Here is a 72,089-nt window from a genome sequence, read left to right as displayed (position 1 = left end):
AAGAAATCATTCCCGTTTTAATATAGTTTGGTACTTGCCTGCAAAGTTTTAATATGTTACCATATTTTTATGATATAATAAATATTAAAAAGGTTAGGTTTTAACTTTTTAACCTTTACCTATATAATATTATTATTATATATAGTAAATATTACCATATTTTTACCACATTATTTTTTTGAATCTTCTCAACAATATTTAAATCTTATACATTTTATTTAAATGTTTATTATAAAACAATTTTTGATTACAATTTGTTGTTGATTATTATTGCTTTCGAAATGTTTTTTCAAATATTAATACTAAATGTTTTTACACCACAATTCTCATCTCTTTGGAAAAAATCCAAATAAGTAAGTAAGGAAATAAATCTGTGTTCTCATTAGTTTCAACACTTGGTGAAATTATAGCATCAAACATTATCAAAAAACTATAATTATGACAATCTATTTGTTTTGTTTTCATTTTTGTAAATTCAACTGTCCCTAAAACATTAATTTATGATTTTCAATCTAGTTTGTTAATTAAAAAAGGAACTTTCAAAATAATGAATTTAGTATATAAACGTATGTATAACTTATGTCTTCAATATGTTTTATTTTTATTTTGACCGCAATTGAAGTTTTTCTTATCCAATATAGTTATGTTTTTAATAATTCACTTTTAAAAGAAATTGTCTGTTTCCAAATTTTTTCAGCCTCATAATTGATAAAATAGATTGGGGACAATGCATTTTTATTTAAAAAATTTTCATACTCAGTACTTACTGTAGTAATCGATAAAAATAACCTTGAAAATAATACCCTGTAGAAAAAATATCCATGGAAACAATACGTCATGGTGGAAAAATACGGTAAATATATGTTGTATTAATATATCGTATTATAATCATAAAAAATTAAGTCAAGCAACAGTAAAATGTATAATAATGGATAAAAAAAATCAGAACTAGAGGTTTGATATATTAATTATTATGTTCGTTTAACCACTTTAAATGATAATGAAAGGACACAAACAATCAAACAGAAGGATGGACCCATCCCTTTTCTAAACTTGTCAATCAAACACATCTACCCAAATTGCAGTTAAATGCATCTAGAAGTCATGGTTAACAAAATATGTTTGTTACAAAAAGAGTTAGGACAACAACAAAAAATAAATCAAAAACTAATGAAAATATTCAAAATAAATTAAAAATATTAACTGCTGAATATGATGGTGATAAAACCATAAATAACATTTTACATCCAACAGGTAATGTGATAAGACATTTAAAATAGTCATAATATACCACTTTTTAAATTATTTTTTATATGTTGATCAATATTAGAACATTTTTAAAAATATATTATGATATTAATAATTATTAACAGACTATATTATTTTATAAAAGTTGCCAAATTATTATTATATTATTATATAATAATATTTTATATAACTGTATTCGATATTTTAAAATTTATTCAATGTACTATTAAACATAAATTTATACATTTATTTAAGGTTAAGACTATTGTACATATGTTTATCGTTTTGTTTTCAAGTGTTTATTTCTGATGGGTATTATTTCTACGAGAATTTATTTCGAGTATTTTTTCTTTCGGGAATTACATCCACGGGTATTTTCTCTTTTAAGTAATATGTTCTTGAGGATTTTTTACTGGGCATTTTTGTGATAGGTATTTATTTATCAACATCGATCTGCGCAATCGACACACAATAATGTATTACATTCAAATATTGATCAGCACAATTTAATTTATCTATACCCTTTCCCATCCCAAAAATATTTTTCTTTACCTTTGTTTTCTGCGCAATCGATAGGAGCCCGTAAGGGATAGTCTGGAATAGGTCTACTGGCTAAATTGAATACTAGTGGATTTGTGTGGTTGTTTCATCTTTATTTTATGTGGATTTTTTTTAAGTAGTTTTTAGCCGTAACCAAAATTTTTATGATTTTTAAGTCATTGGCAACGATAGATTTGAGACTTACCATGTTATAAATGTTATTTGGCGATGGGAGATTGATTCGAAGGCTTAGATGGTACATATATGGGAAGTCTTGGCGTGATTTAATACTTAAAAAATATTGTTTAAGCATCAGATATGAAGGAGTTAATATAAAGTCAGCAATCATACAAAATTTAAAAACAAATCCTGTATTGATAATATTATCAATAACTAGAGACCCGCCCCGGCTCCGCGTGGGTGCAATGCTGATACTTAAACACCTGCAGAATGTCTTTATATACATGTTATATTATACATATAAACCTTCTTCTTGAATCACTCTATGAATTGACAAATCCGCATCGAAATCCGTTGGGTAGTTTTAAAGATCTAAGCATACATATTGACAGATAGTCAGGAAGGGAAGAAACTTAGTTTTATACTATGTAGTGATAGTGATATACTATACTTGAGCTCAGAACCAAAATGTTTTACCTCAAATATCAAATTATTCAGGATAGAAATGTTGAACTATTTTAAACTTAATTATCTTTTTTTTATTATTATTGTATTGTTGATACAATATTGTACATGGAATAATACTTTTTGGTTGTCACACATTTTATCTTGTAGATAGAACTTTTGGTTTTGTATACAATTGTGCTGTATCCACGACTACACAATTTTAACTGCAGTTAACTTAGAAAACATAAAATAGCTTGAGTAAAACTTTATTCCTTCACGTCTTATGAGGCCGAGTGTGCTCCCATTTGTTCGCATATCACAAGTTATTAAAAATGATGTTCAAAACACAGCTTTGTACCTCACTATCATTGACAACATAATAATATATTATATATATAATATAATATATTTATCATTTGAGTATCACAATCATAGTATTATGTGATATTACCAATTTTAAAAGTGCCAATTATAATAATAATACAGTTGAAGTATCATTATAGTTTTAGACATCGTTATAATGTTTAGTGTGAAATGTCAAGTGAATAATCAACAGTATATAAAATAAATATGTTATAATCAGGGCTTGTAAGTTCATGCATCCGCATGTTTTTTCTGCTACACCGAAAAACATGCTAACTGAGATACAAATCCGTTTCATAACAGTAGTAATAATAATATAAAGTTTAATAGTGCATGTTTTTGCATGTTTTGAGTGTTAGGGCATATTTGGCATATAGTCGATTTTTTAGAGTTGATAGCGCATATTATTTCATAAAAAAATTTTTTAGACAAATATCTGAAAAGTTTCTTGTTTTTTATTTACTTTTCCGTTTACAAAATGAGAGTATTTTTAATTATTTTTATTATCCTGTGACTACCTATAGTATCCTAGCTATCCATGTTATGAACTTCACAAGTATTCATTTTTTTTTTATTTTACTAATTTTGGTTAATAAATGTATACAAATTAAAATTAATAAAACACTTTTGAATTAATGGATATATTCTTATTATTTTAAAATTTGCCCATGGTTGTTTTACATAATGCATATTTTTAGTGCATAATTTAAAAATGTTAGGGCTTATAAATGCAAATTTTCAAACTTTTTAGTGCATATTTTAATGCATATTTTGCTAATTTTGAGGGCATGAATGCATGCTTATTTATACATTTTTTAGTGCATGAACTTACGAGCCCTGGTTATAATACTAGTGTATCTACTTAAATTGAAGTACATACGACAATAACCAGAACATCACTCTTTGGTCTGATTCTTTGATTTGTTAATATAAATTAAACATAGAAACTCGTACAGTGTCAAACGTGTGGTGTGTATTTTTAAAGTCAATGATTAAAATTACAAGTCGATGGGTAGTTAAGTAATTGCTAGGCAAAATTGGTGCAGTGTTCATAGTGTGGCAGAGTGTTGGATGAGTTACACAACATCCAATTAAATAATAACAACTGGTGTTTTCTGGTATCACCGAATTGTGTCTGTTTATTCTGTAACAACGGGTAAAGTATCTGTATACTAGTTCTTAAATGGATTTACACGATAAATTACATCAATGCTAGATTATTGTACGACATGAATAATATATTTTAGCGATTACACGTCTTGAATTTAGTAACGACCTACTCATGTTATTATTATTATGTTAAGGTTAAAGAACATATATTGGCAAAAATTGGAATTAATCTGTTTAGCTCACATTTTACTGCAGACTGTCTAGTAGGTTTAAAAATCCAAATTTCATGCTTCTTCAGACTAAAATATTATACTGGTAAATCATAGGTAAGTTAAACAGTACAACTCAGAATAATTATTTTGGGATTTTGCAAACAAGATAAGGCTAATGTTTGGAGGGCACACTATCAGTATGAGCGATTATAGTTAATTTTGTAATTTTACAATTAAATAGTTAAAAATGCCTGAAATATTTCAATTTCAATTTTTGAAAGTTCGAAAATGTAATACAAGGTTATAAGTGATCCTTGTATAAACATACACAACTTTGTTTTCATGGATATTTCAAATCCAAATTTTTAACAAAATTGGATATTCAAACAAAAAATAACAATTTTATTAATGTTGTTGTGACTCAATATCGTTTTTTTTATTACTACATAATACATATGTTGTAAATAATTAGTATATAAATAATGATTAGGGGGGAGATGGTTAAATTTCAGGAAAACCAGTCAATCCAATATAATTTACTTGTACCCTTTTTACGAAATATACCATCTGACTGATGTCCATACGAAATTAACTTTTCAAAATATTTGAATTCATTTTTAATCAGAAACCACTCTCAAATTTGAATATTGAAGCTTTTCCTGTAAAAGGCGATGCCAGACACAAATACATATCACTGTTAAACCAATAAATTGGCGTAAAATAATACCATTTCCGATTTATTCATGATTTTATACTAGTGATGCGACGTGCTTGAAATGAAAATTGTAATTTTGACCTTTGGAAAATTATAAATTTAGAATTGTGATTCTTCAACTCATTGGGTATAAATCAAATATACGTTCATCATAATATTATGTAAATCATACGAAATAGGTTCTTCGTTCTATGTCGAGCTGACATTGAATCACTTGTACGGTTATGACATGTACAAATATATACTCATATATTTTAAGTGTGTTGGCGATGATATATATTATTGATTCTATGGACAGTAAATTACATTTAAACGCAATATTCACACATAATAACAAGACCTTAGGTAAATGATAATTTCAAGTGGAAAATAAATTGCGGACAGAAGATGTAGAAAAATTGTTTTCTGTAGTGTATAAATTTTCAATTTAACAGAATTTTAAATTGCTATAAAATAAGTACCAAAATATACAATTCAAATTAACTTAAAAGTGGTACGAGTATAAGTAATCGAAGATCATTAATTTGCATAGTTGATTAATAAATATCCCACTTATCATATAAAATAATGTTTAGTCTGTTTGAAAAAAACAAGTTGATTTTCAATAATTGGCGATTACCTAGAAAAATAATATGCTAGCGTCTCCAGTATTTATGTAGGTATTCTAAATTGTACATACAATTTATAATTTATATTGATTTAGTAACGTTATCACTGATGATTGTTATTTTGACTCTACATTTATTACATTATTCGTATTTAATGACAGTTATGTTTATTTTTTTAGAAATATAAGGCTGGTACACGATGGTTATAAATTCGACATTACTTATTATACAAAAAATCAAGGAATATTAACTCATAACTTTAATCATTCTTTTATTGCATTACAAAATATATTTTTATTTTCTGCTGAAGAATAAATTTGTTTAAACTTGGAATGATATTGGCCAACTGATCATTAAAAATGTATTATCAATCTTTTCTTTGAATTTCTAGTTGAGCTCTGAATGCATATGAAACACACAGAACATACTTATATATAGTTTTAGATGTTTAAGCATTTTCATTCATCAGTTTCAAAAAATTATTTTTCGATTTCTTTCCTTGCTAAGAATATAATATGATAACATAATGTATGAATATGAGTCAAACAATACGACGTACACTACTCCTAACAACAGTACCCACTAATTAAAATAATTTTAATATCCTAATAAAGTAAAATTTACCAATAATATTATATAAACCGTATTAAACTATCACAAACAAATTGTACACACATCCTACAAAATATTATCTCACAGTAGAAAATACAAATTTAAATATTAAAATATAGGTAGGTAGGTAGGTACCTATTGGTTTTAATAAATAGGATTCTTAGGTCTTGACAAAAACTTAAAACAAAATTTCAACATTATATTGGGGTGGTCTTATTATTGTGTATAATCATGGAACGCACTCGTATGTAAATCGTAAATGCATAATATATTTATTGGAATAATGTATTATTTTAAACTTGATAAAAATTAACACAGTTTAATTCAATAAATGTTGTGAATTTAAAACCATTCTCTAGTAATAACAACCCATTATTAGTCAAGGTCTGTAAATTTAATTTGATACTATTGGAAAACCATATTATATATTTATATAATACTTATACACTATTACAAGTTAATTAACCTTTTATTGTTTTTTTATACAGTTAAAATAGATTATTGGTTATCGTGGAAAAATACTTAGTAGGTTAAGAGTTAAGGTCCATTAAAACCAATTTTTTAAGTGTATAATATAAGAACAGATATCTGTTTTTTTTATATAAATTTAACTTATTTTCTAATTTAAATTGTTTTTCATTATGAATTTTATTATTAAACATGTGATTTCCTATTGTTAGTTATTGGAAACACGTCATCAAAGCTATAACTACATTCAACATTAGAAACCAAACGATTAGCTGTTTTTTGACCAGAGACATATAAAAATATATCCGATGATAGATATTTTGACTGTTGATGTATTGAAATTTGTGGCTAATTCATTTTTTTTTTTATCAATGAGCTATAAGCCAAATGTTTAAAGGCTGTAACAAATAAGAGGAAATAATTATTATAAATTTAATTTATTGTATACAAAGTAATTGGTAGTAATGTTTATAATATGTATAACCTAACTCAATTAAGTATGAAATTTATAATAATAAAATATTATAATATAGTAAAACCAATATACTCCTTAATCAATGAAACATAGGTACCTCAATGAGTTATCCAAAACTCATATTTTGTATTTGTAGTTAGTATCACTTCAATGATTATATAAATTGTTCAGTGTTTGGAAAGAACGTCGTTCATGAATATATTTACCATTTAATAAATATTTATTTAAAATTATTGGTTGGTTATATTATGTAATAATATTTTCTTATTATAATTCTCTATTTAATAAAATTAAAACAATTAAATGAACGACCTAGTGAGCGCATTCATTTTTTTCAATTAACGTTCCTAACACTGCAATTATTACATACATTTTATATAATAATTATGTCAATTAAGTTTAGTTGTATATTAGATTCATCAAAATCTTTGTGAGAGAAAAAAATTTTTTTTTACATTATTGGGTCTGGGTGTGATGATGTTCATGTTTAGATACTAGTCAAAGGCATCTGTTGTAGGCTACAGTGAATGTTGTAAAGAAGAACGAATTATTATTGTTTCGCCTAATTGAGGAGTACAAAATAATCTTTTGTTTTGGAGTAATCTGATATACTACTGGATATGAAAATTAAAGTTTTTCTTTAATTTAACTTATAAAGATCTTAATTATTAATATTCTTCGACGCGTTTATGATAAACCGAAAATCAATTTAAAAAACAAAGTTTACTTGGTTTTTAAACGAATTGATTTCTAATAGATTTGGATTTATTTTGCAAAATTCAATCTCCGTTGGTAGATAAATCATACTTATATTCGCCAATATTTGTCCTGCTTCGAGTGGGCATTCAAAGTATATGACATATTTTCTGGAAAAGATAATACAGATAATATGCTAAATTGATCAAATATGCAATTTTAATTCTACCAAAATGTACCAAGTTAATTAAAATAATGATTATTATTCTTAAATACACTTTGCCAATACAAATTGTATTATAAAGTGAATACATTTTGTATTTATAATACCAAGGTGCTATACAGTCAAATCTATACAGTCAAATCTATACAGTCAAATCTATACAGTCAAATCTATACAGTCAAATCTATACAAAATAGAAACAATTTTATAGATTGATAATCAGCCATACCAGCTTAATTCACGATAACCTAATCGTGGAACAAAGATCCGACAACCTGAGCTCCGTGTTATGGCAATAACATTTGGCGGTAAAATTTACAATTATATTTTCATTTAATTCGGACCAAATTTTAGTTGGTAACAACTTTACAAATATATTAAACTTAACTACAATACTATTGAAACTTGAAACTAAAATATATGAAAGCAACTGCATTACATTGCCAGTTTAATACATATTATATGTTTGATGAATGATTCTTAAAATAACTAGTTACAATTGTTAAGTTTATATAACACATGGACAGTCTAAATACTATTATATTCTTAAAACAACACAAATATTGGTATTATAAACAAACTTTACACAGTTTTAAAATTAACTATTTCGACAGTTTTGAAATAAGGCATATTTATTTTAAATGAAGCTTGAATAATTTACAATGTTAATAAAATATCTTAATTTTACTATTTAGGATTTGTTGCTTTAGATTTTTAATGCTTAACACTGGATACTTAAATCAACAATCCGTTAAGGATTCAATGAACAACAAAACACGAGTTTTTAGTACGTAACATTAGAATTAGGAGTTAATTTAACTACCTAATTTATATATTATGTGCACTGCGCACATTTTCACAATTTGTTGATCTTACGAAAAAGCAATACTAAAACACAACATAATTTATTGTATTTAGATATTTTAAAAAAATAAGTAAAAAGAATGATCTTAAATGAAGTTGAAGTTGTGTTTGATCAATAATAAAAAACAAAATTATTTATTTTAATTCAAATTGAGGAATACACCTTGTGAGTAGTAAGCATTCATTAATAACAGGACGGTTTTCGAAGTTTTCACATAGGTAAATGTAACAATATTTTTGGTATTTTTATATCTTTCTTTTTTTCGGTAGCCATCTTGTTAATATTTCCTTCTTTTTTCCAACAATCAATAAATGTCCATATTTTAGAATGTGAAGATGTGAAAAGTGTAAAAACCTATTGAGAAAACTTTCAAAATCGTCATTAGTTTTTAGGAGATCATCACTATCAAAACAATTCAAAATTACATTTTCAGTACTTAGAGTGCTTGAAGGAGAATGATTGGATGTAAAACTAAGTTTCCTGAAAGTTTCTGGTATTTAGTTCCACTATAACTATCCAGTTCAGTTGAAATTTTGTCAATATATTTAACAGAAATTTTGAGGCGAGGGTGTTTCAAACATACCTAATTACTCCTAGTTAACAATTATTTTTTGTACTCAATCTAGCTTTATTTTCTTTAATTGATAAATATAACATAATGCATTAGAAAAAATTCCTTGTATTATGACATGAAAATATTTATGAAAACAAACTGTTTCTATAATTTATTTTAATAGTATTTGTATTTATTTGAAGTCTATATTATTTTAACAACATTAACGATATAAATCATATGAAATAAATTCACAAATGTTAGTGTGAGAGGGGCACAACCAGTATACAACACGAGGAAAAATTGATTCTAAGTAAAATCTGATTAGAGATGGAAATAGACAGAATTGGGAATGACTCATAAATAGCTATGACGAATAAAAGAGAGGTGGGAGGGTCAGAGCTCTACTCTCTCTTAAAATGTATTATTTATAAATGTTTATTTTTCTGTACCATAAATTATAAGTATTCTGCTTTTATAACATTAAAATTAATGTTTCAGGCCAAAACAAGTGTAATAACCAATACGTCATTGCCTCCATCATTGAACATGATGTTCAGCATCGTTGATCCAGGTTAACATTAAATGATAATATTGTGTAATCTAAGATGACGTATTAAAATTTGTTATTGCTTTTTTTTACTTTGATGTCTATTTCAAGCAACAGTAAAGAATATACAAATGTGTTAGTTGGTATAATCAAATAATCATCTAAATCATTATTGTGTTTAATAAGAAAGAATAGTACTTAGTAGTTAGAAGGATACACATTTTTTAAAGAATGAGAAAACAATATTGATCTAGCACAGCGTTTCTTAAACTGTGTTCCGTGGAACCCCAGGGTTCCGCGGGGGTCACTTCAGGGTTCCCCGAAACTTGTGGTTTTTATTCAAAATTTTAAATTTTGGCACATAATTATAACTTTTATTGCAAACATTACTTACATAAAATGACGCATTGAAAGTATTGAAACAATGTAGTGGTTCTAATTGTCGAGCTGTAATAATTTATTGTTAAGAGCTCAATAAAAAACAGCTAAAAAAAGTTGGGGGTCCACGGTGAAAGTGCACATAAAAAAGGGTTCCACGGATAAAAAAGTTTAAGAAACGCTGATCTAGCACATAATTTCTCACACAGATGGGAAAAACAAATCAGCTTTTTCAACTGATTTTATATTACTTTAAAATTATAAAGCTATATAAATATAATATATTATTTTATAAATATTAACTTATAACTTAATACATTTGAGTTAATTTTTTTACATTAAATTGCTTGTCCCTTTCAATAAAAATGTGTTGATGTGTTAAGGTTCAAAATAAGGTTGCATGTTATTACAATGAATGATATTTTAAAAAGAAAAAAACTATTTATATTTAACTATGTACCTATTTACCTGCTTGAACATCCACGATTCACATTATACTTACCGATTAATAGTTCATAAATTTCAAATATCCAAACATATATTGTATAATTATCTGTTTACATGTATGACACTAAAGATTCAAAAAGAGCTCAAAAAATAAAAACAGCTGCACTAGAATTCTCGAGAATATTTATTGTTATATTCAACAACCCGCCAGAATGTGTATTGGTCGATGACTTCAATCATAAAGTAATAGTACTATTTTTTCCATACAAATTTCAATTTTTTTTAAAGTTCAATATTTTATTGTTTACAGGTTTTTTGGAGTGATAGTAATCGAGGCACAATCGAAGCATATGACACTAAAACCAATAAAATGATTATTTTGGCAAAATCATCGAACATGCCTGGATCAATGGCCATCGATTCCACTCTTAGCTTACTGTTTTGGTGTAACGTTAAGATCATAGGAAGTATCGAACGCATCAATTTGGATGGAGGCAATAGGTATGTAAAACATCAAGATTGTAATAAAATTGGTTATGGATGGGTTGAAAGTTCTCTCCGGGTACTGTTTACTTAAATACCTATACTGTGTGAAATCAAATTCTTAAGGTTTTGAATAACAATGTATTTTTAATTTTAATTTGTATAAGTACCTGTCTTCCTTTCCACATACACATCGATATATTTTTATATATTTCTTTTCATATGTATATTTTATACACCCAAATCCTTGCCTACTGTAAGATATGGTAACTTTGATATTTTTTTGAAGTGTGAACTAAATATAAAGACAACATAAACGTTTAGTAAACAACTCACATGGGTAATAATATGTGTCAGCATAATATTCTGAAACACGACCTTATTTTAAAGCTATAGTCGTTATCTCTTACTTAACGACTGGCTTGTATAACTTATGTCAGACAGTAATATTTTAAGGGATATAGATCTAACCATAAGTACTTTTATTTCTGAACACCTTCCTACATGGGCTGTTGGGCTATCAATACTACCACTGACTGGTGCGATATTAGGTACTTATTTTTTTTATACTATTAGTCTTACCTACAGAAATACTGTGATCTAAAAAATACCCATTATTCCCATAAGTCTTTACAGCCACGCCTTGATCCAAAGTATTTACTTTTTTTATATAAATTTTACACCTTGATATCAATAGCAATCATGACTGAAAGTAAATCGTTCCTCGCAGGGTGGACATTACTAAAGGAAAATATGTTTTGGTCTACCCGGAAACATTGGGAATAGACCTGATCCACCGGATGTTATACTGGACTGAGCACGGAGTCATTCACACATCGGACTACAATGGCGATTATCACAAAGTCGTGCAGAAAAGTGATTCTTATGATCCGAATTTTCCGGGTTGCTTCTCCTTTGCCGCCGATATCGTCGAACATAATTTTTTCTGGGAAAACCGCCAATTGCAACATTTCAATCGGTCTTTTGTGCCCAATCATTTAGTATCGATCTCGTACCGAAAAGATGGCGAAGTAAGTATAACGTCTTAAATGGGCAAAGTTTTCGTTTTGGTACTATGTTAGAATGTATTAGCCACTGATCACGTTGATATCTCTATTCCTCCAGCTAGAAATGTAAAAAGAAACTACTACCAAATTCTAATATTTTTAATAAGATATTGTTAAGCAGTTATTTTTTTTTTCTAGTACCTACTGAATTAGAAATAGTAGATAAAAAATTTGCTGAAAATCCAGCCTAATAATATAACATATCTGAAATTGTTTGTATGAGGTTCAAAAATGAAAAAAATGTCGTTTTATTTGCTTTTTTCCTTTAGGCTAAATTGAACACAATAAAGATTTGATAATATATAAAAGTATTAAAACTTGTGTTGTGCAGTTATAAATTATACTTATAATATTATCAAGAATCCTATAAGGTACCTGCAAAGGTTGTAGGTTACTAGTTGGATTGGGAAATTTGGATTTGAAATCAATAATCAATGAATACAACTTTTCAATTATATAACACTGTCTTTGGTGGATAACTTATTAAAAATGTATTCAAAATTACATATTGTTCTTATGAATCTTCATACTTAAAAATATCAACTTATTGCATTATTTTTTTAAACTGTATAGTGTATATATAAAACATGAAACTTACTCCAGAGATTCTCTGATTATACCGATTTCATATTTTATCAGCCCTGAGATGTCAGGTCACTTAAATTATTATTTTTTTAATTCTTTCGATTTGCACTCATAACAGTGATGCTACCTACTGGCTTCGAATTTTTTCAAGAAGCACAGGTACATTACTCTGCGTATCTACCTGTTAAGTCATACGACTGACTGAGCACATTTTTGTATCTTACATTTTAACCATACTGCAGTATTGTGACTTTTATGGCTTTGTTTTTGACACAGAAGGCGTTCAACAACATGAAACTCCCCTCAGTGTTTCATGAACAGCAAAATTTGGAACACATCAAATGGCGCACCTTGAACATGACATGTCCAAAACCGATCCCAAAAAGCCATCACTGCATCCTCCTTCCAGTACCGTTAAACACGTCTTACTCGTACATCTGGGATAATCACACGCTGAGCATGACCGGATACAAATTAGTGAAACTTCATAATATGAGCAAGTTTCTGGAACAGAAGGATCTAGGAATAAAATGGTACTATTTCAACTCGAAAACCCAAACCGTGTTATACTATGATCCAAAGACAAAACACATCCGGTATGTACCAAGGTATTATTACGCATTGCCGATATCACATCGAGATAAATCTCATTCATTTGATGCTGTTGATTGTATTATTTAGTTGTTTTTCGGTTGACAATTCGTTTAAAAAAAGGGGTGAAAACCATTGCTATCGATATTATAGCTACAGCTAGGTCAAAAATCTATTTTCTTTCCTCATTCATAGTATTAGATTATAATTATCTTATGATAAATATTAAAATGTATGTATATGTTTTCAAGAGTGTAAATTTAATAACATATGATGCAGTATCAGATCTTGAAATAAGCATAAAACTGTGTTGATCTTGCAATTAAAATCATAAAGGGCAATGGCCACCTTGATATTTTGAATTAATATGACATTTAGTAAAACAATTCAGCATTATTCACAAAAATCAACACTGTTAACTTGATATTATAAAAAAATTTATTAAGTTTGATTTATTTGTTTATGTATGTTGACTGGCCTATCATACAATATAAGATAATTGTTATTTAGCATTTTTATGTCTTTTTTCCTTCCTACTATGATATATGGTACAACAATTACATTTTTGTTGTTATTGGTATTAAACAATAATAATAATTAATTAAAAATATTATGCTTATATTTATTAGTTTATCATATAATGACTTTAATTAACATAAATATTCTGTTTCTATTTAAATATTTAAAATTAAAAGGTAAAATAAATTCATTCCATACCCATGTTTAAAGAATAATAGTATATTTATGTGTACTTATATACAGTTTGAAATGTATTTCTAAAGTCACCATTCATCGATAAAAATGTAATTACATTGAGAACATTGCAATCAGTTTAAAATAAGTATTTTAATCGTTATTACTAGGAATTGATTAAATCACGAATATGTATCACAAATCACGATGTAATTAATAAAATATTGGCTTTATATTTGTCATTTATGAAGTTACCTGATATTCCAATTTGGGTTTTGCAATTTATCATCAACAATTTCTAGAATCGGAAAATTACGTTATTCTTTTTTTTTAGTTTCATTTTTTATATCGATGAACACTCAACGGTGATATATATAAATATATATATATATATATATCAATGTACTAACCAATGGCTTAGCCATGATATGACGAAATAAATAACATCTTATTAACAGTGGTAAAAAATAATATTTTAACGACTGAATTAGATGATAGTGACTAACCTAACACAGTATAGGTAGGTAATGATTTCGGTACATAATATGAGTATGAATATAGTGGCATTGGCGATTTGAAATTTAAATACATATAGCGGGTGGTTCATTTAAATCGTTACATACCTAGTCTATGGATTTGTCTGAAGTATCATTTTATATAACGCATCGTTTTGATAAAACGTTGAAGCAATGAAAATATAACGGGATCATGAAGGAAATACAATAGTTTATCAAAAGAAGATAACTTTTAACCAACGAGAGATAACTTTTATGAATAAAATTTTAAAAAAATGTACAGATGGTGAATCATTAAATTTATTGTTGTATACCAAAAACTATACTAAACGGATCGAAGGCTTTTTTTCTAAATGAACGATGTGCATTGTTTCACCGTAGTCTTATTTATTTATTTGTATCACTGTTTTATCGAAAACCATCTATAAAATAACACACCGACCGACACTGTCTGTAATAAATTACAAAGCGTGTTAGATTCCAAACAGAAAGAATGTCGCTCTTGCTTTTTATCAGAAAAATGTCAACCGAAAGAAACCAATAATACCAATAATGTTCATAAAATGAATTGTATTTTTTACAAATTGGTCCATCGTTGAAAATCAAAAACAGTGACCTACTAATAAGTGTAATAACTTATCATAATGAAGTGACTCTTGTTATTTATTTTCAGGTTTCTCTTTTATGTTATCCGGGATATGAACTATACGGTTATGTATAAATATAAATCTAGTCACGTAATTTCTTACATCTTTGAAAATATAAATTTGTTTACATCGGATCTCATAATATTCGATCCAACCGAGAAATCATTTTATTTATTGAATACTACAAACAACTCGACCAAAAGATTTAACATCAATGGAGATAACAGTAGAACATCTTCACCTCCTTATATATTTTCATACGTAACACAAGTTATGGTAAGTTTATATCGCGTACAGCTATACATACAATTGGGTGTAATGTTTAATCACGTTTTCGGTAAATCGTATTTTGTTGGATAAAGTTAGTGGAAACTTTGAAAATGTCCACTAAAGTTTGGATTGATTACCGTGGTATAGTGTCCAAATGGAAATCGTTCTAAATTAATTCTAACTGTGACTAAAACCTTCTTTCATAATTTTATTCTTTTACAGGACTATAATAACAATGCTCAATCTCATACAATCGTAATCCAGAAATATGTGCTCACAACAGTATTCAAGCTTGTTCTCCAATCGTTAATGTAAGCCGTATAAAGCAGATAATATTAAAACTAATTTGTATTAATAAGTAATAACTATGACACCGTTAGGTAGTTTTAAAATCCACAGGTGACTGTTATTTTATTTAAATATTTAATTAGGTATAGTTTTTATTGTTCGTCAATACTTGAAATGTAAGTACATAATATGATTTTGTGTAATAGCTAATAATGAAATATTGACATTTTTATCCTATAATTAGTTGGTATTATTAATTTTACTATTTTCGTATAATTATAACGCTTTCATATCAATGGCATCACTCATCTTATTCTCAAATAAAAACAAATAACATAAAAGTCGACGGAGGTTATCACTACTGGAGAGGAGTGCAAAGCACTATGGGTATTTTGATTTTTAAATTACATTTTTATGATAATTTATTTTACAGAATAGTAAAAGAACATATCAAAAAGCTAGATGATGGGTAAACATGATCTGTTCAACAAAAACCTTAAAATATGCAAAATCCTATTTTGGATTTACCTTTATATTCCAAATGTAATTTGTATTTGTCCCTTCTATTTTATTGAACTCTTGAAAATAAATATTAGAATTGTAGAAGTCCCTAGGTCTAGAATTTTAATCATGTTATGACACCTCTATGTATCATACATTTTATGTTTGATGTACATTTATTGAGTTTTCTTCGAGTGATTTCATTGATAAGTACAATTATTAATTTACCTAGAATATAATAATTAACTATCACAATACAATTCAAACTTGGTATTTCTAACATATTTTTTTAACCAGTTTAATCTTGAAAATTTGTTTTCAGAGTACATTTTGTATGTATACCATTTATTTTTGAGAAGAATGCTTTTGTAATATTGCCTTCAAGTTTCATTCTTCATCATTTATAAACTGGTAACAATCACAATTATCCAACTACCTTAAGTAGGTACGTATTACTAATATGATATAATATTATTTGTCTTCATTTTCAGCTTTCAATTCTTAGGGAAAAAATTTATAAACGGTAAAAACGTTCAAGGTTAAAATATTTAAATTTAGAAATGAATTAATAAGGGGTTTTTTAATTAATCGATCAATACATATTACGTATCTAATGAAAATTAAAAAAAAAATTATTTTACATTACCAGTTTACCAGTTTTATGTAAAATACAAACAAACCAAAATTGCATCATATATTCTCCTTTAGCTCCTTTCTATTTTCATTGCCTTGCTATTTAATTTGCTACGCTATATGTATGTTATAACAATTTAAAATTAACATCGAATACAATCAGTTCATATTTAATATTTAAATAAATTCCAATAGTTAGGAATATGATTTGTTGATAAATACTTTTAACGATAGGTAAGAAAAAAATCCATGTATGTAATATTTTCTACAACAATAACAAAGTACATTTTTTATAGTTATACTGTCATAAAAAATTGAAAATTCCAATTTTCTGATTTGATCTTAAAACTTTTATAAATTTGAATACTAACCCAATGATTATCCAAGAATGATTAAATTTTTATAACCATTTAAGTCGTTATCAACTTTTTAAGGTGAAAAAACAACAATTCTAAACCTGGTCAAAATCTCAGATATTATGATGGCTACATTTTTTAATGGTTTATTTTAGTACAGTTGTATAATAATTATCATCTATCGAACGATGACGTTCTCCTCCATAACCACTTTAATATTATGATCAGTGGGACTTAGTTCGTTTGAGCATAAGCTTTTTACACCCAATTCTTCGATTCACGTGATCGTTCACGTGTTTCAGTACATAATTTATTATATTAATTATTAAGTTATGATACAGTAGATGTACAGATAAAAGATAAATATTATATTAAAATAAATGATTGTGTTTTTGTTTAATGTAGAAAAAGTATGCTTTTGAATCCGCTCAAATGATCCCCGCACGTCTTACTCAAACGCACAAACGCCATCCACAGCAAGACGTGAAAAAACCAATTTCTTTCTTCTAGCTTTCTGCAATATATAGAATCCGAATTCAAGACCTACTGCCACACTTCAACTTGCTCTCAATCACCTTCATACAACTGCACCGGGTGTCACAGACCAAACCCGATCTGCACCGATGGTTTCGTACTTACTACCTTTAATTCATTATATATTAACTCCCTACATACCAAAAGTCCCAAAATAAAATTACATTGGTACCAGCCGAGAGGGGGAGAATAGTACCGAATCTGTACCAGCTCCTTCTCTCGAGTTCTATTTAAATGGATATCCTTATAAAGTATCAATAAAATGTATTTGAAATGTATGAACATTTCAATAATGATAGTCAACATAAATATATCTTAGTCCAGTTAGACTACTAAAGCATTGTTTGCTTGCATTGCGTGTATAATAAGTTGCCTAATTTACATTTTTTAACGGAATCTTATACAATTTCAAAATCAAATATTAAACAATTGGAAAAATAATTAAAAATATTAAAGTGTTTTTGAATAGGTGTACCAACCACTTGCGACTACGTGTACACTTACCGTGAATATTCTTTGCACGGTTATAAAAATAAGAATATTTTTTTTCAAACAATTGTTGCTTTTTAAGTTGATTTTACGAAAATGTCTATATAGACTTACATAAAAAAACAATAACTATTCAGATACAAACTTAAATGTCTTATAAAATATATAGGTATATGCCTATTTATAAAGCAAGACAACTCAAAGTATATTCGTTGCATATCTACATCTTTAAATTAAAAACTTTTGCTTTCCCTTTTTTCTATACACCTTATAAGACAACGTGGTTAATCAAGAAAACTTTCACCCCCCCCCCCCCATTTTATCCTTTAACTATGCATTTATTCAAATTATGAATTTTCGAGTTTTTAAGTACCTACACTTTAAGATTACCTGTATTTTCAAATACTTGGATTTTTATACCATTTAAGGAATATTATATATGGTAATGTAAACTTAATTATTTTCAAAATGAGAATCACTTTTTTTATTTTAAACTGTTAATCAGATGAATATTATAATTTATAAGAAATTTGAAACGTCTAAATTGAAATTCAAATGAGTAATGTCTGAGTTATTAAACTAAGGATTAAAATAAAAATTTAGATGTTATATAATACATTACCTAAAGCTCAGTAATATTATTTAAATTAGAGAATTGTTAAATTAATTAATATAAACTATCATAAAAACAGTCCTTATGTATCTTCTAAGCCTATTACATGTATTATACATTAAGTAAAAAGTATTAAGTATACATTAAGTATATTAAATGATTAATACCTCAGAAACTACTCGTCTGAGATACATAAAGATTTTCAAAAACAAAATCATCTCATTAAAAATGTATAATAAAAAGGGTGGTTTTATTTGAAATCTATCGATTTAGTTTATCTTGTCCATCATCCGTCCATACTAACAAATAGTTCAATTAGAAATTGTAACATAACCTACTTAAAGCAGGGTTGACAATAAAACGGCTCACACCAAAAGGTTTTCATCAATTTTATTAAAACGATTAATAGGTACAACCTATATCATCAACATTAAATTCTTACAAATTATTAATAATTAAATAAAAACCTCAAATTTACAAATCAATATATGGTACAAATATTACTATGATATGTTAATAGATACTAATATAAAATGTACCTTTTTTGAGCTAGTTTTCATGTGCAAATGTAAAAACCTGCGGAAACTATAGCAATAATTTCTGAGGTATCAATACTATATATTACAATACTATCTCTAGCCAATTTAAATTTCATAATTTTTCCCTAACAATTTTTCAGTATCAAGTGCCTACGAGATTTACAACATCGACTAGTTTTCACTAAACCTTTAAGAGCTTTGATAAAATCACTAACGGATTATTTGGATATAAAAAACTTTGATTATTCGTATTACTATATAACAGTTACTTATTCAATTTAATTTAAATTGCAGTAACCAGTTTGCTTCAATACACTTGCATTTATTATACCAAAAACCTAATATTATGGTTATTGAGTTTGTAGAACCATTTTAGTATGCGAAAAACAGTGTCTTAATTCGGTACATTAATAACCAGATTTCCTACGCGTAAAATTAACAATTTTCTTCCAGCCACCTGTTGTGGTTTTTTGATTTTCAAACTTGCTTCATAGAACATTCGCACTATTATAGTTTGGCAAATGGATATCTACATGGCTACAATACACAAAATCGCTCAACACAATGGTCATAACATTATATTATTATGATCAATCGCTCACGAATCAATTATCGTTTTAAGTATAATAATAATGATAACAGGACGTATATTATAACAATTTATTATTATACATTTCATATTTTTCCTCACCACTGGGGAAAGTAATTACTCGAATCACGTTTGCGGTGACACGTGATTGAAAAAATATAAACATATTATTTCATATGTACTTCAAAACACTCGGATACAAATATACAATACATAATAAAGAATGACAGTTATAAATTCACGGCTATTAGAACTTAGCCACGTAAATGTATATTTGACCATAGGTGCAAAATGATCTGTCATTTGTTAGGTATTTCTTATATTATTGTGTTGTGAAAACGGAAATAATAATATTATTAAAAGAGTAATTTTAAGAGTTTTTGCTCTGTAGTGGATTAGAAAATTCCAATAAGGATATTATCTCATAACATTTTCCTAGTTCTAGAAACTCTACTTACTATAATTGTTTGTTTTCAGTAGATAACCTAGTATAAAATTGTAAAATATACCTAGGTAGGTACTACTTGTCTATAATTTATTTTAAAGGGTGTACGGTGATAGTCCAAATGAATGTTGAAAAGTGAGTCAAACATTGTAAACTTTCAAATTTTAGTAGAATAAGTAGTAGATATAGCATTATGTGAAATTATTATTTAAACGTTTTTGTTCAGTTCTGCGTTAATATTGGAAGTTGAATGATCTCAAGTAAGATAAGGAACACCACATATAGTTTGTAAGTAGATTCCCTATATTCACGTCGATCATTCGACTTATTCAGTAGTCGAAGCGGGTTGTAATCCATTCATTTTTAGTACCTAGTAATTTCCCAACCAGACATATTTTCTTGAATTTTCTTGAATTTTTATATAACCCTTAAATTTTTAAAAATATGTATGAAGTTTTAAAAATGTGTAGATATCATGAACGATGTATTTCATAATTTATTTTATAAAAATATTTTTATGGGTCGAACTCAAAAACATGGTTTCTATTTTAACTCGAACCAAAATTTTTGATCAAATGTCAAACCGAACACGAACACGAACCGAACAATTTAGAGTGATGTCAAACGTGAACCAAATATTTCCAAACAAAATCTTCAAAGTAAATTGTCAAGCCGAAACCATTGAAAAGATTTCGTTTCATTCATAGCATGATAATACGTTGATCTATAAAATATAGTTCAATAATACAGGAAATAATCACTGTCAGGACAATATTATAATTATAATTGTAATTTTAAATTTAAAAAAATGACAATGATGCAACTAGAATGAACAAATTATGCACAAATTCAATTATGCACTTTAAAAATAATAAGCAAGTATGAAATATGAATGTATTTTTTGTCGCCAAACAGAGGATTAGGGACAAAATACAAATATAAAAGTAAACACTAGAAACATTTTTTGTTCAAAATTTTTGGAGTGTGTGACAATTTTTTGTTTAAAGCTCCGATTATTTATACGATGTTGATTTTTTGTTATAGCTCGGTTTGGTTTGATTTCTTAAAACTATATACAACTCGACTTTCGAACATCAAACGGTTTCATTATTTTGTTTTTTCTAAGATTTTAATATTTGCCACCGAAAATAATGCAAAACGTCACTTAATCGATCAATTAATCATTTCACATATATACCTACAGGCTACAATAACATAATAGATTAAAGAAACAATGGTTTATGTATATACACTACTAGTTGATAACAATAACTGAGATAACATGAAACAAAGCAATAGAGATGACAGCTGTGCTGGACCTCATGAAAACACAAAATTGAATAATTATATGTATATACTTGTATGTACACCGACTATTTTGATCCACTTCGACCTCTGTAATAAGATGATAGAAAATGTGATTACGGGAAAGCATTAAATTGTATGTGTTCTTAGAATAGGTTATGTATTTTTTTTATACAACTATCAATAAATAGTAACAAAAAAATTGATAATTATATTATGTCGACAGAGGAAACATACAATATTATCTACCAAATAAATGAATAAATAACTATGCAAAATAAATTTAAAAAAAATTTCGTTAGATTTTTCTATTTTTAAATTAATTAATAAACCTTACCTACTTAATATTATAAATCAGTGTAATTAAAAAACGAAAAAAATAATAGTACCTTATCAAGTGAACTAGGTAATTATTAACTAATAACCTGTCAATAATACATATTATAATGAATGATAAATAATATGCATCAAAATCTTTTTAACGTTTCCAAAATATTTATTTTTGATCCTATAAGTAATACTCCTCTTAATTAAATAATATTTTATTGTAAAATCGACATGATATTTTTATCTTAATAAAAAAAAAAAAATATGGTAACGTTGTATAAAATAAATTATTAGCTTGCTTTAGATTATTATAGTTATGTTAATATATTTATGGAATAGTAATAGATGAATAATACTTAACATTTAACAATATAATATTAGATTAATATTATAATATATTTTAGAGATTCTATTTTATATGTTGGCGTTGGTCTGAAACTAAATATATTTTTAATCGTATTTCCAGATTTTGGAATTTCGAAAATTTATATAAAAAGGCAGACTTTTTAGTGTTGGATTCGCGTGAGGTGCTAAACCTGAGACTATTTAAGGATTATCATTAGTAGTAATAATTTGATGCATAAAGTGAAGTAAATATGCGATTTGCTTCATATTTATAATGGATTAATGGAATATAAAAGACTGGAAAATAGATGTAATGAAAGAAAGAAGGAACTTAAAACCATTCTATTTTAATTTTTAGACTAGACTAAAATAATTTTATTATAATCGTTATAAAATAAAAGAGTAATATCATTTTTTCGTTATCGATGGTGTTAAGAATTTATGAGTACCTACCTGCATTACCCGACGATAGTTTCACTATTTTTGAAATAATAGATTATATTAAATTACATAAAAATATTAATTGATAATATTATTATTAAAGTTGTTGTCTACATGTATTATTTTATGAATGTTTTATAACAATTGTTACCATGCTGTTACCTCTAAAATTGATTTATGAATATTTTTTAAAGGTACAAAATATAAGTATATTTATTTTGTTTGTTGTTCTAAGGAAATTATAAAATGATCCAAAACAAACATTGGTCATTCCGACTAATAATTATTAAAAAAAAAGATTCACAGTTACCTGGTACAGGGTTATGTGTAATGATTTGACCAGATATTATATCGATTCGGCATCGTTGTTTTCGTCTTAGGCGTTGAAGTCCAGTTTTTTTATTTATTTCAAAAGAAAAAAATGAAAATTGTAGAAAATATCATTATATACTTGTGCTTTATAATAAAAAGTAAAGAATTTCGAACCGTCGAAAAAACCGTGGTTCAGGCTTGTGAACAAATCCGACCATGACGTAGAATAAAATATCGTAAAAATGCATTTGTCGCTAAATAATTCTTATATCGAAATAATCGTAAGTAGCTCCAATAGAATAATAATATAATACATTGGGAAGGAAAATCATTGTTTCATCAAAGCGTTTACCATTCCTCTTTCATTTATTATAATACGAGTATCTAACAATTGTACATTTGTACCTATTTAATTAATAATATTTTAAATCATTGACAAATACTTTTTATAAGCCAATACATTCTAATAAATATTTTTTTTAATCCTTCCGTCAATAATTAAATAAAACAATTCAAAATAATACCATACCTACCTCCTGTATAAATTATAATAATATGTAAAACCAATTATATAATATCTATAATAATATTATTATTATCAATCTACATATTATTAAATTTGTTTTGCTTGGAAAATGAATACATTATTTAAATAATAAGATAATCTAATTATATTAATAATTACTATGATACATTTAAAAATGTATTCTGCTAAGTGTTAACAGCATAATATATTATATTCATATTCTATTACTTACATAATATTAATATGTTAAACCGATTTCATACTGTAATTTTCTTTTAATTGTGTTTTGTGTGTTACAAAATCGGTCAATTTACTTATACTACATAAGTTGTGATTTGTGTGTGACTATTAACTATTAAGTCAATATTTTGATTAAATACTATTACATTGTTATGCGTGTTGTGTGTGTTTGTTTGTTAAAATACAAAAATAAAATATCTTCGTTTGCAGTACAAAAATAGTTTATTTATTAATGAAACATGATGTTAATAATAGTTAAATAGTTAAATGTCAATTTATTATGTTAGTATCACTCACCAGTATTAATAGTAATAAGAATATATTATAATGGAAAATCAAACGGAAACATTAATAAAAAAATAAAAAAGTAAAAACTTTCAGACTCAAAATCGTGGAAGTTATCGTGGTGTCGTGGTTAAATCTACCCCATACGGCCATACCTATAGGTAAATGAAAAAAAAAAAAAAAATAGGTACAGGTCTGCTGTCCATAAGTATAGTTGTATTTGTCTTCGAGAGAGGGTGAATAACTGTTATGGATGTGTTATATATGTGAATTATGATGAATTTTGTATTCGTCTCGCATACCATATTTTAACCTGTAACAGATAACAATACAACATTAAGGTCGACCCAAGGCATTCAGATCAAAAGACGTTTCTCGAGAAACTGTGCATTTAATATTTCAAAACATTCTAGCGCTGTACGATTTAAATTACAATGTTAACAGCAATCATTAACGTTTGCTAAACATTGTGTACCTGTTATCATATTGTAATCTATGTTTACATACCAACATTCTATAAACATGAAATATAGTAACATTTCAACGTCTTAGAAACATGTTTCTATAACATTCCAAGGCTATTTATATAATGTTATGCTCTAACAATGATGGGTAAAAGTTACATTGGATTGGCTGGTCAACAAAAAATAAACAAATGCTTTATCTGGTTAGGTACCTATGATTACAAATTAACAAAAAAAATAGAAGATCAAACTGATCAAAGGCGGGTTATTCCAGCCAATTTTAAAACCTCAATAATCAATTGCATCGTTGGTTTGTTACTGAGGAGTTGTACCTATATCTACCGATTAAGGCTGTGGCCTGTGACCTATAGTTATTATTAAAAATAACAAACAGTTTCCTAATTACATATTACAATAATTACAATATTCATCTTAAAATTTAATATACCAAAACAATTAAATAAAACAAAATTGAATACGAATTTCAACCTTATGTAATATGAAGTCTAATTTAAATTGTGGTATATTTTATTAATAATTAGAGCAAGGACTTTCATGCATTTGCATGAATTTTTCTGGTTTAGTTAAACGTATGCAGAGTAAGTACACAATACCTTTCACAATGTTTGTGACCAAAAGCTAAAAGTTTTTAGACTTTTAGTGCATATTATTGCATATTTGGACATTTTTTGGTTTAAGTGGCATCATTTTGATTGAAAGAGCATATTTTAAGCTTTTAGTGCATATTTTGATGATTTATCGAAAATCGAGCACTTTGGTGAATATTTTCCATGAATCAAGATCAACAATTTGTTATAAACTTATAAAGACGATAGAGATAAATTTTATAGTATCAAGTAACTATCTAGTCAGTGGGTGGATTAGTTTAGTTCTAGTAGATTTGCCGGGTGCATGTAAATTCCGTCCAGAATGAACTACAGGTAAAATAAGGTACATGTAAATTCTGCCCGAAAAAAATACAGGTAAAAAAACATACATGTAAATTCCGCCCGAAAAAATGTATTACTGTTAATAAACAAATTTCTGAATGTGTCTTATTAATCATATTATTACTGACATAACATAGCTTAAACATTATAATTAAGATGTGAGTATTTAAATAAATATATATTTCACATATTAAGTCAATAATTACAACATAAATCATGTATAATCGTAAGAAAAGTAATAATTATAAAAGTAAATATAACAATCATAATATTATACTAAAATTAAATCATAATCAATAATTAGCACAATATATATAAAAGTATTAAAAATCGTAAGATAGTAAAAATTATAGTAATAATAAATACGAGTAAAAATAAAATCATCATCAATAATTAGCACATATTATTATAAGTATATTGTATAGCATATAAAATTGTTAAAAATTGTTAAAATAGTAATAATTATAATAATAAATACAAGTCAAAATATCACTTCCATACTATTTATTTTTTGTTCATGTTCGTACATTTTGTGACTTCCCAATACTATAAGTTATAACACGCGCCGAGTTGTGAAAAGTACGGTCGCGTCGTACAGTCACGGAATGCTTAGTTCAAAAATATTTATTTTTCCGGGCGGAACTATTTTTGTACCTGTATATTTTTTCGGGCGGAATTTACATGTACCTTTTTTTACTTGGATATTTTTCCGGGCGGAATTTACCATAGACCTTGTGTTTACTTGTTCATTTCGGGCGGAATTTACAATCTCCCGATTTTTCACGTGTGTGTAAGTTCCGCGAGTTTAATTTGTATATAACGTTCGTGAGTAATACGCCAAAAGAAAAATTCGACAAAAGCTTATTGTTTGTGTAATTTTGTAATCGAGTTTGGTGAATCTGTATTTTCAACGGATAATGATTAAGAAGAATTTGATCCGACATTCAAAAACAAATTCAAATCAATTTACTTATAGTGAATAATAATAAAATTAATTTTTTTAAGGGCATATTTAACCGCATATTTTTAATTTTTTTTATGCTTAAGTGCATGTTTTTAAATGCATACTTGATGATTTTTTAGTGCATGAAAGTCCTTGCTCTACGTATAAATATATAATACTAATTCCAACACTACAGAGATATTTTGATTGTTATTTATTTTCAGCCAGCGACTAAAAAAGTTTTTAAAAAAAAGGTTAGGTTAAAAAAGGTATGACAATTTTGGTAATGATTACTCCACTAAAAAACAACATTTTTGAAAATCCTTTCTTATTGAATGGTGAAAATATGAGAAGAACCTCTATTCCAAATTTTAAGTCCGTATGTTGAGTAGATTTTGAGATACAGTGATCAATGAGTCAGTGGTATTTGGATTTTATATGCATAGATTAATATTTTTTAATTCTTTCGTCTAATTGTATATATTATATATTTTTTCTCCTTTTACCTTTCATATTGAAGTAGCTTCTCGCATATAAAAGTTCCAAATTATCAGCCTCTTTTTTAAGAGAGTTATACAAATTCTTAAACGTATTTAATATTTTATTAAGTTAACTACCTATTCAAACCCTCGAGGATTACCTTTAGTTGTATTAATAATAATAATAAACTTTTTAAACACATTTTCATAACATAATATGTACTCATATTTAAAATATAATATTATATACAGTTCCTTAAATTTTTTAGGTGCTAATTAATTAGTTAGGTTAATAAAAATAAATTGACCGCAAATGGCATGGTAAAAAGCCGACCGCTAATGTCCCGGAACCCTTACAACCATTCACCTTCCGCGCTCTTATATCTAATACGCTTCTTGCGTTTCCGTCATCCAGTCGATGTCTTCGGATCTAAAGAGCTTAAACTATTGCTAGCTATGTGTTTCTCTTCGGCAGCAATACAGTTCGTTAAAAACTAGTTTGAAACATTTCTTCCACGTGGGCAATTTGCTCTTAGGTATGGCAGCACCAAATCTCGCTATTACCCATGTGGCCACGTATAGTGACATAGTGTACAAATATTATTATTATATGTAATGTGATCGACAAATGTATTATCATGTGAATTTTTTATAATAATTGTAATAAGGTTTAAAAAAAAATGAGTTCCTTATTATGTAATGTGATTGACAAATATATTATTATTATATGAAAAGTAAAGTGATAAGTCACTATCCATCTAATCACTATTTCACTGTCCTCAAAAACATTGAACAAGACAAGTGTGTAGTCTTCTAGTGTGTAGTGCGTGCTAGCTTGTGTTGAACAGTAAAGTTGTAATAGGTAATTTTTCGTAGGTGTCATGTAGACTGGTGTAGGTACTCGTCAACTCGTGTGTATTACTCACTAAAAAGTAAAACTAATAATTAATAGGAACTATACTTATGGAACTAGGTATAATATTATGGTCATACTAGGCAGGGGTGGATAGATGGTATTTTTGTTAAAGGGAAATATTGTAAGGCACCCCAAGACTGAAAAAAATGTGCTCACTTCGACCTGCATATTTTCTATAACAACTGGACTTACGAAATATAAAATGTTTTTATAAAAATAATTCAAATCATATAAAACAACTTTGGCTAATCATTTACATTTAATATTTATTATTTTTAATACAATAATAAGAGTTATAAGCGCACATTTTTTTATGAATCAATCAAGATTTTCAAGAAGAAAAGTTCGTTACGTATCGATACGAAATAGTTACGTACCACCTCGTATCGGAGTCCGAGTCCGATACGGGTCGGTACGTGTCGCTTGTATATTGCACGTGTAACATCTTGAGCGCTCAAAATTGACCCGATACGTACCGATACACTCCAAATTCTTTCTTGAAAATCTTGAATATGTCTAATCAAATAAATATTAAAATTTTTTTTTATTTAATATTAACTTTCCAATTTACAAAATTGTACTAATTTTATGGATACATCACAGATGGGCATTAAAAAAAAAAAAAAATACAGAAAATGCTGCATATGATAGTTTTACCAAACACGCGTACACGGGTGGTACGGGTCGTACTATGATCGGCTACCCCAACAGCATTGTGTTCGCGATGACAAAAACATTCTTCTACTGTATAATATTGTAGGTACGGTCGTCGGGACAGATGGCGGACAAGTGTGTAAAGTGGGGGAAGGCGGACGAGGTGGTGTCGACGGTTAACGGGGTGGTGTGGATGGCGGGGTAGATATTGTAGCAGCAAGTAGTTTCCGTGCAGACCACTGCAGTTTGCATTTGATTGTCAGTGTGTTTTACGCGTCTCAGAACTACGCATTTTGGTATCCATTTTTACAAGGTAATTATATATAACACTTACTAAATTTAAGATTATCATTATAATACGACTCTATAGATTGTTTTTATGGCAAGATACGATATTATATTATTGAATTACATCGTTGTAAATCACATTTTAAGACATTTTGAAAATCATCGATCAAGCCACAATTTTAAACAACAATTTACAATCTGAATTTTTACTGTCTGGTCTTTCGGTTGGTGCGTGGGGATAGTAAAAATGAATTAATGACAAAACTATAATATGGTCAAGCAGAAGAATTTGGTTCTTTAGTATCACGCCATGTGTTTTATGTTTCACATATCATGCCTAAACAAAACCTGTAGAGCCTCACACAAACACATACTCTCGCACACAGTCACACGCACACATACACGTACGCTTGCACGCACAAACACAGTCACACTTCCACTCCCACGCACAATACAAATACAACATTGAAGATGGCGGTATAGTCATCGGCGGCACCCTGGGCATAGCCATGTGTATTATAAAAACTATTTTTTTTTTTTTATGAATTTAAGCTTCAACATTTTTATATTTCGTTGATTCATTAGCGAAATACAGTTCCGAGAAGTTTGGCGGTTAAAAGATGTGTATAGCCGGTACCGTTGGTTGGTACCTAATATCATTTTCATAATTACCTACATGTCACAAAGGAGATTAAACTTCTTAAATAAATTTAAAAAGTCTGTGGATTTTAAATTTTTCATGTAGGGGTCGCACCGTTCGCCAAAAAGTTAGGTAAACGCGGCATTAATTATTATATTTTTTTCATCTGTAATATACAGAAGCTGCAACTGATAAATTCGATACAGTTTGACCTAAGGTTCCATTAGTATGGAAAATTGTTGTACTTTGTAACTGATTAGTTAAATATCCTATTACACCTATAAGCTAATTTGTCTATTAAAATGATCTTAAAATACAACATACAAATTGTAAATAAATTTAAATTAAAAATATTTAGCTATTCATAGATCATATAAAAATTAATATTATATTTTATTATATCATATAATTTGAAATTATTTAAGTAGCTTATAATATTAGGCATGAACATAAAATAAGATAATACATAGGATTTGTAATTTCAAATCTAGTTGCCCATATGTAGTTTATTATAAAATTTGTTTTATATTAATTTGAAAAATATTATCTAAAATTGAATTTGCTAATTTAGATATATTTATAACGCCCTGTGAGCTCGGTTATGTTTATATTTAAAATTATGATTATAACTTGCTGCAGTTAACTCCAAACTATACATTGCATCATTTCTTGTATAATTATTTGTTAGTCTCTTTCTTTTTTTTATAACTATTAAGTTTATTTATACATATTTATGTATAGTTTGAAGCACAAGATAAATTTAAACATTTTGTTATTAATATTGTGTTATGGACAATATAGCAATAGTTTTATAAGATACCAGTGTTTATTATACTTATTATATTTTTTAGTATGTACATGTATGCATATTGTAAATTTAAAAAAATATATTCTAAAAGTATATTAAAACAAATAGTTTAAAAATTAAAATTGTATAATAGGAGATAAGAATATGATGTAAAACAAATATGGGAAATTGTCAGAATTAATTAAAAGATGCATTTTAATAATATTTCATATAAAATAATCACAAATAATATCCTTATTATAATTGGTACTAGATTTAAACCAGAACATCTGTTCCCTCAAATTGTTGAGAAACAAACTAAAACCAAACATTACATTTAATTTAATGTAAATCCGGAGTAATTAACATTATAAGCCCCTGTAAAATATTCATAACTATCTATTAACGTTAATTGCTAGTTAATAAATATATATTACAATAATAATATAAACCTTTCATTAATTCAATTCAAAACATTATTCTCAACATGATGATTTATGAGGCGGAAATGTAAAAATACATGTCCCCACTATTAAATGCTCTACAAATCATTATAGTATGAGATTCCACATGAGAAGCATATAATAAATTGGTTTTTTATCAACCAAATCAAGTTTTTTGATTTTTTCTAAGATGGTTTGACCGATATGATGATATTCTTGAGTTTTATTGACTTTGGGGTTAATAGAGGCACTGTATATAACGGTTTGAATTGATTGATGGTATAAATAGTCAATAGCACAGTACAATCACCTAAAATAAATGTTTTAAAATTATCATTGTGTATAAAAAATAAAATAATATAGTAAAAGTTTCAAAAACCTACCTAAAATCTATAATATATTAGAATTTATAACAACAAAATAACTGAAACTGTTTTTTTCATTTAAATATGTAATTTGTGGGAACTAATATAAAAAAAAATTGTGCTTATATATTTTTTAGTTTCTTCCTTGCAGAATAAACTCACTAACTACTTATGAGAAACCGTGTACTTATTGAATGCTCGTCTGACATGTGTAAAGTTTATGTTTGCAAAATGTAATAGAACAATCCGACCCAAGTAAAAATAAAAATTTGATTTATAGTTAAACACATGACAACAATTGTGAAAATTCATATGAAATGTAAATATTTTTTGTATGGAAAATGTCTCCTTAATATCTGGTCTTAAAAGGTAATATTGAAAAAAAGTTAGTACCTACGGTTCAAAATTCAAATTAATTTATCCCAAAAATATTACCTCATCCTCCTGTAAATTATACATAAAAAAATGTTCAAATATTGATTTGAACAAAAGATATTTAATTTATCAGTTATTTCTGCTACACCTAGTATAACTAACATGAGTCATGTTGAATAATTGTATGATAAATACACCTATTTTATATAACCTTATATTAATCAAACATGTTTTGTTTATACATTAATGATTAATTGATTGATTATAATATTATTATTGAATATAAGCTATAGTGTAGTTATATTTGTATTTTGTAATGTTTAATAGTGATCTATGTAGAATGTAGATTGATAAAATGAGTGTTGTAATAATGACAAATAAACTAATTGGAGGTTATGCTACCTACAGGTGAACTAAACCAACATTTAAATTTTAAATATTTCTACTTAGTTTCTAATTTGAAAAATATATTTTTTTTTAAAAACTAGGTTAGATTCTTTAGCTAAATGTAGACCAATAAGAAAGTCGTATTTTGAAATAAGCATTTTGCTAATTATGGTAATAGGTACGTCAATTAGTTAGGTGCAAAGTATACAAAAATTATCCTTAGATCGGGCGTTATCGAATTTATCGATTAAAGAATCTAATCTTTTTTTTTTATTATTATTAAAAGAATAATTTCAATCTATACATAATTTTTTTTTGTACAATAAATAATTTTGTTGGGTGAAATAGTGGTGAATATAACAAAGAAAACAAAACAAATGAAAAAAAAAAACAACAATATTTCCAACAGATATAACATTTTTGTTTTCCTTTCACTACCAAACTTTTAAGAGCTATTTCTCGCAACGGAAAATAAAATTGTAAATGGTCAAACTCGTTAAAAAAAAAGTTATATAAATTCATGACCTTATATCAAATGTTATATTAACTAGTCAACTTTTAGGATAGATTTCTTAGATCCCTAAAATTTTAGTCATTTTCAACAACCTATAAATACAACCTACATATATCCAACCTATTTATACAACCTAATATTATTTAATTTTACAATGGTTGCCTGTAGTGGCTTTCAATATCTTAATGTTTTACCAACGATAATAATATAACAATTCAAATGTGAAATATTTACGTTTTACTATATGCAATGATTTAACAATAGTTATATTTCGGGTACTGACGATATCAATTCTTAATAAACTTAAACTTTCCTTTTCAATTCAAATCGTAGAAACATAGTAGATGTAATGTAAACCAAATTTCTCCAATCCAACATAGGTATAATCTACAAATCATGACCGATCTATTGATACCGTATGGCGTATATGGACCAATACACTCATTCATTAGGCCTGTAGCCCTGGCTAAATAAATAAGGCAAATTTACACAGGTTCAATGGGCAAACTCTGGCTCCTGAACGTCTCCTTACTAAATATTTAAAAAAACTAACAACTGCGGCTCTTAAATGTATTCATCTGTGATCTCATCTAGGGTCTATATTAACACTAATAAAATTAAATTACGGTCATTACATTTTTTCAGGACATAATTCAGTATGGAGCCTTCAACTATTAATGATTCCGGGATGAATTCAGAGTGAGAAAAACTAAATTATTTATTAATCTAACATAACGTAACACATTGGTGTTTTATTTAATTTTTACATTGCATCTTATCTGAACAGTCATTAAGTACGAAAAAATAATAAACTTATGTTTTTGTAATCTTTTTAAGGGATCTATTGAAGTCTACTAAACTTTCTGAGTTATTAAGACAGGAAGAAATCGAAGAAAGTAATCAATGTAATAATAGTTTAGAAAGGTAAGAATTTTATTGTTATAAATTTAATACAAATCTTAGTGTAGTATGAAATGCAAAGGCTAATTTTAATATATTTGTTAAAATCTTAGACTCTATAAACACGATTGTGTAATCGCATAATGAATATTCTAATAAAGTTTCTAATGAATTCTATAAACAACTTTAAACCCTATACGAATATCAGTTTACAAACATACAGAGTACAATATGAGGGCAAGTTAACTAAGTTATTTTGATTTGTGCTATTTAAGTCAACTAAACTTTCTGAGCAATTAAGACCAGAATTGATTGAAGAAGTAAATCGATTAAATGATAGTTTAGAAAGTTGAGAATTTCATTATTATAAGTAAAATACCAATCATAGTGTAATATGAAATGTAACGGCTATTTATACTATTTTTACTTTATAGTTTATACCATACTTTAACTAAGTATTTATGTAACTTCGATTGTACATTTGTACCTCAACTATCATCGTTTGTACTTTAACTGTTTAAAATTATCCTATTTTTGGGTGTGTCATCTTAATATTAAAATATTGAGTCTAAACCATTACTATTAAACCCACTGATCTATACTCTATTCAGTTTAAGTTGACCCACTCGTCAGACGAAAACTGGTTTTGGTCGCGCATGTCTCGCAGCGCTAGTGTCCAATGTCGCATTTCCACCTGGTGAATATGACACTATACACCGTGTGTTATATTAACACAACGTTTATGCTACTCCGCGCGTACACGTATATTCCTGTACACTCCACTGATTCGTTTAAACATTTTATTGAAACCTAATTTTTATTTTATTCTACAATTTATTTGCAACAATGGATAAAAGTGGGAACACAGAGACTGCAGGCCCGTCAGTCAAATTATTTCCATCAGCAATAAAAAAAAATAAACGAGGAAAAGTGAGTATTATGTAAAATATATTTAAGTATTAGATGTTAAGTCCTATTTTTTGAACTATTGGTACTAATGTACTAAACGTACATTTTTTTTTTTTTTAAATAAAAATATTTTGTTTTTTAGATAATTAGTTCTTCCGAACGTTTAAGGATTATAAACATGTACAAGGCAAATTTGGAGGAAGATCCCAACATGTCCATGAGGAGTATGGGACAGATAATTTCAAAAAATATGGGAATTGGCGAGTCAACTGTGCACAGGACAATTAATGAATACAAGAAGACAGGTACAGTGACTTCTCCGAAACGCAAAAGGGTAAGAGAAAATGTTTTCCATTTATACGATGACTTTTCGAGAAACGCAGTGCGTAGACATGTCCATAATATTTGGTTTCGACTTGAAATTCCAACCATCGATAAAATACATAAAGAAGTGTCTGATGACAAAAGTTTACCGGCTACATCGCGAACTAATTTGTTCAAACTTATTAAAGATCTGGATTTCCGTTATTGTAAGCGCAGTCGTAATAGTGCTCTAACTGAAAAAAACGAAATCGTTGTATGGCGTAGACGATATTTACGGGCAATACGAGAATACCGAGAACAGGGTCGTCACATTTATTATTTGGACGAGACATGGGTAAATGCTGGCGAATGCCCAAATAAGGTATGGGTCGATTCAACAATACAATCCCACCGTGATACATTCCTTAAGGGGCTCACAACCGGTGCTCCGGCTCCAAGTGGCAAAGGTAAACGCCTTATTGTTCTACACATCGGTTCCGAAGATGGATTTGTTCCCGGTGGGTTGTTATGTTTTGAATCGAAAAAAAATTCACGGGATTATCATGATGAGATGAACGGTCAGACATTTTATGATTGGATGGAAAACATTTTACCTCAACTGCGAGACAACTGTGTTATAGTGATGGACAACGCGCCGTATCACTCGGTAAAGAAAGACAAATCACCGACATCGTCTACAAGGAAGGCCGAAATAATAAAATGGTTAGAAGATAAAGGTGAGGTCGTTGATTATACCATGGTTATCCCAGAATTATTGGAAATTGTTAAAAGAATCAAGCCACTTCATAACAAGTATGTGATAGACGAATTCGCCAAAGCTAGTAATAAAACAATTTTGAGACTACCTCCTTACCACTGCGAGCTCAATCCCATTGAACTCGCGTGGTCATCTATTAAGAATCAAGTAAAAATGAATAATAGTACTTTTAAATTACCAGATGTAAAAAAATTATTATTAGAGGGTATAGAACGAGTAGATCAAGTAATGTGGAAAAACTTTATACAGCATACAATAAAAGAAGAAAAAAAATTTTGGGAAATAGACAATATTGTAGACAAAGTGTTGGCAGCGGAAACATCAAATTTGACATTGACAATTACCGGTGACACATCGTCAGATTCTGAGTCCGAGTCTGACTAAAATCACATAATCAGTAAATATATGACAATGTTTTTAAAATTGTATAAAATGTGTATGTAAATATTATGACGATGTTTTAAAAATTGTATAAAATGTATGTAAATATGACGATGTTTTAAAATTTAAAAAAAATGTGTATACTAAAGAATAATACTACAGATATTATGAAAAATAAATACATAAAAGATAAAAGCAAGACATTCTTTTTAATACTCTGTATACAATGTCGTATGCCTGGCGGCAGCTGTTGACTCCGATCGTAAACGATGATCGGCGACGGCAGCGCCTAATCACGGAACACCATTCACCGACCAGGGGGGTCAGACTGTTTCGGCGGCTCAGTATGCATGCGCGAAAGCGGGTCAACTTAAACTGAATGGAGTTATAAGTCGTTGAAAGTGCGGGAGACATAAAAATATAAATAAATAAAAATGTGTTTAAATACAAAGTTAAAGATAGGTATATTTTTCAATCATTCAACTTTCTCCTTGTTTATATTAACCTATAATAATAATAATAAATATTTTATTTAAATTAATGTAATAGGTACCTATTTTATAATTAGTTTACAAAATTTTTAGATCACGTGTGTGTTTTGCGTACCTATTCAGATAAATAATTTTAAATATTTTTTATTGTTGTTTATTTGAAGAATAAATATGTATTTTTTTTCTAGAACCTTATGTGCACCAGAAAAAATCGTCACACGAAATAAATGTTATAAATGTGGTATCTGTGAACGTACGTTTCCTGCACTTGAATCTGTACAAAGGCATAGCAGGATACATACCGGAGACAAACCGTTCAAATGTGATGGATGTGAAAAAACGTTCGCCCATTCATCGAATTTAATTAAACATAAAAGGACACATACTGGAGAAAAGCCGTTTAAGTGTAATGTCTGTGAACGCATGTTTTCTTTACTTTCAAATTTAAAAGTACATAACAGAACACATACTGGAGAAAAACCGTTTAAATGTGGCATCTGTGAACGTGCGTTTACTACACTTGACTCTGTACAAAGGCATAGTAGGACACATACCGGAGAACAGCCGTTCAAATGTAATGGATGTGAACAAACGTTCGCCCATTTATGGACTTTAATTCAACATAAAAAGACACATACTGGAGACAAACAGTTTAAATGTGGTATCTGTGAACGTGAGTTTACTGCACTTTCATCTTTAAATTCACATAAGAAGAGTGTACATACTGGAGAAAAGCCGTTTAAATGTGATATCTGTGAAAAAGCGTTTTCTCTAAGTAAATATTTAAAACGACATGCAAGAGTACACACCGGAGAAAAGCCATATAAATGTGATGTCTGTGAACTTACGCTTACTACAAATTCAAATTTAACGATACATAACAGAATACACACAGGAGAAAAGCCATATAAATGTGATATCTGTGAAAAATCGTTTTCTGCACGTTCACGTTTAACAAAACATATCAAAATACATACTGAAGACAAGCCGCTTAAATGTGATGTCTGTTCCAAAACGTTCACTAAACCATCATATTTAACACTACATAAGACCGTACAGTGCGTGGTAAGCAGTTTGGTTGTCAACAAATTTAAAAGTTCATAAAATTGTACACATCAAAGAAATGTTAGGTATCTATAATATAAGTGTAGCATCTCTGATCAAGCGTATTCAGTAAAATTATTTTTAAAAACAAATACTAACAAACCCTAATTATATTTTAAAATAAATATATTACCTATATATTAAATAAATAAACTCATTGATAACTTTGATATCTTTAATATAATATACCTATGGTTGATATGTATACCTAACATCAACATATTATGCTTATTATTTATTTTAAACTGTTTAAGAAATATATGATTTAAAATTTAAAAACTTTTTTAAGCATTTCAAATACTTAATTAAATGTATCATTAGTTTCATTTGTATCTAATATATTTTTTTTTTTGAAATATTGAATGTATTATCTTTATTTTTTGTGTAATGTATCAAATAGTTATGCAACGGCCTAAGGGTGGTGACACTGAACTCCAAGGAAAAAGACTCAAGACAAAGATAGTGTAGTGTTTCAGTGAATTTTTAGTTTTTAGTAGTGGGCTGACTACTAAAATATTTTTATCGTTCTCTGTTTGTGTTCTAGTAGTTGGACTAAGTGTAGAATTATATTATATTGTAAATGTTCATTAATATCATGTTAAGAGAACAAATATCAGAATATAGTTATCAAATGGAGCCTGACTTAGATATTTTTTATATACTTTTAAGTTTTAAGTATCATCGGTGACGTTATCATAATTTAAATTTTTTCAACATTTTTATAGAAGCTAGGAATAGGGAACAACTAACTAAATATGTAATGAGCATACTTTCGAGAATTTTTTTATTTGTTGCAGTGCTGGCCAGGAACTAACAATAATAAGCCTAGAGCTCGGTTACCAAAATACACATCACATCACAGAACAATAGGCATACTAATGATGTTTTAGATGTTTATAGTACTCAACAAGAAGCGGATAGGTTTTCGAATAATTCATTTTAACATTACTACTTAAATACTTTTGAGATAAAAATGTGTGATAAATAAAATTATTTTTTAAATTAACTATATCTATTCTAATGTTATGGTTTATAATATTAATTTGAATAGGTATATGCAATAATGTTAAATCATAAGTATTTATACTTTACAATTTTAATAGTTACTGCCGTTCTGTACAACAGTTATACAGAAATTGTTTTTTCCACTTAAAAAATTACATATTATAAAAAATAAACAATACCAACAAGTTCTGTTATGATTTTGTGTGACTGCATTATTAATGGAATGTCATTGTGAAATGGATATGGTAAATTTGTATTCAATGAATAACAAATGTTTAGAAGTCCGATTTTCAGAGAAGAGATCCTTAGTATTTTTATACTTAGGTAAGTTTAACTAATTTTAGCAGAAAATCATTTATAAATGTAGTATATTATAATACAAAGTTATGTAGAGTTGTATAAAGATTATTTAGATTCATCGTTCAAATAAAAATAGCATAATATTTATATAATCTTTATATTTTGAAAATATTATCATTATTCATTGGGTACATAAAATGATAATATATGTGCATAATGGAAAATATCTAAACGATTAAATTGCGTTTTGAAGAAGCATTAAAATTTTTTAAAATTTCTTGTATTGTTCCAATTGAATTTCTCACACTTTTAACTTTAATCGATCTCGATAGAGTATTATTTAATGCATGGTTTAAGCACGGGCAAATTAAAGCATTTTTCGCTACAGTTTTAATTTCGGCTGCAGCACCACACAGCACAGACAAATTCACGCTACATCCGTCACAGCCTATCCCTACACAAAATAATAAATCTAATCCTAAATTTTTAATTGTTTAACCACTGTAGAACCAAGAATTTTACCTGTAATTATTGGCTCAACTATATTTGTGTTTGATGAATTTTCACTAAAATCTAATTCAGAATCTAAGAACTCATCACTTTGTGAATAATTAATTTTTTGTAAATATACAAATCCTACAAAATCTTCTCTTACAATATTTTCAAAAATATACCTTATTGATAGGCTAAGTTGTGATGTATGTGAAACATCTGTTGTTCCATCAAAAATTACACAATAAAATTTAGCAAGTTTAATTATTTTTAATATTATATCAAGTACTTCTTTACCACAACACTGAATTAGTTCGTTAGCAGAAGTTTTACTTATATAAGTAGCATTTTTACCCGACATTTTTAAATGATTTTCTAAAATTGTATCTCCACTTTCCATACGAAATCGTAATAAGGCCCGAAAATTTCCATCATTTGCTACAAGGCTATCGGATTCATTTATTTTATACAAATCCCCGTCGTCTCTATGTCCCCTTAATGCAAAGTTTTGTCTACCATGAAAAATTATAGTTTTAATAATTGGAACGACTCTTTCCCTATTATCCAATATTTGCTGTTTACGATTATTTTGCATTATATTTATAATGTCAAGAGAAGGATTCTTATACTCATTAAGGAAATCTTTACATTTTTGAAATGCTAATTTATGGTAGTCCGTACAGGCATGAGATTCGAGAATTCCATCTTTACCTGACAACTTGGAAAACTTAGTTAAGGGCTCTTTTACTAATTTTTTAACATGCACTGTATTATTGAAACCTACTAAACTGTTTGATATGAAAATAACACAATATTTACAAAATAAGCCTTTTTTAAATCAGAAACAATTAACCACGGATATTCAGAAAAATGATTGAAATTTGGGCATCGCTTCTCCTTTCTCTTACACTTTACCTGAACAGAAAAATAATTACCAAAATTGTATCCTCCAGTAAAAACAGTTCTATTATATGACAGAGACACAGAGTACGTCTAGTATAATATTATACAAGACATTACGCTATTACGCAGCGTACACACGATATAGTCTACACATCCACACTAATGCAATACCGAATGCACAAAAATAACACTATTTACAAATCAAATGATGTGAGACGGCCGACGATTGACGATCGACGGTCGGTTTTCAATAATTATTATTTTTTATCTTTATAATGTTTTTGAAGTTTTTTTTTCCCCAGAGGCGATATTAATGGTCGACGACGGCAAGTCATACCGATGATTATAATATTAATTTATAAATAGTTATCGACGATAACAATCAACTCGGTAATACAGATAAAGGTCAAGCTATACAATAACAATATACGTATACATATACACGATGTTATTGATTTATTAATCATATTTTATTTTCATGATATTATTATAAGAAATAACCATAATAATATAATTATGTATTGATACTTCGGAAATTGTTTATCGTTTGTTATTGACGGCGATCGATGATGGAACGCAATTTAGCTATACCTAACACAGTAACAGTAGTAACACACACACTAGTCACTACACTATAAAAATATGTATAAAATTATATTATTTTATTTTTCGTAATTTTATAATACTCTAGTTAGTAATTGTTATGAATCACAAAAAAAATTGAAAACCAAATAAATTATATACGAGTACCTAATTCAAACCTTTTTTAGGGATTTTTGGGGGGGAGTACGCCCCCTTCGCCCCCCTTGGATCCGCGCCTGGGGGCATGGCAGAAACCTACTGGTGCCCTATTCGAAATTCTGCCAAAAACAAACACACACTTGTTCCCCCCTACCGTCCCAAAATATACAATACAAACCTACAATACAATCCTACAATACCTACTACAGCTAATGGCCTCAGTTGCCGAAGCTTAAGATCAATAAAAAAAAATATAACTATATTATTCAATAGTACCTACAGTGAATAATAACTGTCTGAACAATACATTATAATTATAATTCTATATTTGTAATTTTAAGTTAACAAAAAATATCAATGATTCAACTAGAACGAACATTCAATTATTGCACTTCAAAAATAATAAGCAAGTATGAAATATGTATGTATTTTTTGTCGATTAAATAGAGTAATATAGACAAAATACAAATTTAAAAATAAACACTGGAGACATCTTTTGTTCAAAATGTTTGAGGTGTTTGACAATTTTTTGTTCAAAGTTCCGATTATTTATAGAATTTTGAACTTATGTCATAGCTCGGTTTGGATTAATTTTTTAAAACAATAGTGTTTCACTTTCGAACTTGAACCATCACCTGAGTTCGATTTAAATTTTCGAACTTCAAACCGGTTCATAAATTATAATCGTTATAAAATAAAAGAGCAATATTATTTTTTCCGTTATCGATGTTGTTATTATGAGGGTTATTATTATTATGTTATTATTTTATTATTATTATTAGCTGCTTGTGAAACTCACTGTCGTGAAACTCGGGAGCTTGTGAGACTCGGCGATGCAGGCGTCAATGTCGTTGAAATTACTTTTAGAAGTCACTCCTGTTGACGTCATGGGTAGTTAAAAAACAAAAATGTAGGAAGTGATAACGATTTTTGATNTTATTATGTACTATAAAGCTCATTATTGATATTTTATTTGTCGTGTTATCGTTAATGAAAATTGTGGAAAACATCTACTTATATTATGTACTATAATAGTATACTTGAATAGTTGAATGATGGACTGCCCGACTGGTAATTGGTTTATCGCATACGAAAATAGTATAAAATAATTAATTAACATTGTTAATAAGGTTAGCTACACCAAACAATTACAATACACGTATGTAGTATGTGTATGGTAAATATCGTACTTAAAAAATAGTGCTAAAAAAGAAACCATATTCATAACTATTATTCAGTATGGTATATTACAGGAGGCTGGATGGCATAATAACTGCAAAAAGTCTCAACTTTACCTTGCATGTAGCAAACTTTATATACCTAGGTATAGGAAGTATATAATAAGTATATGCATATTATTATTATAATTTTAATATAATAACATTTTACATTAACGGATGCGCATTATAAGAAAATATTTTGTATTGCGCACACGACAAGTACTCGAATTTCACCATGGGTGTGTGCGTTGATATGATATGTGCATGCGTATCAATGTGTATGTCATCATAATATTCAACCAAAAACAATAATTTGTAATCTTAATCTGAAAAATTAATTCAGCGACATAAAATTTACTGGATATGAACAGGAAGGGTTATTGTTTGTCATTATTATTATTATATTATCGTGTATACGGTAGGTAGGTACTTTACCATAACGGCGTAGGTGTAGATTTGAATATTTCGCATCATTTGCAGGAATAAAGATTGCCGTTTTTGACTCGATTGAACGTAAAATCAACTCTAATGCACGCATTATTTGCAGACGATTCAAAAATGTATTCTCGTATTCCCTCAATCAATGACTGTTTAATTCTTCAAGAGGCACTAACATATTATCAAAGTGGTGCCAGGTTTGGGAAATGATCTTAAAAACACATATAAGTGCCATTCCATGTGTTTTTACAGGTCCCGTGAGCATATATAATTTACTTATTACATAAATAATAACAAACTTAATTCAGTGTCATCCATAAAAGACCTGAGTATAATCCTAACCTACAATCTTAGTTTCCAGGATCATGTCGAATACGTGGTAAAAAAATCATTACAAAAAAAATCATTACGGCTTTGTAAAACTCCATTCATCCGAATTTAAAGATTTGGATTCTTTGAAATTACTTTACTGCACTAACGTGCAGTCTAATTAACATTAGATCAATCGTAGAATGTGGATTAACCATTTGGAGTCCCTATACCAAATCTAATATAAATTTTATCGAAAGAATTCAATACCGTTTTTTAAAAGTTATAGCTTTTAAATTCAAAATAACTATTGATCAACATCACTTTACTCTAATGAGACTCCTTCTTAACCTCCCTACTCTAGTTACTAGAGATATTTCTTTTATTCACAAATTAATCAATAACAAAATTGATGCCCCTTATTTACTAAATTGCGTCTCGTGCTCAGCTTATAATAACCGTTCAACCTCCATGTTCTAGTTACCATCACACAACACAAATTATTTAAAACATTCTCCATTTCCAGGCAGGCACGGCGCCAAGGGGTGGCAAGGTGGGGCTCTAGCCCCCCCCCCCAGAAAACAGATCAGCCCCCTCACCAGTCTCCCCCCACTGAAAAATATGTACGATATAATAAAGTCATTAAGTCATAATACATTATTTTTAAATAAGAGCCACATCAAAGAATTTATGAAATATTCCTTTTTAGTTTATGAAATACTATTGTATTTTCGAAAACTTGTGCATTAAGTTTTTGTCGTTATAAAAACTGGTATAAATATGTAATAATATTAATATTTTATACGGTCGTGCGACGCAGCGTATCAATGCGTCAATATGCAACGCCCGTCTTATAGTCTATTTTTAAATAGGTAGGAAATAAATGATAATATTAAAATTAGATATCAATTGTTCATTACTAAACACATCCTTTAAATTTAAATTTATATTTATGAAATGTAGGTAAGTAAAAGAAACATAATTATTTATTCACAAATATTAAAGTCATAAAGAAATTATCATTTTTGTATATCGTGTTATCATTATGAAAATAGTTGTTGGAAGGTCTGTGATTAAACATTTTCTTACATATTACATAAGGTACAAAAAAAATGTTTGACATTATTCTTAAAACATTTTTAACTATTCAAAAGTTTGTATATATTATCTGTTTATACGTTTAGAGCATACAATATAAAACGTATGTACTATATAGCTAATAGCTATATTATGTTATATGATACGAAAATATTTATATTTTATTTAAATAACCTCAGCATTTGTTGAAACAATTTTAGCCCATGTAAAAAAATATTTGCTCCACTCTGCCTCCCCTGGAAAAAAATTCTAGTGGTGCCTGACTATTTTTGAAATAATAGATTATATTAAATTACATTAAAATATTAATTGATAATATTATTATTAAAGTTGTTGTCATTCAACATCAGTCATTGCGAGTTGCGACCAATAATTATTACTAAAAAAGTAATTGCATAGCTTATACGTGTAAAAGTGTTTTACTTCACACAACGATTTACCAACCTAAATATTGTATTTTTGAAATCTAATTTACGTATAAATGTGTGGCTTTATGTGTTTAAGACGATGCAAATATCATAATTTTAATATGACGTTTAGTTTTTCAAATATTAAAAAAGTGGATGTCACTGTAATGGATGCAAGGTATCAAATTTGAATTCAATGATGTCAAATCATTGTATACGAAAAACGATTCTTAGCGGAGAGGGTATGTCAATTTAGGATATTTTATCTTGCTATTACTTATTAATAATATGGTAACCAGTAAGTCGAATGAATTAATATGATTCTTAAATTATCAGTGATGCTGGAAAAATTTAAATATACCTATGTAAAATTAGGCTGTTTCGGAAACGAAAGATATACCTAATCACAAAATGATAAACGTTATTCTTTGTGTTAATATGAAATTTTGTCGAAATTTGAACTTAAAATGCCTGTAAAAAAAATTGTATTCATATATTGTTTAGATTTATTGGTTATGAAAAAAACTACTTAAGTGAAACCTTGTTTTAAATTTCCAATCCTTAGATTTAAAAATTGAAAATTGTATACATTTTTAACTACAAAATTATTTTCAATTTTCAATTTGATAAATATTGTCAAAATTTGAACTTTAATTAAATGCTTATAAAAAAAAATGCTGATAAAAATAATAATCGAAAATTTCATATGCCTATAAATATTTCAAAACAAATCAAATTATTTTGGAAATGTTATGGTGAAAAATAGATGCTTACACAAATATTCAGTGAAAATGTTATGTATCTACAGTCATTTTTGTTAGAATTACACTAAAAACAAAAATCGATTTCAGTATATGTTTGACCTCTGTCCCAAGCACACGTGTGTTCGTATTTCTTAGCTACCGATAACAGTACCAGTATACACAAGCACACAACAATCTACAGCACGATTTAAGATAGTATGGTTGCCTGTCGAATTGTGATAAGAAAGCCAGTACGGTGAATCTCATTTTTTTTACTATGCAGCGCTCCATGTGATAAAAATAGTGTTGTAAACTCATAACTCGCTCCAACCATAGACAAAATGGTATTGGTATTATGAGTACCAGAGTACCTATATGGTTAAATGACACAAGTTTTTGTAAATGGTATCCATTGATTGGATACTAATTAAATAATTACAATAGTTTTAATACAAACAATATTCTAGAACACAAATAATAAAGTTTAGAAAAATGCATGATAATAATATTTTATTACTGTAGGTATAATTAACATAAATATCTATTTGGTATTAGAACATAACGCTGGTTCATGAGAAATATTAATTTGCAAATTATTATAATCATTTAACACACTATAGCTGTGCTCATTGGTAAAAGTAATCTGCATATTCTTTATTTTATCCGCTAAAAGCGCTGTAGTCTTAAAAACAGCTGATTGCAAGATTTATTTCGATGATCGTTCGATAAGCTACTTTACCGTAGTCGATGGGCAACCATACTATCTTAAATCGTGATATACAGCGAAATAGGTGTGTAATCTTATCTTACTGGTAATCGCAACGCCTAATTACGTCGGTAGTCGGCTCACCACGGCCAATTATAGCGATAAAATGTCTAAGGATATTTTATCCAATATGAATAACCATAAACTATCTCAACACTCACTACTTCCAAAAACAAACAACACAAAAACCTTAGCAGAAACAACGGCCAACATAATGTTTCCAAAAAAAGAACAAGCCATTATACTAAACGCGATAAACGAGATACCACAAATAGAATATGTCAATACATTTAGCTAAATAACATCTCCTAAAAACATCATCTTCGCGTCCCGCGTATCAAACAATAGATTTTGTATATATTCAGAGACAAACTTACCGTTGACGAACTGATACAAAACTATTAGCTTACATCAGTTAACGAAAATAAAATTCCATTCCGACACCTAGTAAACCCAGCCAAAAGATTTATAATATCTAATGCTCACTAGATAATACTACATGAAGTAATCACTGTACCACTTACTATTCGAAAATATTAAGACACTATCAACAATAACCTTTTTAAAAACTGGTTTCCAAGATGAGCTCACACACATCAGAAGTTCTAGGAGACAGGTATATAAACACCCTGAAGACACAGCAAATGTGGGAGTTTCCCGAGTGCGTCCCGAAATGACCCTTTTTTAATCTTCCTAGTGCGTCCATAATAAGGTATCATCCGAGTGCGTCCCAAGAAAAAAAGATCATATTTTGTACATAGCCTGAAAGCGTCCAGTTCATTTAGAATTACCCAGGGTGCACCACGAGGAGGTGAATTGGCTTACACCCCAAAAATATTATTTTTATTATTATTATTAGAACTAGCTTACGCCGTTAAGTTTAGGTGAGCGTACAATTTATTAAAACGTTATTTGTTTTTATTATATATTATTATAGGCTGGTGTTTAAATGCCATTCTTTTGACAAAATCGAATCTTGATATTTCATTATTATTAAATTGTTTAATATTTTCTTGCAAGTACTTTGTTTTGGTTTTTTTGTTGTTTGTGTAGCGGTTCGGATTGCTTTTTTAGTATCGATTTGATTTTTTTTTAATATTTCCAAAAATGTGTATATGAACGGGTGATGTGTATAAAATAACGAGTTGTACTTGGAATGAAAGCTTTCACAAGCATTTGTTGTCCTTTCAGAACTATTATTCATTTTGGCCCACATGGAAAAAGGAAATTTTGCTCCAGAATCTCTATAATTTTCTATAATATTATCCATAAATTCGTTAAGTTTTTGATGTTTTGGCATTATAGATATAAAATCTTCAATAATACAGTTTTCTACTTCTACTCGATTGAATAATGGTAATCCAAATAGATTAATGAAAATTAATTTCCCACCGTTTCCAGTGTTTAAATATCTTAAATAGATACCTATAGCAGCTGTGGACCGAGGACGCACTCGGGCTATTCATTATTATTTGTCGATAAGATGGCGGACGCACTTGGGCTATGAAAAAGTTAAAAATTAAAAACGGGAAGCACTCGGGATATCCCCGCAAATGTAACGGTATCATTAATAATCAAATATTACAACACAGACTTCAGAATTTTCCTAACTGATGACACTCTCATTTGCTACTCATGTAAACAAAGGGGCCACACATCTAATCATTGTAAAAAAGAATCAAATATCATGATCACTAATAAATACAATACACAAAAACCAACAATCGATGAAACCCACATCAGGGTCACAAATTCCACACACGGAGAAGATAAAACCTTAGTAAATGCTAACTCCATAACTAAAAATATCCAAAACTCAAATATATTAAGCCAATCAATGACCAATACAAGCTTACCCAATGAACAAACCAAAAGATCCCCTCCATCATCAAGTTGCCCTTCATCACCAATAATATCGGAAGAAACAGACACACTGCCAAACATTGAGCTACCCATACAAACCAAAAAACTAGAATATAAACTGCTTGAATTAAAAATAAATAAGGAAATATGTCAGGATCAAAATAAAAAATTTTAAAAAAGCAATTCGCTCGAAAATATTATTACAAAAGCCGTTTATGCCCTTAAATCTATACATGGTCTTTTCTCTGAAAAGGAAGGAATCAACATCTCCTTTTCCCAATTCAAACATATACTAGAAAATGTCTCCATCAAATCAATTAACATACATTCTCTCTAATGTAGACATACCTTCAATGTTAAAAACTATCGAAATAGTCAGACCTAAGATAAACGACAGAGCTACAAAAACTAAATTCACCAAGTTATCAAATCTACTATTTCAATCAACTCCACCAGAGTCAAACTCTTAATGCCATTATCTGAATAAATATCAACCAAAACGTTAAATTTCAATAAATATAAACCAAAAAGTTAAAAACCACATACAAATCACAAATATATTACAATGGAACCTCAACAGCTTTCAAAAAAAAAAAAAACAAATTAATTAAAAATATTAACAGCAGAGCATTCTCCTCGCCTCATATGCCTACAAGAAACTAATTTTACTGACCAAACCCATAAAACATTAAGGAATTATACAAGCTTCACCAAAAACAGAACCAACAGTTTAAAAGCCAGCGGAGGAGTAGCAATTTATGTCAAGAATTTTTTTTCTCAACAAACAAATAAACTTAAAAACATATCTTGAAGCTATTGCCATTTCAATACAATTCAATCAAACGGAATTAAATGTATACAATTTATACTTATCCAACCAAACTAAAATCGAATTAATACTGACATTGTAAACATAACAAAATAACTCCCTAAGCCATTTATCTTATTAGGTGACTTTGATTGCACATTGTGGGGATCGGAAAACTGATTATAGAGGCATATTTAATCAAAAAACTACTAGAAGACGACGATATAGTAATTCTAAACGAAACTTCTCCCACCCACATAAACCTAGCTAATGGAACTTTATCCTGTATCGACCTAACTATGTGCACATCTTCCCTAGCACAAAGACTCAAGTGGAAAGTGTGCTACATTAGTGATCACCTCCCAATAATCACAAACTTCATAACCAGGATAGGAGGTACTAATAGAATAAAACCCACAGATGGAATTTAAAAACACCAAACTCGACATTATTTAATGATATTATAGAAGAAGAAATTACCAAAATACAATACAATGACCAACCAAATATCGAAAACTTAGGCAAAACACTAACCGACATAATTACCTCGGCACCTGAAATATCAATCGGTAGCTTAATAAACCACAACAAAAACCCCAAAATTCTCTGGTGGAATAACGAGATCAATAGAGCAATATCCAACAAAAAAAAACGCCGTAAACTCGTGTAAAAAAAGTAAAACAATAGAAAATTGAATACAACTTAAAAAACTTCAAGCACAAGCCAAATTTTTAATTAAAAAAAAACTCGTGAAAAGAATTTACAACCAGCATCAACTCCAAAACTAACTCATTCGAGATATGGAACAAAATCCATTCATTGAAAGGCCTAAAGCAAAATCAAGAAATACATATATGATATATCTGACGAGCAAGGAACAACTTTTTCTACTGAAGATGTCGCTGAAAAAGTCGGCTCATACTTCCAAGCCAACTTTAGCAACACAATTTACAAACAAGAATTTATAGATGAAATAAAAATACCATCTGAAAATTCACCAATAATCTCAACAATAAACCCTAACAACAGTGATCAAATTGTCCTGAATTCCAGTATAACACTTCGTTTCCGCCACCACCGACCTACCCACACACTCGCACACAACATATCTGTTCCACTTATCTGTTTATATTTTTATTGTTTTTGTTTTAGTTTTAATTATGTTGTGTGAATTATATATTACGTTATTATTATTTTTACTTTGTACCTATTTAAATGTGCCGTGTGAATTATATAACATATTATAGATAATTAAGTCTTGTTATCGAATGCCGCCGCACTGGCTACGTGATTATTATTTTAACACGGCCGCCGTTCCACCAGTTCGTTCGTGACACACAGTCAACGCGACATATATTATAGCCCGGCGCATATCGTCAGTGTTTTTATATAAGGCGCGAATCGCCACTTATATATTATTATTATTATTATTATCCGGTGCATATCGTCAGTATTTTTATATTATTAAATCACCACTATTATTATACCTGTGTGTGCGCTAATCGCCACTTTCATTATTATACTCACTTTGGCGCTAATCGCCGAAGTTTTTTATTTATTTTTTTTTTAAATTGATTTCATCATTTTTTTTGTTGTCGTGTGTGTCGTAAATTTGTATTATTTTAGGCACAGGTAGCAGCTGGCCAGCCGTGCTCCACAAATTGTCAGTTTTTTGTATTATTACTGTTATCTATATTATTTTTACACTATTATATTCGAATTGTTGGGCCAAAAGGGCCGTATATTGTTATTATCATATCATATTATTGTTGGGCAAGAAGGGCCATTTATATTTTGTGAATTATTTATTGTACATTATACAGCAACCTACACTTACCAGCAACCATGTTACCCTTTTATTTAATTGCCCTGCGCAGTTTTTAAGCACACACCCACAAATATACACATCTACACACACCACCGTCCACCACACACTAGCACTCTCTAGTCTTGCTCGCCTACCCCGTCCACTTTTTTAGAGTTGCTATACATATATACACAAATATACACAGGTCGGTCAGTGTGTAGCGCTACGAAGTATTTTGGTGACCGGGCATCACGTTATAAAAATGTAACGTTCCCGGTCCGTACACACTCAACGAAATGAAAACTCCACTTAATAAGTGTTAAAGCAAAAGCTCCGGTCCTGACAGCATCCCTTATTGTTTTATTATAAATCTTGGAAAAACAGCGAAAAAATTCTTATTGGATATATACAACAATATAATATGGCACTCAGGTGTAATTCCTAAAGAATGGAAAAAGGGAATAATAATTCCTATTCTCAAACCAGGGAAAAAAGGAACATTCTACTGAAGAATACAGACCTATCTCACTCCTAAATACAATGACAAAAATTATGGAAAAGATCATAAAACATAAGATTAATATGGTTTTTAGAAAAAAACGAAATATTATCCAAAGAGCAAAGTGGCTTTCGACACAATAGATCAACAATGGATAACCTAATTACATTAAAAACTGAAATAGAAAATGAATTCAAACAAACAAATACTAGGAATGATCAGTCTGGATATTACAAAGTCGTACGATTCTGTATATAGACATAGAATACTAACTCTATTGAGTAAAATTTTGACAAACGGCAACATGTTCAAATATATTATAAACATCCTAAAAGAAAGACAATTTCAAGTCAATGTATCCCATACCCTATCAAAGACGTTCAACCAAGAAAATGGCATCCCACAGAGATCAGCTCTGGCAGTTACACTTTTTCTCTTGGCCATTAACGGCGTTGTTAAAACAATAAAAGTTCCCGTAAAAGCTAATTTATTCGCCGATGACTTTAACATATTTTACCAAAGTAATAACCTAAAAACTGTTCAAGAGTCTCCAAATAAGTGCTAACAGCTTAACTGTCTGGTAAAAAAAAACTGGCTTCTCATTCTCTAACCTCAAATCTCAAAACATCATCTTTACAAAACAAAAAAAAAGCAAAAGTTTTCAATATAACATGAGATAATCTAGATACACCTCACCACAATAAAATTAAAATTCTAGGAATAACATTCGACTCCATACTAAATTGGCTATCTCGTCTAAAAATATCCGAGACTTAATATCTCAAAAACTCAATATAATCAAAATAATTGCCCACACAACATGGGGATGCGACAGTTCAACTCTAGTAATGATCTATAAAGCCATAATTCGATCTAAAACAGACTATGGCTCAATACTATTTAAAAATGCCAAAAGCAACCACTTAAACATGATACAAACCAAATTAAATACTGCCATAAGACTATCAATAGGGGGATTTAAATCCAGTCCAATTGAGAGTATTATGAACATCGTTAATGAAATTCCATCTAACCTTAAAACTTAAAAGAGAAAAACTACTTCTACTTTATTGTGCCAGAACCAAAAGAAATATAAACAACCTAGCCATCAAAGTAACAAATACGTATCTACATGAAGCCGAAAAAGAAAATATAAAAATAAAGAACATTTTAGAAAGAAAACCATACAATTTCCCCCATAGAACATAACATTCGATGTTAACCTTACTCTTACAGAATTTAAAAAAGAAAACACCATGCCTTCCATATACAAAAGCATGCTAAAAAACTTATTACAAGAGCATCCTAATAGCGTATTAGCGTGCACATATATACCGACGCCTCCAAGACTAATCATGGAGTGGGGCTCGTAATGACAATAAACAATCAAACAATATCGTACAAACTTTCACCTCAAGCCTCAATATCAACGAAAGAAGCAATGGCAATATACAAAGCCGTAAAATATATCCACACAGAATACGCAAACCACCAAACAAAATTTATAATACTCAGCTACTCACTCATCAACCTAATCGCCATCACAAACACACGTAACCAACCAGATATCACAAAGCTTATACAAAAAGAAACTTTCCTTGCAAGAAAAAAAAATAAACATATTTATTTTGTATGGATTCCGGGACATATAGGCATTCCCGTAAATTAAAGGGCTGACCAAGAAGCCCACATTGCAATAGTCTCCTCATCAACCGTAACTATAGATTCTATCACATTCACAGATGCAAAGAACGAAATTAACCTACACTTAAATAACAAATGGCACACTCACTGGCGTAAACTCAACACCAAACTCCACAAAATAAAAAATAATATAGACATATGGAAAAATCCCGAACTCAGTAGAAAATAAGAAACCATAATAAACCGCCTCCGAATTGGTCACACGCACCAAACGCACAGCTACTTGATGAATAAAGACGAACCCCCGATATATGTGACTCATGCAGCGTTCCTTTAACCATCAACCACACCATCACTAAATGTCACAAATACAACCAGATCGAAACCAATTCCACATCTCAGAACAAATCTGTCAAGCACTTTTACCAAACCCACAGGATGTAAAAAACTTAATCTTATTTCTACAAAAAACTGAATTGTATAATTTAATTTAATTTAATTAAAATGTAAATACTAACAATATAACTTAACACGAATTCTTATACTAATTGTCTAGTTGTCGATGTATTTTAGATCAATAAAAAAAAAAAACGATTTTTTCAAAATTCCCGTTTTCCTTAATTTGTTGTTTGTTTTTCCTATTGCTTTTGAAAACTATTGAGAATTTTAAATGTTTACCTCCCAAAAGCACAAACTAGATTCATTTTCCTACCAGAAAAGCTACTATGGAAAAAAATCGAAGCACTTTTACTGCAAGAAATCGTGATGACAGACACAAAAAAAAAATAACTATAATAAATGAATAAATATGAAAACACATTTCATTGTAATATCAATACATTCATCGCTCCACCCAGAATCTAAAAGATTTACAGTTCCTTTTTCCTTGATACAGGGTATGTCTTATGTCAATAAGTAATACTTTGAATGGATATTATATCGATTCGGCACCGCTATTTTGGTCCGAGCCGTTGGAGTCCAGTTTTTTTTGTTTTATTTGTAAGCATAAAAATAAAAATTGTAGAAAATATCAAGACATTTGTGCTGTATAAATAGGAAAGAAATTCGAACCGTCAAAAAAACGGTTGCCCAATAGTGGCGGAGAGGTCTTATGTAAAAAGTATAAAAAGAACCAACGAACTCACTGGTACGAAAACAACGTCCCTGGTGACTCGACATTTCGTGTATAATGCGACGACGACGTTCGGCACACACCACACGAGAGACTGATGTATATAATATATTAATATATTATATTATCTCATTTGAATTGATCGTCATTTATGGAAAAAGTTCGTGTTATCGGTGACATCGCTAGCTATCACGTATATTTATACAATATAAACACGAGTGTGTACATGCAATAATTTTTAGTTCGCATTTAAATCAATTTTATTCAGTAATTGTCTTTTGATTGAATTTTGTGTGTTTCCAAATAGGTCAATTTACTTAAACAACATAAGTTGTTAAGTCAATATTTTAAACAAAAACTATTACATTTTATGCGTGTTTGTGTGTTTTTGTTATGTTAATATACAAAAATAAAATATCTTCGTTCGCAGTACAAAAATAAAGCGTTTATTTATTTGTAAAACATAATGTCAATAGCTAAATAGTTAGGTGATGTCAATTTCTTATACTAGTACCACTCTCCAGTATTAATAGTAATAATAATATATTATAATCGAAAATCAAACAAAAACATTAATGGGAAAAAATTAAAACGTTAAATCTTTAAGATTCAAAGAACCTTGGGTAATGGTATGTTGCCAAACACTGAAGAACTGTAGTTCTTCGTTACAACCTCCTGCAGCAGACGGGCGTGTCTCAAGTCTCTCGTCTCGCATACCACTTTGACCTGTAACAGATAACAGTATGACATTAAATTAAACCTCCCGGCATTCAGATCACAAGACGTCTGTCCTATCGTAGAAGAACGGCTTCTAAAAACAATTTTTGTTCCCTGAATTGACTTAAATAAGACATTCAATATCACTCTGGCTCACGATTTATGGTAATGTTTATGTTCATTGAACAAAATATTATTACTAACACTTGAAACTCGATGACTTAAAAGAAAATTATAATATACATATTACCTTAAGGTAATTTATCTTTGAAAAGGGATAAAATAACTTATATATAAATATTAAGAACTGAAAAAAAATCCAAGAGAAAATAAAGGATTGGGATAATTATATGTATTGTTTGATTTGTTTTTAATATATTTTAGTCTTATCAAATTAATGGGTTACAAAAAAAAGTACTTCTTAAAACAAGATAAATTCAATTATAAATTTTTGTTACAGATAGTTTCGAGTGACAAATATTATATTTCTATAAATAGGTATGGAAGGTGCCAGGGGCATATAATCATATAAAACCATTTCAAAAATTGCAAATGCATCAAATGTTGGTCCCTAATAATAAATATTTTTCAGAGACCCGAACTCAAAAACATAGAATTGCATTGCCATTTTGTTTTTTGAATTCAATATAAAATATGCTCATAATTATTTATACACAATATTGTAGTAAGAAAATCACAGTTAGATATCATGACATTTTGGAGTTTGGTTGTGATAAACAATAAATATAAAAACCACGGGTAGCTAGGAGGGCCTACACTGGGTACATCTTAACAAGAATCAAATTTTTAAACTCTAGATTTTGACAGCTGATTATTATTTTTAATTTCCTATGAAATCTAAACCCCTGTGATTTATGACCATTGAAGGTGCCTTACAATTTATTATATTAATATATAAATTTACCGAAAAACTAACAATTTAATTTATGATAAAAAAAAAAAAAATCGTTTAGTTGACACACTGACCCTAACACTGAAGACGTCGTCCGACAACCAAGCCCTTTCGTGTATGATGTCTTTTACGCAAACGCCAATCGTTGCCAACACTCTGCATAGTTCCGCAATACCACCGGGCCTGTCGCTCAACGTAGCGTGGAACTTGACCAGTCTACCGTCGATGGCCAGTCCTCTGTCCAAACACCTTCCCAGTATGGACGTATCGATGTTGCCACCGCACAGCAACAAAACGACTCTAAAAATTACGCCAATGCAACGAAAGTTAATAACTATTATAATAGTTCGATGATACGATTAATTACAACTTGAGTTCATTATTTACCATTACGTTAATTTGACTGAAATTAATTTATAATATTGTCGACTGAATGACATGACCTTGTACTACTTAATAACCATGTTAATAAATTTAATGAGGTAGAATAATCACCACCGTCGGACTAGGTTGCCCGTGGTCCGTCCAGCAAATGCCAAAGTTTATAATATTATATTGAATATTACATTCAACGTTTTACTAATGTCAGACCGTGACTGAAACCCGAATTTCAACATGAGCTAGGTGCAAACTGAGGTAAGTGCGAGGGATAATTAATTTTTTACATTGATAATTATTAAAAGCTTATAATGAAAGCTCGACAAATGTAATTTTGTTTTATTTTTTAAATGGTATCACTTATTTACCTATGTTGGTCATAAAACATCAAGATATTATTGTACTTTCATTTTGAATTCAAAAATCTCCTATAGTGGTTTACCGTCGGCGGTAAAGCTTAAGGCCTGGGAACGAGTTATATTCCATCACATGCAATACTTCCCACCAAACGTCTACAATTTATACAATCCACTCACTTTTTTCCCACAAACTCGTCCAAAGTACCCGACAACGCGGCGGCTAGTCCGATGGCACCGGCGCCTTCCACAACGCACTTCTCTGACTCAACGAGACGCAGAATAGCCATCGATATCCACTCTTCCGTGACCACGATCTAGAAAAGGATAGTTTCGTCGACATCAGTACATATTATGAGATTAAGTTCACAGTAACCCGTTTTTTCGTAGTTTTCAGATCAACGGGTGATAGGTGGGAGATGATAGCTGAGGATCTGGTCGGTTTAGATGGTTTTCGAATATATGAATTTGATATTACCTATGCTATAGTATACTAATAGTTTGGTAAGAATGCTGATGACATATTTTTGTTGACTTATGTATTAAAACAAAAATTAAATAATTCTAATGATACTTATAATTTTTTTTATGATTTAAATTATGGTTAATATATTTTTATATTTCCTTTAACTATTGTTTGTCTCACAAAGCGTCAGATTGATTTTCTATAGGTACATAAGCTTGGTGAGTTAACACCAATGGCGCGAAACACACTTTTCACTATTAATTTATTAACCAAATTTCTTTAATTTGTTTTGTTAATCCAAACTTTAATCACGTGTTTATTTTCTGTCATTTTTCTTTCATTAGAGGTTTGTTTTACTTAGAAAATGTCAAAGGTGGGCAAGTTAATGAAAATAATTAACTCAAGTTAAGTTAAGTTAAGAGGACACAAGATCGATAAGTTAAAAGTTAACAGTTAACAAATTATAAACTTAACTCGATAAGTTAAACGTTAATATAGAAAAAAAATTAACTTAACTCAGTTTAAAAAAAGTTAATCTATTTTTTTTATAAGTAAATCACATAAAGAGTGAATGTGTCTTTCTAGTTTCTAATTTATAAATTATAAATCAATTTGATTTAACTTTTCTCATAATGTGCACTGTATACCCTTTTACTTTTTTATTATTTATTAAATTAAACTATACTCATCTCAAATTAATAATTTAACATTTAACAAATAAATTGTTTTATATCGTATAGCAATTGAATGTCATAATACGTGAAGCTGTATTTCTCTTATCGATAATAAATTATTGTTATTACTTATTTGTGCTGCAAACATCTAATACTATAAAATGATAATAGCTTATTGCCTTTCTAATAAATAAAATATATTAATATACACAAAATTATGTTATCAAGAAAAAGTACAGAAATGTTTATGTTATTATAGTATTGGATTATTTTAATTTTATACTGATATGGTAATATTTAAGTATAAACAAACAATTTCAAAATGTTTTTAACTTATTGGTTTTTTTTTTAAATCAACTGAGAATAGCTAAGTTATTTCAACAGTAAATTAAACTAGTTAAGTTCATAAGTTAATTAGAAAACAAACTAACTAGTTAAGTTAAAAAGTTAAAAAAAAATTAACTTTTTAATTAGTTAATGCCCACCTTTGGAAAATGTGATCGGGTAGATTTTAGACCAGTATGGAATAACCGATTGGCAGACGCATACTTACCATTTTATCGACCAGACCCGCGGCGGTGGCAAACGCGTTACACCCGACTCTTGGCACGGCTAAACCATCGGCCAGCGTGCTCTTGCCATCGATGGTAATCGGACTACCATGTTCCATCGCTTTCGTGAAACTCGGCACTCGGTCAGATTCAACGCCCTAAAAACAATAAAATATAAAGTTATACTCTGATAACATTCAAATAGCCCAAGTCACATATACTTTCAGCTCAGTATAATAGTATTTTGTATTGAAGCACGACATATTATTAATTGTCAAAAAAATGTGTGCACTCAGAAATGTACCGATTAAAAACAAGCCATTTGCATTCTTGTGGAATATAAAATAAAACGGAAAATAAATCATGTTTCGTGATAAAAAAATAATACAACTTAAAATATTTTAAATTTGAGTGGAATAACTTATTGAGATAATAAATAGATGTAATGCTAGATGTAATTCACTACAAAAGTACAAATAATAAATAACCAATGTAATTATCTTAGAAATAGATATTAGATTCAAGGAAATATATAACTTAATAGTTTATACTAGTAATTAGGTATATAGGTACCATTGATTAATATATTAATTAATATGTTCATGCGAGTGCCCGAATTAATAAAAGGGCCCATATATTTTGTAGGCATCCCCTAAGTTCAGGTCTGCCCCTTCCTATATTGGCATAATATACTGACAAGACACCAAAATACCATCATAATAATATTAGTTATATATTTCCAAAAAATGATTTCTCTTCAAATAGACGCACTGCGAATGGATGCTGTAGTGTAACTTAATTGCCTACCTAAAACGCCGTGTTGTTATACTTGAATATTATTAAAATTCATTAAAAATTAATATATAATATTATAGACACATTTAAACGTAGGTACGTCACATTTTAATACAATTGAGAAAATCATAAAATCTCAATAACTCCGAATTATAACGAAAAATCTGTTTTTCAAGATACCATATTAACATGAAACTATATTTTGATATTCATCCCAAGAATTGTCGATATAAAAATATAAAAAGATAGAATGAAAACCTCATTGAGAAAAAATACAATATGTGCAAATTGTAAAGGTACATCAAATTATTTGAATACTTCATATTATTTCGTGGTACTGTAAAAATCATGAACTCACGATAATTTTGCAGTTTTTTTTCAATGTTTTGACAGCCAGTGACACTCCAGCCAGCAAACCACCACCACCAACAGGAACGACGATCGCATCGGCGTCCGGAACGTCTTCTAATATTTCAAGTCCCACTGTGCCTTGACCAGCCATTATGTGAGGGTGATCGTATCTGTGCGGAACAACCGTTTAAGTTTATAACATATTGATTGTTTAGTACAAGTACTATACATGTTAATATTTATTGGTTATTATTGTAGAAAGGATGCAATTTTAGACTTTCGTACTCAAATGATGAATTCTGTTGGGGAAAAAATGAAAATCATGGAAAAGACAAATATGAAGACATAAATACATAATATGCAAATACCACTGCATTATTTAAGGTTGAGTGCCCTACTGAAACAAAGAATCGAATAATAATACAACCTCCGTGAGAAATCTTACGCGATATAATTTATTATGATATATTTCGATTTAAATGTATAATACGTAATTAAATTAAATTTATATTCTAATATGGCGCTGTAGCATTACTAAATTAGCATAATATCCGCTGTACAGACCCATTGATATAAATAATTCCCTTCTCCTTGGATAGCTTGAGAGCGAGGTGCTTGGACTCCTTCATGTTGATGCCCTGAACGATGACGGTGGCACCGAAATTCCTGCAGGCCTCGATTTTTATTATCGGAGCTACCGTGGGCATAACCACTGTCACTGGTACTCCGAGCCGTTTACCGTGGTAACATAGAGCCTGTGCGTGGTTACCCAGAGATGCAGATATCACGCCGTTTCGCTTATGCTCGTCGGATAACATCATCAGAGCATAGCACGCTCCGCGTTCCTTGAAGCTGTAATACACGATAATGTCCTTAGTTTTTAGTAAAATAAATACTCAAAAATCAAAAATTAACGCCCATCATAAATTTAGTTTTACTTGAGTACAACTATCAATATTTTTATACTAAGTATCGTTAAATTTTATAGGTATGTTAAATGCATATACACTCTATAACTGAGTTATTGCAATGCATGCAGGTTCCCTCCCTCCACACACACACACAAATCGATTTAAAAGTGACCAACTTCGAACCAATATTTGGCATTAATGGTTTTCTTTTTACATTATTTTAGAAGTATCATCGTTTTCTAGGATTCCATTCACCAAATACTCCCCCCAAACACCCCAACACTTTTTGTACATTGTATATTTATGTATTATGTATAGACTATTTAGTAATTAATTGTATTCGATTTGAATAATGTATTGATAATACCTTCCAGTGTACTGCACAAAGTCTTTTTTCAAATAAAGTTCCATGTTGACAAGACTGGACAAATGCGATCTCTGCACGTAAATATCGGCCAGTTAAAAATTAATATTGTCAAATTATATCAAATAATATCAAATAAAAATAATAAAATATTTCATAACTCTCACCGTACACGCTGTCTTAATTACACCATCTTTTATCTTGTAAGCAGCAGATGTTATATCCTCAAAAGTTAATTTAAGTGGACTTGATTCCAAACAGAAAGGATCTTCAACTTCATCTTCGATTTCTTCATTCTGTATTTCACAAGGTAACACAGAATAGGTAAACTACATTTAGTTAAATGTTCATAAAACGTTATAAAATTATTCAACTATGCATACAATAGCTAGTATATCAATTTATTTTCATTATGTAATAATACTAAAATCAATTAATATATAATGTAATATACAATATTATTATACCTATTGTATTTAAAAAAAAAAAACGTTTTTATTGATACAAATATTAGAATTTTGTTGGTTCAACGGTTATATAAATGCTGTTTCAAATATTGTAAGTATTTTTTTCGTCTCTATAAAAAACTTGAAATTTAATTATTTATTACCTATTTACCTATCTGTGAATTGTATCTAAATTTGTTGAAACTGTATCATATAATATACATTTATTATTATGGTTTGTACTTTATGCTAATTTAATTTGAACAACTTTTTAATTTGCACTAAATATTTTAAAATATCATTTTTAAAGAGATAGTTACTCACTGCTGTAAATAAGAATAAGGTTTTAAAAAAAATATACTATGAATACTTAATATTGTTACAGAAATAGATAAAATATGGTAAATTATAATTATCTAAATAAAATATATTTCTTATCGTATATTCATTATTTTTATATTGCATCCTATTAGAAACGAACTTAGAGATAATAGTTAATAATCACCATTACACAAAATGTATTTATTTTTTAATCAATATAACATATTCATTTTAGATCCATTGATTCATTTTACGATATATGGCTACACAAATTATTTATATTTATAGAAATTTCACATAGCTTGTTAATTGAGTCTAATTGGTCAAATAATATATTCGATAAAGAAAAAAACTCTCAGCTCGGCTTTAAATCGTATTGAGATATATAAATTAATTTCAAATCGAAATATATTACTGCAGATTGCGAATAAAAAATAACCAATTATTAATAATCATTTATTTAACAGTCTAATCTACTTATATACGTTAATATTTCACTAGAATTATTTTCTAGTTCATTAAATGTTGAAATTATGTGACTTATCCTAACAACATTTTAATATACATTTTATGGGGTTATTAGGTAAATGTGGAAAAAACCGACGAATTCGCTCTGCTGTACAGTAGGTTTCGAGTGTACCTCGTCATTGAGTATGGATTCTGCGATGGATTCGTTAAATATTGCAATTTTCACTAGTGAATCTTCGTGTATAAAAAACGATTTTTTAGCAGAGTCAGTGTGTTGGCGTCTGTTTCTAATCATATAGAGTAATATATTTTATTTTTGAAAGAGGCACTACGGGGTACGAGTAGTAAACATATTGATCTACATTTTTGCAAAAAAACATAGCATTTAATAAATATTTCACTATAGTTATTAACTTCTACTATAATAATTGATACAGATAATAAATATCTTGCTGTAGAATGGTGAAAATGTGTTAATAGTAGTTAAAACTAAATTTAGTTTAAATATTTTGATATTAAATAGAGTATGGAAATTAACATAATAATATAATGTTTATAGTCTATATTAATAAAATTAATATGATATAATTTATTAATTATTTCAATGCCTTCAACAATAAAACCTTAATAAAAATATTAAGTCTGTTGTTCTGTAAGAACAACTTATTCTGATCTTTGTACTTAATTTTCAAGATTATTGGCCCGAAAAAATCTTGTATCAACATTTTCATTAATAAAATTCCAAAAAATTAAATTTCAAAAGTAAGAACTAGATCAATTTTTCAACTAAAACCACTCTCAACGTTAAATATTGTAACATGACTTTCAAAACCTGATGACAGACACGCAATAAGAATACACATACGTTTAAAACCAACACAGTCATCGCTCAGCTCAGAATCTAAATATTGTTGATATCTCTTCACTGAAATCTTCATTACCTATTTTTTTGCTTATCCTGTAGTTTGAGTATCTTTAATACTACAATGTTATCCTAGATTCCACATGCCTCGAATAAGAACATTATAAATTCGTTTTTTTATCTGATTGTGCACTCGTGTAGTTAACAAACATGTAAAAGTTATGTGTCTAGACTAACGTAGTTAAAAAATCTTAAAACTATAAAATATAAATATCTATATGGATTTATTATTTTAAATTTTGACTTGCTACAATTCAGTTATCAATGCAATGACAAGTGACAACATATTAACTTGTACGATGCCTACTTAACTTTATTAACTTTCCTCGAATTATATTTTTCTGTTTGACATCTTCCTCATATTAATAATATTATACCTTATTTCTACATACGTTGATTGTTGATTGACAATTTTATTTATTCGTAAAATGTTTGAAGAAAACCCATGTTCTGTTTTTTTCAATGGTTACTTTTCTTATTGAAAACTGTAGTTATTTCACTACAGTTTTACTTGAACCTAACTTGAGGTAGGTAAGTTTTAATGCCAATTGGTTTTACTCCAAGTAACATGAAAGGTTGCTTAAGTAGTTTTTAAAAATAACTTACTCAGGATTACTTTAGTTTTTTAGAATTTCGGTGTAGGCAATATGAATATTACGTAGTACGTGCTTATTTTCAAACAATGTGGCTATGTGCGTAATAAATTGCAATAGGTGTGCGTGAGAACCTTTCATGACGTTCAACTTCCTCAAACACATGCACTTAGAATACTGTTTTTAATTCACTATAAGTTTTTGCTTGTTCCATCAATATATTCATCGGATAAAAATTATGAAAACAAATTTGAAATTCATCTAAAATTGTGATATTTTAATAGAGAATTTTAATTTTGTAATTGTTTACTTTAATGCTTCAATATTTATCAGCGATATATTTATTATTTCTTGACTTTATTTGATATAATTTAATAAAGAAAAAAGTCTAGGAAACTTAAAAAAAAAATGGAAAATTCGTTATAAGCTTAGTTGTTTGAAAATTCAAATCTGTTTTAAACTGACCTAACCGTGGAATAAGTTGTTACGGTGGGTAGAAGTATTTTGACGTCAAATAATCGTAATTTTGTATGAGCCACTCTAGAAATAATTGACCGAGACAAATGTATTAGAGTTAATTATTAATATCATCTTGTTTTGTAAATGGCGTTGATATCTCCGCATAGTCTCGAAAGTCAAAAATTAAATGCACTAAAAAATAGTAATGTCAATTATGTCAACGTTTTCGTAACTATTACATATTATAATAGTATTACATATTATGCTCGGCTTAATGCAAAACCATAATACTTTGATTTGATTTTGTCTGCAGAGAAACTATTATTAGCTGTACATCAACATCCTGCTGTGTCGTGTTCGTTAATAATATTCGTCTGGCGGTCCGTCTGTTTTCGAATGTGACTACTTCAGAAGGTTAGGCATAATATTATATGGAATATTATTGTTATTAGGCATAATGTAGCTTATTATAGTGAGTGGCCAATAATAATATCATTCAGCACTCTAATGTTACTCTATATTATACTATAATATTATATACTATATGTGTCTACTTACGATCCCATTGTCATTGTTTTCGTTTTCAGCGACCATTATTGCGTGCGTCTCGGTGCCTAAATTATTATTAAGACGATATTAAAGTGCAATTGCACACGTTGCGACGATAAACGAGCAGTCGGCGTGTGTGGGTGGTAAAAACCGATAGCCTTACAGGTGATGTCCTCGCCTGCACAACGTGTCACGGTTTACAGACGAAATCGATCTGGCACGTTATAATTATTATGACGATGTATTTAATGAACGAGATGAGTAACTGCGACGCCGAAGTTTGCTCTCGCCGGCGTTTCGTGGTTATTAGCCGACGTTTATCAGCGTTTTATAGTCGGGGCCCGTCGATATGATATACGTAGTGCATCGCATCGTGGCAATATTCCTTGACACGCTAATGACCGCCTATTGCCGTAAATCGCGATTACATTCGATTATGAAAACACTCGCATCTACGTACGGACCTCGTTGTGCGAGAATTATTCACAGGGTGTTTCGTTTCGCGATAGTTATATATAAATACATTCAACGGACTGACAAATCACAGCAGATGACAGTGTGTTTTCTCTGTTAACACAATAGCTGGTAAATTCACGTTGAAATCAAACCAAAATGTTCGTGTTTACATGATGGGTGAACCTTAGCACCTTGAGATTTGGAGTACCTCTCCTTGACCAATACAAAAACAGGACTATTTTTTGAAAAGCGAAGATTTTGACGAATTCAAATTGCTTTTTTTTAAATACCTTTAGGACTGTGAAATGACTTGCTACCTTAGGCAAAATATGGATTTTACTTTTGACGTAAAACGAGCCCCCCCCCCTCCCCGGCTAAGTCTCCCAAATATTTTCAGAGTTCAGGAAAATATTGGATATAATATTAATCACAATAAATGATTTCTTCGATGACGCAAACAATAAGCAAAGAGCATGTTGCAACTCTAAGACTGTTTCTTAAGTTTTTATATAATCAATACCTATTAAAAAACATTAGGGCGACAACTCCTCCCTTCTCCTTTAAAAAAGTGGTCTTAGTTACGCCTCAGAGTGTTTTCAACCATTAAGACACGAACAGATATCCAAGTTGTAGAACTGTTTGCAGTTGGCTTACCGACGTGCACAAAAATGACCTGCACAGTGGACACTCTGTATGCATAAACATATATTTACTATATGTGTGAGTGTTATAAGAGATCACAATATAATATTGTTATAACATACCTTTGTTTATCTAAACGGTGAAAATAAGAAAAATTCAAACACGCAAGAGTACGGGTACATAATATAATATATAATATTATTATTATGTATTATAGACACAGCATAATATAATATATATTATAAACAGATGTTAGAGGCTATGGCGTGTGTGCAAAACATATTATGATAACGTTAAATATTACTCTGTTTTTATTGCGTTATTTACGATCTTCAATGTTTTTTCTACAATATTGAGGGAATAACAATATTAGGTATATAAACCTAATATTGGCCTACAATAACAATATGTTCACGGCTATTTTTCTACAATAATATTTACAGTACCTAGTTATTTGACGAACAACGAGTGATTACTAAGTAGAGCAAAATAAAATTAGCGATTCGAATTAATTTCAAAGGTCAAGGCATATTTTTTGCTCGACGATAAAATCAACAACAACAGTCTTATCAATCCTCCGGCCTTACTCATTTCTGACGGTTTCTACGCATAGTAAGTCGACGATATTAAGAATCGCTGTACCTACGTATATTATAGATTAGGCACAATATTATTTAATTTTAATAATATGTACCTACACACGTTTCGCCGGTTTAATCATTAATAATAATTATTAAGCGGTCATTTGTTTAATTAAAATACACATTATTATGTTCGACCCAAAGGTCGGACTCCGCAGCGATCAATACAGCGTTATGGCTATTTTATTATTATAATATTCGATCGCCGACGAGTAACGACGAAATATAATAATATGGTTCGTAACACGCGCACATTAGATGATTATTATTTCGTTTTATTAAGTCAAATCATCGTTACGACTACGACGTAGCAGTCTTAACTCTTAAAACAAAGTCAAAAAGCTTCAACAGTGATCATCACTGCAATTTTAATAGTATTATAGTCAATTACTCATGCTATCAGATGAACGCGTTCGTATAACAAATCCAGTTAATGTAATAATAATACGCCTGTACCTAATTATAGCAAAATAATTATCACATATAAGTTAATATTTTATGTTCGAAACATAGAGCAGTGTTCGTAATAATTATTAATTATTTTGACACTTAATTTATTTACAGTACTCGTTAATAATTGCTCAAGAAAATGTTGGTTGGTTTTTCGAAGCCCAATATTATGGCTCCGAGAAGTATCGACTTTTTACTTTCCTGTCCCATCGTTGTAATGCCATTAGAATACTAGACATTTACATATCTTTGAAAGAAATCTTACCATTCTACTATTTTATATTCTGAGCGGAGCGACGAAAGTTTTGATTTTACTATGTTCGTTTTTTTATATTAATATTTGTTGTGTCTGCCGTCACTCCAATACATTTTCAATTAGGGAAGCGAATCTAGTTGATACTTTGGAGGGTCAAAATTAAAAAGCGAGTAAGTGGATGTCGCTCTGCTGTACATTAGGTATCTTAGAGGTCGCTGTAACGGTATTAAATTTGAATTCTTTGATATCAAATCATTGTATACGAAAGACTATTCTGAGAGGAGACGGTATGTCAGTTTAGGTCTTTAGGATATTTTATATTGTTATTACTTATGAGTTATGATTAATATGGCAGCCGGTATAATAATATTAAATAATATTGTAATAATATTAAATACACCTATGCAAAGTTGGGCTGTTTTGGAACCGAATTACAACAAAATGATTACCGCTATTCTTTGTGTTAATATGCAATTTCGTCCAAATTTGAATTTAAAATGTCTGTAAAAAATAACTGTATTCGTATATTTTTAGATTTCTTAGTTACAAAATTTGAACTTATATTAAAATGTTTATAAAAAAAATCATGCCCATGTATTTTTAATAATTTTCATCTGCTATTGTAACAAGTTATCAAGAGTCTTGTATTATTTTCATGCTTTTTGGTCCAGCCAATAAAATTGTATTGATATTTATAGAAAAAAAAGGAAAATAGAAATGTCCGTCAACAGCGTAAAACGAGTCATATTTTGAACATATTTTTGAAAATTGTATTGAGCATATGAATTGATGAAATAAACATTTGGTGTAAATTTTAAGTGTCTCCGGTACTTCATTTTTAAATTACAACAAAATAAGAAGAGAAATCGAGTGAATATAAAATATCAACTTCAAACACTCATAAACTCAAAAAAATTTAATTTGACTTACAAACTTGTGAGGAATCTTGTATTAAATTTTTAAGTCTTAGAAATAAATAGAAAATTTTTTATGAATTTCTAACCAAATATAATTTGCTCATTTTCGTAATTTTTACGAATTTTGTCAAAATTCGAAGTTTAAACGTTCATAAAAAATTACTGTGGATTTAAGCTCAACTTTTTTTTTAATTTCCATTAACAACAACTTACAAGGAACCTTGTATTATATTTTCAAGTTTTTTAACATAGCAAAACATTTTTTATCAACTTGAGTTTAAAAAAAACAAATAATAATCGAAAATTGCATATGTATATAAATAGTTCAACACAAATCAAAATATTTTGAAAATTGTATGGTGTACAGAAAATTCTGACACAAGTATTCTGTGAAAATTTCATTTATGTATGGTTATTTTTGTTAGAGTTACACTAAAAACCAAAATCATTTTTTTCGAAAAATGTTTTTGAGTACAAATTTCCGTTTTTCCTATTGCTTTTGAAAATTATTTTGAATTTTAAACTTTGAAGTCCCGAATGCACCAACTAGATTTACTTTCCTACCAGAGAAATTGCTGTTGAAGAAAATCGAAGCACTTATACAGTAAGAAACCGTGATGACAGAAAAAAATAAAAATAAAAATAAAAACACACAACATTGTAAAATCAATACATTCGTCGCTCCGTTCAGAATCTAAAATTTTCATCAGTACTTTTTTTAGTAATTAAATAAAATAGATTAAAAAAGAATTTTTACGCAAAACAGCTTTTAAAAATATCGATTTATTCATCTTGTTGTAGGTAATTCAAAAACGAACTACTGTAGATACTTCATTTAAATGTTTATGCAAAACATGTTACACAATCGTAGTGTTACACAATAGTATTACTATTTACCATACGATTTATTATAATTTTCAATTTGTTTTTAATAGACTTCAAAATATTTATACCACTTTCCTTGTACCTAACATTTTATTTGTGGGATTCAAAAAATTGGAGTTAAAAATTCACACAAGTTAAAAATTCAAATTTTGTTTGAAAAAAAACGGGACGACTAGATTTTTGCCGAACGAATAAAAATCTCACCCTTAATAGTTAATATAGACTGTGAGCTAGTCACATTTTATCGTGTTTTATAATTTATTACTTTTCTTTTAATAGAAAATATACAAAAAAACAAAATATTACTCTTATAACATACCTTTCCCTTAACGTCGACCTGTAAGACAGAATTTCCGCCACTTCCGGATCCTACTGGCCTGCGCAGCTTCGGTTGCGGTTGCACAGGGGGTATGCCGCCGACGATATGCCCAACAGATGGCACCGTAAGATCACCGCTTCCCGTGGTCTTGGTCGATGAGGTAGTTGACGACGTCGTAGACCCACCGACGTGCGTTTGACAGCCGCCACGATGGCCAATTGCCTCAGCTGGAACTTTTTCTGAACAAAGTCGTATAATATGATTGTAGTAAAATATATCATTATAACACTCTGCAAACACGGTCTTAGAAGATAGCTTGGCTTGATCATAATATGTACATCCGTTTTTAAATACAGAGGAATTTTCAGTAACTATTTCTTCTCGAACTGCTACATCAAATATATATATGTAACTGACCGTTGATCAATCACACATACAGTAGGTCTCATTAAAATATCGATATGCTAGTACTACCTAACTTTGTACTTAGGTATTTTGGTATTTAAAATTTAGTATTGTAATAGACAATATTAGGTGTTTAGTATTTATTTAACAAACGCTGGCAGCATTGCAAGAAAAAAATTTTAATTTGATAACTAAAATATAAATCAAAAATATTTTAAACACTTATGTACTATACATTTTTAGTATCTATTAATCTATAATGATATATTTTATACTTACAGAGAAGAAACATGCTTAGTACTTATTTTAAAACTCTGTTGTTTCTGCTCCCGCAGCAGGTTCAAAGTTCAGTTTGACAAAATGTATCAAAATCTAGAAACTCAATAATTTTGAAGACATAAAAGTATAATATAATTAGTTGTACAACTAAGAATAGACAATTGAAATTAAGAATTCTTATATACTTAAGAGCACGAGTAACCCATGCTGTCACCAAAAAAATCTTTAAAATGTCCAAACTTTTTTTTTTATATACCTATATTCTTGACAAAATTTGATACTTAGACAAAGAACAACTATTTTAATTATGTGTCTTGTTGTAGTTTAAAAATATTTGTCATGGGGATTTGAAATTTTTGAAGTATATTATTATATTCAATACATTCCATAATGATTTCAAATACAAATTTTAGAACAAAAATATGTCTAACTTACTATAACAGTCAACAGACAACAGTGCCACCAATGCAGTAATGCCTAAACTCTGATAGTTAAATAAATTACTTTAATAGGAATAATATTCAAATTTTTAGCACTAAAATAAGTATTATATAATTCTCAAAAATTATCAAGCAATGAAAAACTAATCAATGACATTACTGGTGTATTCCTATATATGAGCTGATTAGATATAATTTTAAATATAATTAAATTAATAGAATAATTATCTACGGTGGGAGTATACACCCTTCAATTGACAAACTATCATACAATGATTCAAAAATTAACAATAGTAAGTACTTGTTTTATAATTTTCTTTAAGTGCATGATAAAAATCAAAATATTTTGACTCGTTTTAAGTTATTTATGGATATTTGAAATGTAATTCGAATTTTATTCGTTTGTCGAAATGTTCAAAAATGTAATTCAAGGTTAATCGAAAATTATTTTAACTGCAATCGATAAATATTAAGAATATATAGGCATGATTTTTTTATAAGTTCTTAAAATTCAAATTTCTACAATTTTGTCAACATTTTGAATATGTTCAAATTGATTGTAGTTAAAAAATAATAAAATGTTCAAGTTTTATATCTAAGGAAAACTAGGACTCTCATTTCTTATAAATAGTTCATATTATTGTAATTATTCAAAAAGTCGAAATAATATTGTATAAACAAAGTAATTTTTTACAAACATTTAACAACGCCACCACTGTGACTTTCGAGATTTTTAAATATAATTTACAAATGTAATCATTTATTTATTCCTTTATTTATTTTTGTACCTATAAATATGACGATCGTAATAAGCGTAAATTGCAGGATAATAAAAATTTGTTGAAAACGAGTAGAAGAGTTTATTTACAACAATAGTTCTCAACCGGTGTGCCGTGAGGAAATTCGTACATGTATAGGCGTGTAGCGATAACTAATGCCTTCGGAGAAGTTGTCGAAGCTGTTGTGGTTGTCAAGTGCGTGAGTGTGCTGTGAAAACATATGGTGTATAATAGTGTGCCTTGAACCGAAAAAAGGTTGAGAACCACTGATTTACAACCTACTTAGTTCTTTCATCTGATTTTGTACGAACGTAGCAAGGACGTTGTAGGAACGTTGCAGGGACGACGTAAAATAAGGACGGAGGTAAATTACTAAACGAAAGTAATAGGATCATATACGGTGATCGTGATGCCCACTCTTATATCATATACACTGTATAGAGCTATGGTTTAAAATCTTGAAGCATAGCTGTTCGTGCCCGAAGTCATCACTGCGCATGAGCAAAGCATATGATCTAAGCATTCAGTACCTAATCGTCCTTATCACTATAACACATTATTGTTCCTTCCCCGTCCCGCGCGATCTATTTCATTTCTCACGCATGCGCAATAAGTACTTCGGGCATGAACATGTCTGCTTCAAACACGGACTACGCGTGATATACGCTATAGCTCTATCCAGTGTATATGATCTAAGTGCCCATTACTGCCACCGTCGCAAGCACTGGCAACCGATGCCACCGCAGCTAAAATGACTTACGATCAGCTATAACGTGCGACCCTGGTACACACATCCAGCAAGTGAATCCGTTTCGTTCAAAAGACAGATCTTCCCCTCTGAAAGAACGGCTGCAAGACATGCCGATGCCGCCGTCCCACACATAGTGCCAACAATGCCGTCGTCGCTGCCAACATCGAAGAACAGCAACGACTTGTACGTGTGACCTGTACCAAATACGTTATATGATAATACGCGACAGTCAATGATAACAAACGTCGACATAGCCCCCAGATATCGTAGTGGTTGCATATCCGGCTATCGTGTAAATAAGTTGCCTATATAAATTCTTATTTCTACTTTATAATTTTACTTTTTTTTTAAGCTATTGCATAGCTTTTTTAAAAATAATAAACAACCTAAACATAAACGTATATCTATTGCACTATACGGGCTTATACTTAATACTTATATACGGTATTCTATTTATTTTTTATTTATTTTTTTTATTGGTCATTAAATATATCGATGTATAAGTCATTAGTATAGGGTTTTGTACAAGTTGATGTTATTAAAAAATTTTTTTTTAATTTAAATTAAATTATACAATTCTGTTTGATAGAATTACGTAATTATGGTTAGTAATGTGTATGTTTTCGGTTTATTTATAATTTGTTAAGTCACAATTTATGCCATTCATTAATCAGTAATCAGTAACCACTATTTCACTGTCCTCAAAAACATTGAACAAGACAAGTGTGTAGTCTTCTAGTGTGTAGTGCGTGCTAGCTTGTGTTGAACAGTTGTAATAGGTTGATTTATTGGTCATTTACATTTAATATTTATTATTTTTAATACAATAATAAGAGTTATAAGCGCACATTTTTTTATGAATCAATCAAGATATTCAAGAAGAAAAGTTCGATACGTATCGATACGAAATAGTTACGTACCACCTCGTATCGGAGTCCGAGTCCGATACGGGTCGTTACGTGTCGCTTGTATATTGCACGTGTAACATCTTGAGCGCTCAAAATTGACCCGATACGTACCGATACACTCCAAATTCTTTCTTGAAAATCTTGAATATGTCTAATCAAATAAATATTAAAA

The 72,089-nt window shown here is 29.0% G+C and overlaps 3 protein-coding genes and 1 long non-coding RNA gene across 4 annotated transcripts; 1 reads left to right on the top strand and 3 right to left on the bottom strand.

Annotated features, from left to right (window-relative positions):
- The first annotated feature begins 28,949 nt into the window (after positions 1-28,949).
- Positions 28,950-37,450, top strand: LOC111036340 (zinc finger protein 525-like). Its single transcript, XM_022318335.1, has 4 exons — positions 28,950-29,028; positions 33,160-33,213; positions 33,352-33,438; positions 36,465-37,450. The coding sequence occupies exons 2-4, from the start codon at positions 33,173-33,175 to the stop codon at positions 37,378-37,380; spliced, it is 1,044 nt and encodes a 347-aa protein (XP_022174027.1). The 5' UTR covers positions 28,950-29,028; positions 33,160-33,172; the 3' UTR covers positions 37,381-37,450.
- A 1,462-nt stretch (positions 37,451-38,912) lies between these two features.
- LOC111036337 lies at positions 38,913-50,320 on the bottom strand. Its single transcript, XM_022318333.1, has 7 exons — positions 50,311-50,320; positions 48,084-48,144; positions 47,579-47,771; positions 40,031-40,092; positions 39,475-39,965; positions 39,208-39,396; positions 38,913-39,139 (listed from the first exon to the last, which is right to left on the bottom strand). Exons 1-7 carry the CDS (start codon positions 50,318-50,320, stop codon positions 38,913-38,915), a joined length of 1,233 nt encoding a protein of 410 aa, XP_022174025.1.
- A 3,658-nt stretch (positions 50,321-53,978) lies between these two features.
- LOC111036338 (L-threonine dehydratase catabolic TdcB) lies at positions 53,979-64,099 on the bottom strand. The gene is made up of 9 exons (XM_022318334.1): positions 63,799-64,099; positions 60,199-60,327; positions 60,035-60,105; positions 59,321-59,608; positions 58,764-58,926; positions 57,613-57,768; positions 56,100-56,236; positions 55,260-55,485; positions 53,979-54,281 (listed from the first exon to the last, which is right to left on the bottom strand). The coding sequence occupies exons 1-9, from the start codon at positions 63,832-63,834 to the stop codon at positions 54,165-54,167; spliced, it is 1,323 nt and encodes a 440-aa protein (XP_022174026.1). The 5' UTR covers positions 63,835-64,099; the 3' UTR covers positions 53,979-54,164.
- On the bottom strand, positions 63,247-63,792 carry LOC111036339. Its single transcript, XR_002604758.1, has 2 exons — positions 63,498-63,792; positions 63,247-63,432 (listed from the first exon to the last, which is right to left on the bottom strand). It is a non-coding gene; the product is annotated as an uncharacterized LOC111036339 (long non-coding RNA).
- Positions 64,100-72,089: the final 7,990 nt, after the last annotated feature.

Source organism: Myzus persicae, unplaced genomic scaffold, assembly GCF_001856785.1.
Source record: "Myzus persicae strain clone G006 unplaced genomic scaffold, MPER_G0061.0, whole genome shotgun sequence".
Taxonomy (NCBI): domain Eukaryota; kingdom Metazoa; phylum Arthropoda; class Insecta; order Hemiptera; family Aphididae; genus Myzus; species Myzus persicae.
Note: the sequence above shows the minus strand (reverse complement) of the source record. Positions and strands in the feature narration are given on the sequence as shown.

Excerpts from the sequence above, each read along its gene's own strand:
- LOC111036340 (XM_022318335.1), top strand. The coding sequence starts at position 33,173 with ATGGAGCCTTCAACTATTAATGATTCCGGGATGAATTCAGA. Across the intron at positions 33,214-33,351 it reads GATTCCGGGATGAATTCAGA|GGATCTATTGAAGTCTACTA; the intron begins GTGAGAAAAACT and ends AATCTTTTTAAG. Across the intron at positions 33,439-36,464 it reads TGTAATAATAGTTTAGAAAG|AACCTTATGTGCACCAGAAA; the intron begins GTAAGAATTTTA and ends TTTTTTTTCTAG.
- LOC111036337 (XM_022318333.1), bottom strand. Across the intron at positions 47,772-48,083 it reads ATAGTAGATTTGATAACTTG|TTTTTTGGTTTGTATGGGTA; the intron begins GTGAATTTAGTT and ends TTTATATTCTAG. Across the intron at positions 39,397-39,474 it reads CGAACTAATTCAGTGTTGTG|ATGTTTCACATACATCACAA; the intron begins GTAAAGAAGTAC and ends ATGGAACAACAG.
- LOC111036338 (XM_022318334.1), bottom strand. The coding sequence starts at position 63,834 with ATGGTCGCTGAAAACGAAAACAATGACAATGGGATC. Across the intron at positions 60,328-63,798 it reads AAAACAATGACAATGGGATC|AATGAAGAAATCGAAGATGA; the intron begins GTAAGTAGACAC and ends TGTGAAATACAG. Across the intron at positions 54,282-55,259 it reads ACGACGTCTTCAGTGTTAGG|GTCAAAGTGGTATGCGAGAC; the intron begins GTCAGTGTGTCA and ends TATCTGTTACAG.